This window comes from Glycine max, chromosome 11 (assembly GCF_000004515.6).
Source record: "Glycine max cultivar Williams 82 chromosome 11, Glycine_max_v4.0, whole genome shotgun sequence".
Lineage (NCBI taxonomy): Eukaryota > Viridiplantae > Streptophyta > Magnoliopsida > Fabales > Fabaceae > Glycine > Glycine max.
The window spans coordinates 9,812,516-9,883,706 of record NC_038247.2 but is presented as its reverse complement, the minus strand read 5'-3'; the positions used below and the strand labels follow the sequence as shown (position 1 = coordinate 9,883,706).

Below are 71,191 nucleotides of genomic sequence, written 5' to 3'. Positions count from 1 at the left end.
AGTTTAATTTTTTTTATCTACAATTTTAAGGTCGTATATTCTTTTTAATCTTACGATTTTGAAGTCATAAGTTTTTTTTAACTTACAACTTTGAAGTTGTAATTTTTTTTACCTTTAAAGTTTTTTCTTTTTTAGAATTTTTTTATTTTTATTTTCTTTTGTTTTGCTTTTATTTTTTTTTGAAAATCATAAATAATTTATTTATTTATTAAATAAATATCATATAGTTTCTATTTTTTTATATTTTTCTTTAATTTGTATTTTTTATTTTATATTAATATATTATGTTATTTTTATTTCTAAATTATTAGATGTGTTTAATAGTAAATTCCTTTATAAAAAATAAATAATATTATTTTAAAAAGTATAAATTAATATTAGTAACAAAATATTTTAATATTTTTTTTAAATTTTAGTTTTTTAAAATTTAACTATTTAAAATAAAACAAATATTCAAAAAATATATTAAATAACATTATGTTAGTTTTTTTTATTTCATTTACTAAACAAATAAAATTGAATAACATTATTAAAAAATTATCTAAATTTTAAATATAAAAAAATATATTAAATAAAATAATATTCAAAAATAAAAGAATATTCAAATAAATAAATAAACAAAATTATTTACAATTTTTTAAAAATTGAATTCAAAACAAAAGAAAAAAAATTATAAAAGAATAAACTTTAAAAGTAAGAAAAAAAACTTACAACTTCAAAGTCATAAGTTATAAAAAAATATATGGATTTGAAGTCATAAAGAAAAAAATTAAATTAAAATCGTAAAAATTTTCTTGACTTCAATTAAAAAAATAAAAAAATAAAAAATTCTATACTTGTTACAATTTATTCCATTTTCGATAATAATTTAAAATAGAACCCAAATTAAAAAATAAAAAAATTATACCCTTTTGATCAAAGTCCAAAATAAGATACCTTCAGAACAGAACCGTTGAGCATTCTAACACCTTCCAATAACCCCACAATTCTACTACCAAAAAACTGATAATAGAAAACAGAGAAACTGATTAAGCACAAAACCATAAATACCAGCCAAAAGAAGGGACCAGTCGATAGCATCAAGTCCTACAAATTGTAACAGACCAAAAATGTACACACAGCCCCTACCACTGGTACGTATATCACCGGCATGGAATTTGAACTAATTGGCTCAATTTTTATAACTCTCATCTTCTTAACTTTGACAAATAGAGGGTGAAACTAAACTTTATGTGGTATTAATTAAGATGCATATTCAAATGCAAACACCTTATTGAGCCTAAGTGCTTATGGTATAATCTTTTATGTGATGAGTGTTTAATTAAGTTATTCACTCAAACGCGCTTTTGTACACATACATACTTTGTATGCGTTTTCTTAAATAATTTTGATGAATTATATATACTAATTAATTGGTTAATTGTGGGTTTAGTGACGGGGCTAGAGAAGGAAACACTGAAAGCATATGCACACAAAGCAGGAAATGGCGAGGAGTCGGTTAAGTACGAAGCTAAATTTGAAGTTCCAAATGATTTTGGGGAGATTGGTGCTGTTCTTGTTGAGAATGAGCATCACAAGGAGATGTTCCTTGAAACAATCCACCTCGATGGCTTCCCTGAGGGTCCTATTAATTTTCATTGTGCCTCTTGGGTTCACTCCAAGTTCGATAATCCTACCAAAAGGGTTTTCTTCTCCGACAAGGTACATATTAGTATAGTGTTAGTGTGTTACTCTCTCTCAAACACACTCCTTTAAATATATCTTTTTTCTAATTGGTTAAAATTTATTAAAAATTACAAAATCAAGAAAAAGAATCATTGAATATAGCGTCCGATTCACAAAGTTTTATCACTTCCAATAAATTTCAATCAATCAAAAAATAATGCGTTCAAAAGACTGTGTCAGAGATTGTTAACACATTTCTCATACAAGTGTGATATGATCTTACTGGTGTAGTGTTACTTACCGCGAGAGACACCGAGTGGTTTAAGAAGACTACGTGAAGAAGAATTGAGTCATCTGAGAGGGAATGGAGAAGGAGAACGGAAGAGCTTTGAAAGAATATACGATTATGATATATACAATGACATTGGAGATCCTGATAAAAGCCTTGAACTTCAAAGACCTCCTTTAGGAGGTAAAGAGCGACCTTATCCTAGACGTTGTCGAACTGGTCGTCCACATAGTGAAGCAGGTATGTAATTCATGTTAAATTTCAGCTTAAAATTAATTGACACTAAGTAAAGTTACCCAACATATATATATATATATATATATATATAAGTATTTTTCATCCACAAAATATTCTAAAATGATTTGTCAGACATAATAAAGGATATGAAATTGAGGCTTAACTAAGTGTAAATATTGTGACTTGTGAATTGTGAGGATGCAGATCCATTGTCAGAGAAAAGAAGTAGAAATTTTTACGTTCCAAGGGACGAGTGCTTCTCAGAGGTGAAGCAGCTCACGTTCTCAACCAAGACATTACACTCGGTGTTGCTAATATTGCTCCCAACTTTGGGGAAAATTATCAAAGAAAAGGAGCTTGCATTTTCCTACTTCCACGACATAGATTCACTCTTCAGCCATGGACTTGACTTGCCTCCCGAAGAAACCGAGAAGGGTTTCCTAGGAAAAATCATGCCCAGGCTCGTCAAATCCATCTCTGGCGACAGGACACACGTGCTTCGCTTCGAGACCCCAGAGACTATGAGCAGTCAGATTTCAATTCTCAATTCATTTTATTCATTTATTTATTTACTATATGTATATTTAAATTCGATGAAAGATACTCGTGGTTTAGATAATTTTTTTAATCTGATTATTAAATGGATGATCAAAATTAAACTCTTATATTGCATACATATTTGTGTGTTACTAATGAGATCTAGTTCAGTTGATTGAGTAGAGCTATAAGTCTCTTAGTGTCTTATCCAATTCCTACATATAAAACAAATATTTGTGTGTTGGTTTGCAGGGGACAGGTTTTTCTGGTTTAGGGATGAGGAGTTTGCTAGACAGACTGTTGCTGGTCTCAACCCGTATAGTATACGATTGGTCACAGTATGCATTATTTTACACACACTGATTTTATTTTTTCAATAAAAAATTAACCCATTGAAAAAAATTATGTCACATTAGTTGTTTCAGTAATTAAGGTACTAAATTTACTTTCTTGGGCAGGAATGGCCATTGAGGAGTAAACTTGACCCAGAAATATATGGTCCACCAGAATCAGCAATCACCTCAGAAATTATCAACAAAGAGATTGGAGGCATAATGTCTGTAGAAAAGGTTTATAGTTCTTCTTAATCAAATTTGCCTAAAGTATTAATTCAATGATGTGACATGATTTATTATTTGTGCACAAACTCATTTCTTTATTGGGGATTTAGATTATAAATTACAAATATAATACAATTCTAACATGCAGGCGATTGAAAAAAAGAAGCTGTTCATGTTAGACTACCATGACATACTTTTACCCTACGTCAACAAAGTACGCAAACTCAAGGGGAAAACACTGTATGGTTCACGAACTTTGTTCTTTCTAAACTCAGAGGGGACACTGAGGCCTCTAGCCATTGAGTTGACTCGACCGCCGTCATCTTCAAATAATACGGGCCAATGGAAGCAAGTTTTCACACCTTCTTGGCACTCAACCAGTGTTTGGCTCTGGAGGTTTGCCAAGGCTCATGTTCTTGCACATGACTCTGGCTATCACCAACTTGTTAGTCATTGGTAAGCAATATATAATACCTCACCAACTACCTTTTAACTCAACCAATTCTTATAAGAACCGAATTTTAGTTTTATTTTGATAATCTGCATAATAAAAATATGTATTTAAGTATTACATTGGTTATTAAGGCGAAACTTTAGTTTTCATTGATAAACAACATCAACAGTACTTAAACTGTATCTAAGTTTTGTCCTTAATGTATATAAATGGAAAGTTTGTGAAGGCTAGCTTTGCTTATCTTGTCAAATTCTGGGACCATCATGTCTCTACGTGACACATTATTAATTTTTTCTCGGGTATTGAAAAACTTGAATACCTGTCACGCACGGATGAGTTGAATCAATTGACACGCGGGGTCCCAGACTAACTAACTGATGATTTCTCCTCATTGACTCTTTCCTTCTCAGTTACATTTATTTAGAATTGTATTCAGTCCATATTTTCTTTGATCTTTGTTAAAGAGGTCCAAATTAACACTAAATTTGTTGTCTTGTTTGGTAGGTTAAGAACTCACTGTGTGACAGAGCCGTATGTTATTGCAACCAACAGGCAACTTAGTGAGTTGCACCCCATATACAAATTGCTACACCCTCATTTCCGTTATACAATGGAGATTAACGCTATCGCACGAGAAGCACTTATCAACGCTGATGGCACCATTGAGAGCTCATTTGCACCAGGAAAGTACTCCATAGAGATTAGCTCTGCTGCTTATGCTCTCGAATGGCGGTTTGACAAGCAGGCACTACCAGCAGATCTAGTTAGCAGGTATTCTTGTTATCAAACTTCAAATACACACACAGCATGAATATTTGCATAGAGTAAATCATTTTTGTGACTCGCAAGAAGGTCAGTTAGCGATGCGGTTGAGAGGAAAATTATTATATAATCCAGGGATATCATGACGTGTTTATGGTCTTGTCACAATAAGGCTCACTTAACAATAAAGAATATGTTTGAAAAGAGAAATTCTTACATAGTCCAAGGGCATCATCACGATGGATTCATGATCTTAATTAATCTCTCTGCGACATGTGTGAGTTTTATGAATTTTATTTTAGCAAATTGAAATGAATACACGTAAAAATTGATTGAGACCATGTACATGTAGTAATTTTAGACCATACAATAATCTCTCATTTGAAAGAGTGTGTTAGGAACATTTTTCTTTTTAATTTGACCATACCTGAATAATTGTAACTAGAACATCCCTTGTATATTATTAAGTGGAGCCTGATGAGTGATGAATAATTTTTAGTACAACTTATCTATGCTTGACATATTTTCCATAATTATTAGGGGAATGGCTGTGAAAGATCCATTTTCTCCACATGGCTTAAAGCTCACCATTCAAGACTATCCTTTTGCCAATGATGGACTCCTTCTGTGGGATGCTATAAAGCTATGGGTCACTGACTATGTCAACCACTACTACCCTGAACCAAGTCTTGTGGAGTCAGACGAAGAGTTGCAGGCATGGTGGACAGAGATTAGAACACTTGGTCATGCTGACAAAAAAGACGAGCCATGGTGGCCACGTCTTAAAACCCCAAAAGACCTCATTGGAATCCTCAACACAATCATATGGGTAACTTCTGGTCACCATGCAGCTGTGAACTTTGGGCAATATGTTTATGGGGGATATTTCCCAAATAGGCCTACAATTGTCAGGACCAAAATGCCCTCAGAGGACCCTACAGAGGAAGAGTGGAAAAAGTTCATTGCAAACCCTGAAAGAGCACTCCTCAAGTGCTTTCCTTCACAACTTCAAGCAACTAGAGTCATGGCTGTCTTGGACATACTCTCAACTCATTCACCTGATGAGGAATACATAGGAGAGAAGATGGAACCATCATGGGGTGAAGATCCTGTCATAAAGGATGCCTTTGAAAGATTTAGAGAAAGACTGAAGAAATTAGAAACACTGATTGATGAGAGGAATGAAAACACAAAGTTGAAGAACAGAAATGGAGCTGGCATTGTTCCGTACGAGCTTTTGAAACCTTTCTCAAAGCCTGGTGTGACTGGAATGGGGGTTCCCTGTAGTATATCTATTTAAGTTGACAAAGTCAAACTGATATTATGTGTGAAGTGTGATCCTAAACTCATATGGGTTTTCAATTAAACATATGATAGACACATAGTCACATAAACTGGTGCCTCAACCAGAATTTCCATAAACACATGACTAGTGTTTCTTTAGGATGTTCTTGAACCAATGAGATTATTTCTTTGAGTATCTTTTCTTTTTCCTAATCCACAGAATTAGTACTAAACAGCACTACTGCGTAACCAGAATCTCATTCAAGAACATAACACAATGAGAAGTATAAAACAATTATAACACAGATCCAGATACTTATAATTCGTTTTAAAAAAATTAAAATTAAAGTTGCTCTTGATTAATGACCAAGTTTTCATCTTATTAATTATAGGGTATCAACCTGCAATGAGTCTAGTATTTTTGAAGAAAATTCCTAAACCAATGGGCAGAGAGCTTTTGGTGTCTTTTTAAATTATCCTTGTAATCGACGAAGTTAATTCCAAAACGCAAGGTGTAGCCAGCACTCCATTCGAAGTTGTCCAAAAGTGACCATGCAAAATATCCTTGTACTTTCACCCCATCCCTTCGCACCAAAAGCCAACAAATAAAAATAGAGTTAAAATCATAAAATTAAATTATTGAATAACTGAATAAGTGAAGAGAGTGTCAATTACTTGATTGCAATTAGAATATAATAAAGATGACGATAGAAGTAGTCAATTCTGCAAGTATCCATGAGTGCCTCTTCAAGGGATAGTGTTGGATCATTGGACTCGTCCATACCTATAATTTAAGTAAAATGTGAAAAATTTAGTTTATTATATAGTTAATATATACACATTAACTTACGCTAGATTATTATCTTAAATTTCATATTGAAAATGAAAAATAAAAAAGATCATAATTGAAGTATTACCATTTTCTGTTATGTAAATTACAGGGTTGTTATACTTCATCTTTATGTACAACAATAGTTCTCGAAGTCCCCTTGGATAAACATAAAGCCAAGATGAAGCAGCCTGCATAGGAATGAGTTTTCTTTGTTATTTCATCAAATAAATAAATCATAGAAACGAATCATCTGGTTGTACTTAAGTGTTACACACTCAGATAACTAATATTTGAGATATAACTAACAGTAAATGAAGTAGTCTTACGTACCCTTGGTCCAATGGGTGTCCCATTACGTTCAGCTGTCATAAGTCATAGCATAAAACATAATTCATGAAAGACAGTTGTTATTTTTTGAAATACAAAATACAAGGCAGTATCACTGATTAATTAGTGCACATTGATTTTCATTAACTCTTAATTTCTTGGTCAGAAATTATGTAGCCCCAGTTTTGCTTTCCCCTTAATTTTACCGCAAAAGGAAAAAAAGAAGTCATATAATATATAATTCTTCATTAAGATTTGTAACCAAGGTGTTCTTACTTGTAAAGTTGATGTGAGTATCTTGGAAATAGCTAGTATTGCTTGTGTTATTAATTGTTTGGAATATATGGGCAGCATAATTAGTGGTGTAGTAATTGAGTCCAACAAAATCAAATGAGCCAATAAGTAGCTTGGATTGCTCTTCTGTGAAGTTTGGTAATCGACTTCCCAGCAAAGACTGCATGGTTTCTGGATAATTTCCTGTTGTAAGTGGTTGCATAAACCTGCAATCAAATAAATTTTGAAACATCACACTAACACAGGCACAAAGAGATATTTGAATAGACTTAATTAGCCTTTACCATCCAAACATGAAATCAAGAGCGCGTAGGGCAGCTTGATGATCTAATGTGTCATTTGAGAATGGAATAAACCAGTGACAATTTAAGGTGATGCCTATCAAACCGTTTTGAGATGCCTGCTCACATTAAGGTAATACATTCATAATGAACAACAGAACAAGATGTGTACCACTAACAAATTTGGTCTTGAATAGGAAAGATGTGTTTGGTTATATGTTGAACTGCCCAGGATCATCTTGAAATACTTGCAAAGTGCAAACAAGATTCTAGGTAAATTTTTGTATGTTTAGTTTCACGTTGAGAAATTGATTGAGTTTAGTAAAAAATTTATACTGTGTTGTAATACTAATTTTTAGAATGGAAATATTCAAACATAAATTACATCACTTCAAAATCATTTTTTGTAATTCAATTTCATTTAAAATTAGTTTTAACAATGCTCACCGAAAACACACTTAAATTTTTAAGTTTCTCAACTACTGCACCTGATAATTGGTTTTATAAATTTTGACAGCAGCTGCATGAGCCAGTAGTTGGTAGTGAGAGCTCAGGTAGGGCTCTGAACCCATACTGTAACTCCATGGTTCATTAAAAGTAATCCAATGCTTCACTCTATCTCCAAATTCCTTGAAGCATAGCTTAGCGTAATCTTGGAAATCATTTCTGCACATAGAAATGTGACTATTCTAGCTAACTTGAATTCAATTTATATGCAGGCATTGATTTATAATGAATTGCTACTATTCTAGCTAGCTTGAATGAAAATTTGTGTTGTGTCACTTACATAATATGAGGGCTTAAGAAGCCACCGTAGTCATCTTGTAAGGCTTGGGGAAGATCCCAATGAAAAAGGGTCACAAATGGCAGAAGATCTGGAATAATGTCATTCCCATCAATATATTAAGATTATGAACATCATAAATGTGTGATGATTTATGAATACAGGATGGATTATATATGACCATTTGCCAGTAGCTCGTTGATGAGATTGTTGTAATATTTGATTCCTTCTTGGTTTATACCTGCGCTTATTTTTCCTTCTGCATATTTATCAGAGTGGTTAATGTAAAGGAAAGATTCTAATAACTGAAACTCGTAAGGATGAAACTGAATCCTATTTGATTACTTGGCAATATCCTTGACCAAGAGATGGAGAATCTGTAAGCATCAGTGTTCATATACTTCATGATCCCAACATCTTCCTATGAACATGTAAAATGATTAACACATTTGGTAAATAGATAGTGAACAAAACAATTATATAAAATCAATGTGTACTAATGCAATGTGAGTATGTTCTTACAAGCTTGTGTCTTAAAAATAATTTTAGCAAGGACTTTGTCATCTTTATGGATGCTGTTTTTATGTATGTTAAATTTTTTATTGATTGCGCCTAATAGACACTACTCAATACTCAGATTGCCCTTCTATTTAAATCATGTCTTGAATTTGGATTCAAGAATGATTTTTTGTTATACTTGTTGATCTCGTTCTCCTATTATCAATAACCAACCTTGCTTACTCAGTCAAGTGAAAGTTTATGAATGACAGTACTATATCACTAACACAAGAAAAAAGACATACTTAAATATTACATCTCTAACACACTTCTTAATGCAAGATACAGCTTTTTTGTTTTTTTGGCAATTGTAATGTAGATATTTTACATCCCTATGGTAAGCTTCGATACTATGCCAAGGACTAAAACTCCTGAAAACTTAAGTTGTTAAATAGAAGTTCATGAATGTCATTGTTAGGATAGCACGCTTAAATGTTTAACTTATTGATAATTGGCTAGTCAAAAAGTTATTTTATGAACAGAAATTAAGCCAAAATAACCCATATACAAATACAGGAGTGTTAGTAACACGTTCTGTTTCCAATACATTCTTCTTTTATTGATTGAAATTCACACAAATCTCACTAGTTTAGACTGAGATTCACTAAATATAAAAAATGAAACCCTTATATGTAGTAAATTTTACCTAATAGCATTAATTTGTGGTAAACAAACTAGCATGATATATAATTGGTAAGATAGAGAGTGCAGAACAAGTTTCAATTTCGGTTTGGATGGTACCTTATAGCGATGATATTGATCAACTGCTACATCTCCATTGCTTCTATCCGATATTTTTTCTGTTAGCAAATACACCAATTACCACATGAAGAAAACAGATACAGGACAACAACTGTCATTGCCCAGATGGAGTGGAACAACGGTTATCAAATCAATATAGTGCTGATTTACTTCAGCTTTTGTCTTCTTAAATTCCTAATAATTATCTATGTTTTCTTAAAATCTGTTCTTAATCTTCACTTTTAACAGTGTCTTAAGAACGACTTTTTGCATACCATAATGTGTCAAATTTTACTCATAAAAAGAGAGGAACCCCACCTTGTATGTTCCTTATCTTCAGCTAATACAATATTTTTATACTGAGAGGTTCAAGCAATCCGGTCCAGAGACCACAAGTTTATCTGGTTTTCACACAAGGGATATTTTTAAACTAATTCTTTAGCTTTCACCTACTAAAGAAATTGAAGTATTGAATAGAGATACCTGGATATTTATGAGAATAGGCATCCCATGTACTTGGTCCTCTGCCTCCTTCATTTGCAGCACCTTCGTACTATATCATAGACACAAATTAATTATCAATTATACTGTACAAATCTAACTCCTATAATCTTAATTATGAAAATTTGAAGCACAATCTCTCTCACACACGTGCACACACGTACACATATACATGCTTATAATATCAGTACTGATACATACCTGGTAGGCGGAGGAGGCGGTGCCAAAGATGAAACCTGGCGGAAAACTGGTCCGATTTAGAGAAGGTGCAACTGCTTGTGTGATATTAACGGAGGAACTTATAACGAGAGTGAAGACACCAATGAGAATGTATAGATAGCCCTTGAATGCCATACCCTTGTTGATGTTTAATAAAAAGTCTCCTTATGTGCTTACTTTCATTGGTTAAATATATCCTTAAAAAAAAAATTACTTGTGTATTAGGATAATGGCAATGACATCTCACTTATGTTGTTGTAACTTGCTAGCATTAAATAATTTCAAAAGAGAGAAAAAGAACTGACCGGTAGCTTGTCAGTTTAATTACATTATCAACAGTTGATGCTATGTAAACATATAAGTACATACTACATACATAACTGTCATGTTTGAGCAGAATTGTTTCATATAATTTAGTCTGCACTAAAAACAAAAAAAACAGATAAGTTATTTAACTGAACAAAACTTCAGAAGTGTAACTAAACTCATTGATGTAACACTTTGTTTTTCGTCAAATAAATAAAAAGAATTTTTTTAAAAAATTAATAAAGTTTTTAGAAATTAAATAAATGAGAAAAAATGGTTTTTGTTAATTAAAATAAAGATTTCATAGTATTTGAATACATAGAGTAAGATGATGTTTTAAAAAAATAAAGAGATGTTTTAATTGATTATTTATTCAATGAAAAAGTAAAATATAGTTCATTTTTATAAAATAATAAAATAAAATAAAAAAGAGAATAAATAAAAGGTTGAGAGTATCTTAATTATAGAGACATATTAAGTTACTTTTTATACGTCTCTACACTCTTCCTCTCCTCAAATTCGTTTCCCTTTTTTCTCTTCTAGAATTTTTTTTTCACTCACATACACCCAAATATGTCACAGTAAAACTATGATCCTAAACTCGTTAATCGTTGGATCATCATGAAATTGGAACACCATCTTGGGAGCTCATTTTCACACATTTCTACCGTTGAGATTTGAAAAATATTGCTTGTAGACAGAGAAATGACCCTCGCACGGAGACAATAAAATTGAGGCTCAAATCCCTTCTCCTTCTCTATAACACTTGAAAATCCTAGTAGAGCAACCAAAAAAAAAGGTTGAGGAATCTTAAGGAACCGCTAGAGATTCCTTTATCATTGTTGGACTGCACATGTGGGCCCGCTTAAAGGTAAGAGATGTGTTTATCGCAATTGAGGTTAGAATGAATATGTGTAGAAATCCTTAGAGGATCAAATTAAAATTTATTTTGGGATGTCTACTCTATGTTAATTCTACCTTTATGATTATAATTACGATATTGTTATGTTTGATGGGCCAATTGATATCCTAATGTGAATTGGTTGATAATATTAAGTGTTCTTAGTGTTTTCGTGTTTTTGAATCTATGATTTTGATTCCTTTGATTTTGATATGATTATATCCCTTAAATGTTTAAAGATTGTTATTGTATGATATATATATATATATATATATATATATATATATATATATATATATATATATATATATATATAGTGTAAGAGAAGTGATAATGTGTTAGTGAGAAAGTATGATGAGACATGTGTTGTGAACAAGTATGAGATTAATACGATTCTCAGTATGATTATACATGTTATTGTGAAGTGTAAAGTGATGACATATGAGTTGTGAGTGGGTCCATATACTTAACCAGAAATGCAAATGCAATCAATAAGTATTGAAACACTCTTTTTTATTTTCCTAACAGCACAAATGACACATCACTACATATATAAATTACCTTCAATTTTATACAGGTTTACGAGGTGACATACTTTGTGTAAACACAAATCACCCCACAAATAAAGATCAGGTACCAACACATCAATCTAAGTGCATCGTCAACTAATAGCAATCAATAATGTTGTTGGCTCACATTTTTCTTACTAAATGTAGTATACTATCAGTCACCACATGATTATATTTTCAAAAAAAAAAAAAAATTGTCTGTCAATTTTCCTTCCCTCCAAACTATGAATGTTGAGTATAAACTTGTCATCCAAACATGAAGTCGAGGCTCCGACGTGCAGCATCTCGATCAATTTTCTCTTTAGAAACCAGAACATACCAATCAGAATTCAAGGTAATCCCTATTAAACCCTTTTGAGATGCCTGTATACACATTTTCAAATATTTTGTCAATTTCATTACTAACAGCATTCAATAATTTTACATGAAAATAAAGCATGGTCCTTCACCAAATAGAAATTACATGTGGCTTCTGTACTCTTTGACCCTTTTATTAGAAAACTTGAAGTCTCATTAAATTTCAGGACATAAAGATTCATTGTTGGTTTAAAAAACATTTGGTGATTTTAAATTAAAGCAGCTCAAGAGCACCGAGGACCTGATAGTAATGAAAACAAGTTGGTAATGCGAACTCAAATATGGCTCAGTTCCCAAATCACCAACTTTGCAATTCATTTTTAACCAACCAAGCGCAAACCTGCCATTTGCATAGCCATTCTTGCTCGCACTCCTCGGTTCATTCAAAGTAATCCAATGTTTCACCCTATTGTCAAATTCCTTCAAGCAAAATTCAGCACTGTCCCTAAAATCATCTCTGCATGCTCATATGAATTATATAAGTTTATTAGATCATTAGATTTACTAAAACTTTCTCTCAATATTCATACAATGTTTATCAGTTAATTATACAGCTCTAGGTGGAAAATGTGAGGACTTAAAAAATTGCCATACTCATCCTCTAAGGCTTGGGGGACGTCCCAATGGAAAAATGTCACATATGATTGCACATATGGTTGCAGACCTGCATGATTCATGATGATTATTTATGATTAACAACCATATGGATATGATACTAATGCAATGTAAAGAGTTATATATATATATTAATAAAGTATGACCATTAGCCATGAGCTCATTGATGAGGTTGTTGTAGTAGTTTACTCCTTCATGGTTTACACCTGCACTAAGCTTTCCTTGTGCAAATAATTTATAAGTTAATAATAGTTACTATGGAACACAAACTAAGAAAAAAAATAAAAAAATTATTTGGGTGGAATGTCAGCAAACTTGACTTACTCGGTAGTATCTTAGACCATGAAATGGAAAATCTATAAGCATCCAAATTCATATACTTCATGATTCCAATATCCTCCTAAAACATGTGGACCAGTTTATCATGATTCATGACTCTACATATTAGTTACATTTTTATTCATATGAAAATTACTTAAGTAGTACTATAACTGAAAACATATATACCTTATACCGATGATATGAGTCGTCCGCTACTTCTCCATTACTTCCCTCTTTTATTTTTTTCTGCATGCCATAAGTAGAAATTATACATTTAAGCTGGCAATTTATAGTTAAAGCAAGTATAAGAAAACATACCCAGCTCATACATCTTGCAAATTACTCATTAGTTAGGAGTTAGATGTTAGTCAGATGAACAGTTAGATGTCTCTCTTGTTTCCTTATTAGATACAATCAAAGACATTATTCCATCAACTATAGAATCTCTAAGAATCCTCTCCTTTACTTCCATCTCTATGATCTCTCCCCCCACTCTGTCAACCACCTCTGAGTTCTGATTGCAAGTAATAATTTACTTTGCTTGATAAAAAAATGGTCCTAAATTTCACCTAGAGACCCAAAATTCTGCAAGGCTGGAGCAATTAAAAAACACATACTATTTACTTTTTTTTTTCTTCTTTCCGGTGAGCACTACAATTGAGGTATTTGGCTCTCCGGTGAGATTTTGAAGTATCACCACAAACGTCGGTCTTTTATGCTGGCGATTGAATTAACCTATGGTCCGGGACTATGGCATACTTAAAGCTCCTCTTCTTCTCCCTGAATATGTGTTATGTGGAAATCAAACTCAGGTTCTCCCCTCCCACATGTTCGCTGTTTGTTGCCAACTGAGTTACGATACTATTTACTCTTATTCGAAAACATAAGTAAACAATATTAAAAAAACACTAGGGAAGGAGAGATATACATATACCTGGGTATTTATGAGTGAAAGTATCCCATATACTCGGTCCTTTTCCACCTTCACTTGCAGCACCTTCATACTACACCGCAAAATTATGTATCTTAGCTTCTGAATACATAAACGGTAATTGAGAACAATAATAACCAAATTGGAAGATTGATCAAATTGATTGACAAATTATTATGATATATAATGTACCTGATATGCTGAGGATGCTGTCCCGAAAATAAAGCCTAGCGGGAAACTGCTCCGGTTGAGATAAGAAACCTCATGAATGAGTGCATTGGTGTTGGAACGAGTAATGGTAATGGCTGAGATAACAAAAAGAGACAAAACGCAAAGCAACAGTGATAGGAATACGCAGGAAGCACCAACAGCAAGAGAAGGGTGAGGAAGCCAACATACCTGAAGGACTACGCTTGAGAGAGAAATTAGGAAATCAGCATCAAATCCTGCTTGTCGTATGTGCTCCCTCAGGGACAAACATTCTGTTACTAGAATATTCCTATAACAGATTTTATGTCAAATTCTATCCTAGAAATTTCTATATAAAGCTATGTAAATAATCAAACAGGCAATAATACGAATTTTCCTCTTACCTTATTTGCTTTGCTTCTTTCCTTCTCTGCATATCTGGAGGAGCTGACCCTCGAAGTCAATCATCACAATTCTGCACCTAACAAACAGTAGCATGCTCAAACTCAATGCCATGATCGTAATTCTTGGAGTGAAGTTAAGGCAACTGATTGTTCTCTGTCACTTTATCGTTTCGCATCGTTGCTTTTTTTTTTTTTTTTACTGTTTTATTTCTTTTAGGGTAAATAGTCACATGTACAAATATTGCAATAACCTAGTTTAAACATTAAATATCCATCTTTTCTGTCAAGACTAAGTGCATATGTGACATGTTATTTATTGAACCTAATGTTTTACATCAACACTCAATTTTTGTATTTAAAGTTTTTTACTGAATTTAATTCAAAAAATATAATAATGTGTGTTCATGTGAAACATCTCCGACACACATAGAATTGCCGGTAATATTTCATATATGCACTCAACTTTAATCAAAATAACATATACTTGATGGTCATTAACCAATCCAAAAAATTTCTTTAGTGGAGAAAAAAATAATCCATAATATTTTCAATAACAAAAAGTATTAGTATAATTTTTTTACAAAATATACAATCTCATGATAAAAAAAATTAAAATATCTAAGCTTTTAAAATTTAAAAGGATAAAATCGATAAAATTAGTATTAATTTATTTTTTATTTATTTTTAATATTCTATTTTTAAAAAATATTTTATGGTAATAATATCTATTTTTATAGGGACAATAATAATAATTATTTAAAATATTCAAGTAAAAAAATACTTAATAGAGACAATTACTCCCATAATTCACAACGTGCATCCATCCCTATTTACGGTTGAACTAATTTATCATAATATTTATAGTTTTATGGATTAAATTAATCATTTCCAAAATATAAAAATCAAACTATCATCGAATGCAAACTATATTGTCAAAATGACCATTTATTTTTAATTTTATTGATTATTAATCTTTTACTAAATAAAAGTAGCTCATCACGATTTTTTTTTGTCTAATCTTTGTTAAAATGGGAAAAAAAAGTATAGGAGTGATCGATAAATATTTATACACCCATTTAAAATTCTTCAATAAAAACAAATGAGGTTCATTGTAAGGCAGAAAGGAACAGGGGAGCTCCATTCTGTGCTGTGCCAAAAGACATTCAATCAAAAAAGAAGTGACTCCTACTCACGGTAACTATTGCTAAAAATAAGAACAAACACTAGTAACGAAAGTTAGTACTTAAAAGATTGGCATTTTTTTCTTTTACATATATAAACATGGTGAGAGAAGGTCAATTATACGTTCATCAATTAAAAACATGCAAAGATCACGGTACTTGGCAATACTCTGTTCTCGCATTGACTAATCACGGTTGAACTTGTTTGTTACTTATATTAAGTTAATTTTCATTAATAAACTAGGACGCCAAAAGTTATAGATATATTGTGCTATATTTTCATGGGGGATATATTCATATGTATATATCCAGCACATTTTTCTTTCTTTCTTTCTTAAGAGTGATACATAGATATATGTACTTATGTTGTACTTAAAGTTCGTAGTTTTGTTCAATCGCTTCGTTCAATTTCTAGTTTCCAGCAATATGATGAGAACAGAGTGAGCTTTACTGTTATCAACTTTCACAGATCCCCCGATACAAGATGCAGTAAATTATAAAAAATAATAACTTTATCATAACAAAAAATTTCTTTCATTCTTAATGTAACAAAATAGTAGCAATTATCAATAGATCTACATCTCTATTTCCCCTCTAAGTCCAATAGGACCTCGATAGAATAAAAGAATGACCAAATACAAATCAAATAATTATTTACAAATATATATAACTATTTTGTAAACAAATTTCATAATACTATTTGCTAGAACCATATAGTTTGGTTTCTTTCTTCAGAAAATTCTCAAACCATAATGCAGAGAATTTCTTGTATCTCTTCAAATCATTTTTGTAATCTACATAAATCATTCCAAATCTTGATGTAAAACCGGAAGACCATTCAAAATTGTCGAACAAAGACCATACATAATATCCCTTTACATTTGAGCCATTCCTATATCAAGGATAAGATAAAATAAGTTCAATTAACAACTATTAAATTTCATGACAAAATATCATAAATCTTTTATATAAATAATAAATTACTTACCTAATAGCAGATAGAAGATAAAAAAGATGACGATAATGATAATCAATTCTATAAATATCCATAAGAGATTCCTCAAGTGATTGTGTTGGTTCATCATACTCATTTATACCTATAAATTAAGTGAAGAAAATATAAGTTAGAATCCACATTTCTTTCACTAGGTTAGGAAATTAAAAATCATGTAAAACATATGTTATTTCATTAAAGCAAATTAAATATATATATATATATATATATATATATATATATATATATATATATAGCAAGTGTTATTTACCATTTTCAGTGATGTAAATCAAAGGATTATTGTACTTTTCCTTGGTATATAATAAAAGGTCACGAATTCCTCTAGGATAAACATATATCCATTCAGAAGCAATCTGCATAATTATGAAAACAGGTTAGTTTTATATTTTATCAAAATTAAAGGATTTAACTAGAAGAACATTTGCGTGCTTTGGTAGGCATAGACGTACCTTTATACCGATAGGTTTTCCATCGCGTTCAACTGTAATCAATCACAAATATAAAAGACAAACCATTATCAACCATGATCATTTTTAATAATGTATACGTGCAATTTGGGGAATTGATAGAATGATAGAAGATTGGAGTCCTTACATGCTGGACTGACAAGAGAATCTGTTATGTAATTAGGTCTAGCATTGCTTAGCTGAGGTGCATCAGAGGCATATGTTGTAGAGTAATAATTTAGGCCAATAAAATCAAATGAACCAATAAGTAGTTTGGATTGCTCTGTAGTAAACTTTGGCAATCTTGTTCTCACAAGAGATCGCATGCTTTTTGGATAGTCTCCGGTTGTTAATGGATCCATAAACCTGAAATCAATTACCTATCAATTAAAATTTTTGTTCAACAAGTCATGCATTTTCAATACTAAATAGAAAAAATATCAAGACCCCCGTATCAAATCCTTAATATATACGCTACCATTGAAAGACCACCATTTAAGGTTAGGGAAATGTGTAGAAGCCTTGAAAAACTAATTAAGGATTACGAACCCCCAACACATCAAGATATAGTCTATTAGATAATACTTATTCATTGTATTTCTTTATTGGTTTTTGATGTAATATAAATGCAATGCATTTTGTAGAAACCAAAGTTAGATAAAGGGTGGTAGGAACTCTTACCATCCATACATGAAGTCAATTGCTCTTTCAGCAGCCTTTTGATCAGATTTGGTATCTCTGAGCGGTATAAACCAATTAGCTACCAAAGTTATGCCTATTGAACCCTTTTGAGACACCTGAGTACATAAGAAAGAAAGTGTAAAACAACTTTTATAAATAACTTCCTTTTTCTAATTCCTCGCTCAATGTAAATTAAATGTGGCAAAGTCTACCTATAACATATCTAAAAGGTTTAGAACAAATTAACTAACCTGATACTTGGTCTTGTACACACGAACAACTGCTGCATGAGCAAGAAGTTGGTGATGTGTAACCAAATAAGGCTCTGTTGCAGAATCACCTCCAGTGCAATTTGAATTTAACCAAGCAGAACAACGACCTGGTGCCATTCCTCCATTTGCATAACCATGCTGACTGTAACTCCATGGCTCGTTCAAAGTAACCCAATACTTCACCCTATCACCAAATTCCTTGAAGCAAATTTCCGCATAGTCCCGAAAATCTTTCCTGAAGATTAATATATGTTTTGTTCAACAAATTGCATACATATCTATATGTTAAATGTGCTAAAGACATAAATATGCCGTGTTTTAGAATTGAAACTTACACTATAAGTGGACTTAAGAAGCCGCCGTACTCGTCTTCTAATGCTTGAGGAAGATCCCAATGAAAAAGAGTGACGAGTGGTTGTATACCTGTAATTATTAATATATAATATTAATTATGGTTGTCAATAACAAGGCAATATGATAAAATTAAACTGAAAATACAATAAAAGTTGAATCAACTGAGTTTAATTAAATTCTAACCATTAGCTAGTAGCTCATTGATAAGGTTGTTGTAATAGTTGATTCCTTCTTGATTTATACCTCCACTTAGCTTTCCTTCTGTAGATATATATAGTTTAAATAAAAAATGGTTAATGGGTAACATTCAACTAGGAAAATTTTAGTTTAAATTAGTCATCATAAGCAATTAACTTACTTGGGAGAATCCTTGACCAAGAAATGGAAAATCTATATGAATCCAAATTCATATCCTTCATCATGCCAACATCTTCCTTGTAGTGGTGATATGAGTCAATTGCCACGTCTCCGTTGCTTCTATCCTTGATCTTAGCTGGATAATTATGGGTGAAGGTATCCCATACACTTGGTTCTCTACCACCTTCCATTGCTGCACCTTCGAACTGGTACGAGGAAGATCCTGCCCCAAAGATGAAGCCTTCAGGGAAACTGTTCCGATTGAGTGAAATGTCAATAATAGGTGAAACTGTTTCTGCTTCTAATTCGCATGTAACTTTGGAAGTGACAACAACAATAGCAATGAGGCCGATAAGGAAATAGCCTTTAAATGCCATATCGTGTGATCGATATATTTTGCTTAGTGGTTTAGTGTTATATCTGAGAATGCTTAATTGCCTCTTTATCTATATAGATAGGTGCTGTCGTTTGATGTTATCTCTGGGAATGCTTGCTTCTTTATATATGGGTAGGAATACCTACCCACCAAACTGTAGTGCTGACTAGTAGATTTAATAAACATTAATGCATGCTCATGCCTACCTCGTTTGATATATTCTGCTGACTTTTACCACGTTTTTCTCTGGCCATTTTCCAAGTTGATAATCAAAAAAGACGGCTCACGGTTAATTGTCTTATATATAACATTCTTTTAATTAACAAGAAAATAAGCATATTATCTGAATATGTATGGTCATTGGTCAAAGACAAAAGTTTATTTTAATTTGTAAAAGGGAATGTCCATAATGTTTTTCAAACGAAGTTACATGGAAATTAATTAAAACAAAAATTAGACGAAATTTGAATACACAATTTTTGTTCAACATCTCTTATAAAAGCAACTATTTAAGACCAGCAGGAAAGTATTAATCTAAATAATAAATAATGTTTTAAATTAAAAGTTGGTTTGTAGATAGTGTTTTTTTGTTTGTTTTATACATATATATATATATATATATATATGTTTTATTTTGAATGAATAACATAAATATATTATGAAAATATACATTTAAATATTTATATTGTGAAAATCATAAAAATATTTAATCAATATATTATCATTTCAATAATAATTTATAATTATATTATTATATTTAATACCGACTGAAAAATTTAATGATTGATTAAATTAAAAATGTGTGTTCGCTTGGTTGATAATCCGGAAACTTACTTTGAATGATGAAAGATGATAATATTTTAAAAAATTTAATCAGTCAATATCCCTAAGCTGGCTTTGACCAATTTCGAAAATTGTTGACATGCATAGATAAACATGAATTTGATGAAAGTTGGATTGCGTGAAAAATTTGGACAAATTATACCCAGAGAAGTGTGTCCGTATGGGTGTTAGCCATGTGCACGGGGTATATGACTAAAATTTATAATTAATAAATATTTTGAATATATAATTATAATATAATTCAAATTCATAATAAATAAATATTTTTAAATACATAAATTATATTTTAAGTTTATGATAAATAATTGATACTAAGACATAAGATTATTTTGAACTATTGACAAATTTTATGAAAAATATTAAAATTTAATTTAGAAATAAATATGACAATTATAGAATGAAAAAGATAAGGAGTTAATAGAATATCCAAAAACGTTTTTGTTGAAAAAACTCTTAGAAACGCCCTTCTCAAAGAATAGCCCCAAAAGTCACTCTCACGTGAAGAATATTTCCGACAAGATAGATTATTTATCCTTGTTTGAAAATCAAGATTTTAATAGAATTAATAAATTAAGATTTTGACTGATATACATACAATCAATTGAACATTAAACATTTTTGGCTAGCTAGTGGCAACCTTGTGCCGATGATGGAGATTGCAGATTATGCATGTCTTTTATTAGTTTAAGTTTTGACGATTTCATACTTGTATATATCTCTATTTGAATGTAATTCGTTCTTTCAATTTTTTAATTGCTAGACATTATATTCAAGGCTCAAATCTCTACAAATATGATTCTATTCGTTAGTTTTAGTCTTTATAAAATGTTTTGTTACTTTTAGATTATTTTTTTATTGTGTTACTTTTAGATTTTAGATGTCAAAATTCCTCACTAAACATTTTATATCTATTGTGCCACAAATTTTGGCATATCAAAGTCAAGAGGAATTTGTAATATGGATATGTATTACATTGACGAGGTTAATATATATCTAAGTCATTTTAAAACGTGTTCAAATCAATTCGTCACACGAGTGTCTGACTAGTTTGTCATTTGAATGTATACACCCAATCTATTATGAGATAAAAGTAAACATAATAGTTAAAAGAGAAAGAAGAAAAGGCAATACCCGAATAAAATTAAGAAACATGCAGATGCTTGTAACATCAAGCATTTTGCAGACCGAAACGCTCTCTGCATATATAGTATTTGCGAAGCCTAACTTATAGCAACATCACAAAAGCATAACACCACACTGTATGGTGCTGGAAAAGACTGTTCTGGTATATGATTAACAGTATAGAAAGTTTGTGCACATTTTTTTTATTGATATGAACTATGAAGCTTAGATCGATTTTACAGTGTTGGTTGAGGATTGGGGTAGAGGATCAATGGATGCTTGTTTTGAGTTGTATTGAAAGGTGTTGTGGTGTAAGGCGTTGGGTACGTGTACTGCTTTACCCTAAATCCTCTACTTTAATGAATTTATTTTGCTGATAAAAAAGAAACTCCGTAACAAAAATGGGTCATAATTAAACAAATGATAAATCACAGCAAACATCTAAGAAGCATAAAATCGTGAATGTAGCACTACTACAAAATGGTCATTCTACATCGGTTATATTGGTTATTATAACCGATGTTATAGAAGACATCGTAAAAGGGGTAGGTGTTCTACATCGGTCTCCGCAATCGATGTAGATTGGTGTTAATTCTACTATGATCTCTTGGCTACGACCGTTGTAGAATGGCGTTAATTCTACTACGATCTCTTGGCATGAACTAATGTAGAAAGTAATAATTTAACATCGGTTGTCTAATTGACTGATATAGAATGTCTGTCATTCCACATCAGTTTTGGCCGTTAAATGTCGTTGAATAGACAACCAAGGTCAAACATTCTACATCGTATTTTCCAGCTAACTGATGTAGTATATTCGGGAATCGGTTATCCAAATAACCGATGTTGAATTATTATTTTTTTTTCTTTTTCTTCACGAATGACAATTACAAATGTTTCGGTACAAAATGTTTACATGAACCTTGGTATTATATATCGACAGTTTATAATCATTAACTAGCAAATTGTAATGAACCACGAAGGTTCCTATTCTAACTTTATAGTGTATACAACACATATTGTATGCATATATCACTTACTACTTGCAAACCCACTATATCTCATTAGATATCTAGGTTATATATCTCATTCTCATCGACTTATCAGCATCACCAAATGCATTCAATCAAAATTCTTATTTCATAATCATGGTATTTAAATACCATGATTATTATAAATTAACATGCTTCTCCATTATGCATCAATTTTTCATGTTAAGTTGACATCTAATAGACCAAAACCTCAGAATTATTTTATCACAAATAGCACATAGAGATGTTGTACCCGTGTTAAATAAAAGATAGCATTTGTTTAGAAGCTAACTTGACTGAATGCAGGAGTATAGTCATGCTTAAAGTTCAATTTCTTTAAAAGAGGTATGACATCCGAACTCTGTGGATAAGTGATACGTGGACCCTTTACTCTGTAAAGTGAAATAAATGTAACTCGACCACCTTTCTGTGAATTAAGATGTCTAATTATCTGGGTTGAGTTGTCATCATTTTCAACAACCACATGAAATAAGTTGTTCAAAAAAAAGATGTTAAATAAAAACATTAAAGCCAAATGTGCAAAAATAAAAAACCAGTAAAGAAATCAGGCCAAGAACAAATACTGAAAAGGCTTAAATATATTTTTGAAACAACTGACGTGCCAAATTCTCCTACCCCTCTCCCAAAACAATATAGGAAAATGCTCAATGCAATATGTGATGAATCAAATACATATATCAATGAGAAATGACCTGTGTCCTGCAATAACTTCAACAGTAGTGAAAAACTTTTCATCACAATTCAGCAACTCTATAATTGGACCTTGAACTCCAGAAATGTTACTCCCTGGAGATCTTCGTAACTGAATTCAACCCTCTTCTCACATCCTGAACATCATAATAGTGTCAAACATGGTGATAGACAAAAACAACAACCTGTGACTAGGGACTGACTGGGTTGACCTATGACTCGCAAGTTGTCATTTTTATCATCTAGGTATTCAAACATTGTTAGAAAGAGGGGTTACTCACACCAGGAATTGCATGATCAAGACTCTTTTCAGCCTTCTCAACTTCAGCTCTCAGCTTATCAATTTCAGCAGTAAGTTCATTCTCTTTGCCCCATAGGGACCTATAACGTAACAATTTAAACTCATAAGAAATATTTTCTTGACTATGAAAAGTAGTAAATAATATACTTTTGCAGCTTACTATGTTTCTCCTTTCTACTTTTGCTAAGGAGGGCACAATGCTGTTCATGTTCTCATCACAATGCTGTAGTTCTTCTTTAAGCCGATCGATTTCATCCAAAAGCTTTTGCTCCTGCAGACCAAAACAACAATCAAAAACAAGGAAGAGAGCATAGTACAAAAGACCACTACACTGTTCATAAAACAGGAGAATACAAAAGATAGAGATTAGCATTTCTTTTTTGTTACCATATTAGAAATTAAAAATTTGCAAATATAAAAAGCAATATTGGAACCCATGGCAACGTTAATTGATCACATGAAAATTCTATACACCAAGAATACTCATATATCAATGTTAACAAGTTGAGTACCATATGGCTTAATATCCGTTAAGGTTTACGGACATATGGGATTCAAGTAAAATGTAAATATGTATATATAACCCAGTTCATTTTAAAATAAGTAGCATAAAAAGTTCCATTCAGTTGAGTCTCAATTGTGTAGTAACAGGCTTCTCCTTATTCAAAGAACGAGCAAAAAATTTCAAGTGCTGGGTAAAGTTCTCACAGACTCTTTAAAAATTGGTAGTACTTTTAGAGTAGACTTTTTTTTCATAGGAGTAGACTTCAAAATCAGAGTTAGCTGGCTTCCACTTTTTGCTTTTAAAAATTAAAAACAATAAACACCAAAACATTCTCAGTTTTCTTGAGATACCATTATAGCATTTATTCATTAGAGCATAAACCTTAGCTTCTACAAGCAGCTTCCAAAAATCAACAGCAAGACCAAATTGAGCTGGAGTATTTGGAAGGAAGCCAATTAGTAATGAAGCATAGTTAATGAACAAATGCATAAAAAAGAAGTAACCCAACTTGAATAAAAGTAGAGTATGTGCCAATTCTGTGAGAAAAATTGTCTTCTCATAATGGTGCTCAACACTTCAGACAACAAGAATATTTTGAGTTCCTTAGTAGGATATACAGTGAGAAAGACAAGATTATAGATAATATTGTTTGTAGTGGCAATCACACATTTTGTTTCTTCGATGGGGATACCATATCGTCTGTTATTGTACTTCTTCCATTCTATTTTCTAATAACACTCTGCATGTTTAGGAATGATTATTTTCCCAGAAATAATCACCATCTTCTTCAAAATCTACCTTAGGAAGTTGACAAAGTAAGTGATTATTTCTTCCAGTTAGACATGCACTTGATCTGGTAGGCAGAGAACATGAAAAATGCATATACAACATAGTAGAAAGATGAATTTGATATCACATTTAAAATCAATGGAATACAAGATTAAAGAAAAGCATTTTGAACAGATTTTTTTTCAAAATGATCCAAAACTGATAATAGAAAACATTTTGAGCAGATTTTTTTCAATTAAAAATATTTTTTAATTCAACTAATTAAAACTAATTTATGAGAGAAACAAAGACTCATGTACGTACGAGGCCCCAAAACTTTTAATTAATATGATTTTAAACTGCCTCAACTGCTTCATTGCCTTCGTTGCCTTCGTGTGGTTCCCGCAGTGGAGCGTGGTGAGTGTGCGCTCGCATTTGAGCTTGATTGTGGAGTAATCGGACCCCTCGGATTGGAGCGTGGCCAATTTGATCATCCTAGGGTTGTGATAAAAAACATTGCACGTGGTGTAGGCGTCCGGCGAGGTGGCAACACCGTTGGCGGTGGCAGCCGTGAGGGATTGTTTCGAGCGCGACACAGTGTTTCACTTTTTGTGCCCCATCGACGATTGAGTTCATGCAAATCCAAATCGCGTGCATAAAAACACGTGCGAGAACCTGCAAACGTGCCTGTGTATAGAAGTGATGCAACAAATGAAGAAATAGAGAGTGAGTTGACCTAGATAAGTGTAGAAGCAAGCGAGTAAGTGGTGGGCGAAGACGGTGGAAGAATCTAGAAGGTGGTGAGAAATAAAAGAAGAAGAATCATCATCGTTGGAGCAGCGGTAGCCGAGGATGGCGTGGAGCTAGTTGCAAAAGTGGGTGATGCTGGTGGCCAAGGCAAGAGGAAATGCAAGAGGCTGAAGGGGCTCTAGGGATTTCAAACGCGGAGTGGCAATTATGTAATTAAGCGAAGAAAAACAATGACGTTTTTATGTATAAACCCGTTGTGGTTTACGTTGCTCCTAGTACATTCTAAGGCAGTTCTTGGAACCGCCTTAGAATGTGTGTCATAAAAAAAATTCTTCTTAATTACAAAATTGTCACCGCGTGACATTCTAAGACGGTTACGTATAACCGTCTTAGAGTGTGTGTCGTAAAAAATCAATTTTTTAGTAGTGTAGGAAGAGGTAGAATGGCTTGAAACACACACACACACACATATATATATATATATTAAGGAAAAATGTTATTTAGCATGAATGTTTATTTTTGTTTTCATGCAATTCGTGCCTGATAATTTTTGTACTACGTAGCATTGCTCGTATATTGAGAGGTGAGGGGTCTATTTCCAGAGCTCTAGCCGATTCGTTTCATTCCATTTCTCTTCCATTTTCTTTCATTTCATTCACCTTTTATATTTGTAAGCTTCTCATTACAATGATAGTCTAAAACCCACTGTTGTTGGGATCTCTACAAACCAAACTCTCTTGATGTAATAATTCTAACTATTTATTTAATGCTATGTTGATATTATTGTTCTTTTCCGTGCTTATTATCATGTCTGTGGTCTGATCATCCAGTCTCATGTAATGTTTTAGGGTTTTGACATTGGAAAATGTTCATATTCTAGGAACTTGGAATGAACATTTAGGTAATCCATATCTTGGGATATAATGATATTATTTAGCCTGATTTATGCATCTCTGCTCGTAATACATATTATTTGATATAACTCTTAAGGGATTAAGAGTGATATTAGGTAATTTAAGCTCTCTCACTTGAGGGATAATGGCTAGAGTATATTAGTGGATGTGAGTAATAATCAATTTATTGTTAAATAGAGCAAAATCATTTAGGATTGTATCAAGAGTAGTTCTTGTAGGCTGACCTCCCAACACGTCTCATAACTCATTAGCAACGTCATTTCACAACTCCGAACGTTTGTTTTGTCTTGTAGTTAATTTACATCAATTTATATTTATGCACAATCAATGAAAAAAATTTGATATGACTCATCAATTGCTTAAAATTTATATATATATATAAAGTCTGAATACAAGCAAAGTCTTTATGGACTTGACATTCAGTCTTATCATTTTCTTTATTACTTGAAAAAATTGGTACGATTGTCAAAGAGTTAAAAATAAGATGCACAATAAATTAGTTAGCAAACATAATCAATTTGTAAATGATATCACTTTATCGTAACCAAAAGTTTTTTTCATTCTTATTATAACAATAACAATAACAATATATAGCAGCTATAATCAACTGATACACATCTTTGTTTCACCTCTCAGTCCAATGGGACCTCTTTAGAATAAAAGAATAATCAATACCCTCTAAGTCAAATTAGGACCTCTTTAGAATAAAAGAATATCAAAGAAAAACCAAATAATTATTTACAAATATAACCAATGAATAAACGAATTTCATATTATTTACTAGAGCTATAAAGTCTTCTTTCTTTCTTGAGAAAATTCTTGAACCATTGCGCTGAAAGCTTTTGGTATCTCTTCAAACCATTTTTGTAATCCACGAAGATCATCCCAAAACGTGATGTATAACCTGAAGACCATTCAAAATTGTCGAACAAAGACCATACATAATATCCCTTCACATTTGCGCCATTCCTACATAATGTAAAAATTAAAAAAATGAAGTTGGAATACAAAATAACATAAACCTTTTCTACAAATAAAATATTAATTACTTACCTAATTGCGGATTGAAGATAAAAGAGATGACGGTAATGATAATCAATTCTAAAGGTATCTATAAGAGATTCCTCAAGTGATAATGTTGGTTCATTATACTCATTTATACCTATAAATTGAGAGAAGGTAAAATATAAGTAAGGACACATTATCATTTGGTTAGGAAAATTAAAATTCATGTAGAATAGTATATGTCAGTGCAATAAAGGAAATCAAGTATTTAGAGAAGTGTTATTTACCATTTTCAGTGATGTAAATCAAAGGATTATTGTACTTTTCTTTGGTATATAATAAAAGGTCACGAATTCCTCTTGGATAAACATATAACCAATCAGAAGCAATCTGCATAATTACGAAAAAAAAAGAGTTAGTTTTTATATTTATCAAAAGTAATGATTTAACTAGAAGAACATTTGCATGTTTTGGTGTATACACACACCTTTATTCCAATAGGTTTCCCATCACGTTCATCTGTAATAATCAATCAAAAACATAAAAGACAAACCATTGTCAGCCACAATCATATTTAATAATGAATACATGCAATTTAGGGAATTGATAGAATGATAGACAATTGAAGTCCTTACATGCAGGAGTGACAAGAGAATCTGTTAAGTAGCTAGGACGGGCTTCGCTTAGATCAGGTGCGTCAGAGGCATATGTTGTAGAGTAATAGTTTAGGCCAATAAAATCAAATGAACCAATAAGTAGTTTGGATTGCTCTGCAGTAAACTTTGGTAATCTTGTCCTCACAAGTGATCGCATGCTGTTGGGATAGTCTCCAGATGTTAATGGATCCATAAACCTGAAATAAAATAAATTAGTTGTCAATTCAATTTTTTTGTTCAACAGGGCATGCATTCTCAACATCAAATAAAGTTACATAAAGGGAAAGATCAACTCTTACCATCCATACATGAAGTCAATTGCTCTTTCTGTAGCCTTTTGATCAGATTTGGTATCTCTGAGCGGCAAAAACCAATTAGCTACCAAGGTTATGCCTATCACACCATTTTGAGATGCCTGCATACATTGTATTTAAATATTTAGTTAGAAAACAAAAATGTCAAACAACCTTTATGAGAATTTCCTTTTTCTAATTCCTGGCTCAAGGTAAAGTTTAATAAGGCAAAGTGAACCTTGTAGCATATCTAAAAGATTAAGAACAAATAAACTAACCTGGTACTTGGTCTTGTACACACGAACAGCAGCTGCATGAGCAAGAAGTTGGTGATGTGTAACCAAGTAAGGCTCCGTTGAAGAATCACCACCAGTGCAATTCAGATTCATCCATGCAGAACAACGGCCAGGTGCCATTCGCCCATTTGCATAGCCATTTTGGCTGTAACTCCATGGCTCATTCAATGTAACCCAATACTTCACCCTATCGCCAAATTCCCTGAAGCAAAGTTCTGCATAGTCTCGAAAATCTTTCCTGAAGATCAATATATGTTTGTTAGACAAATTATATTCATATCTAGATGTTAAATATAATGTGCTAAGTACACAAATAAGCTATGTATTAGAATTGAAACTTACACTATGCGCGGACTTAAAAAGCCACCATACTCATCTTCTAAAGCTTGAGGAAGATCCCAATGAAAGAGAGTTACAAGTGGTTGTATACCTGTAAATGTTAATATCTTATTAACTATGATTCTTAACAATAACGAAATATTAAAAAATTAAAGTCGAAGTACGCTGAAGTTGAATCAATTGAGTATAATTAAATTCTAACCATTAGCTAGTAGCTCATTGATAAGGTTGTTGTAATAGTTGATTCCTTCTTGATTGATACCTCCACTTAGCTTTCCTTCTGTAGATATATAGTTTAATTAGAAAATGGTTAATGGGTAACATCCAACTAGGGAAAATTTATTTCAAATTAGTCATTGGGTGTAAGCAAATTAACTTACTTGGGAGAATTCTTGACCAAGATATGGAAAATCTATATGAATCTAAATTCATATCCTTCATCATCCCAACATCTTTCTTGTAGTTGTGATATGAGTCAATTGCCATGTCTCCGTTGCTTCTATCCATGATCTTTCCTGGATAATTATGGGTGAAGGTATCCCATACACTTGGTCCTCTACCACCTTCCTTTGCTGCCCCTTCGAACTGGTACGAGGAAGATCCCGCCCCAAATATGAACCCTTCTGGGAAACTCTTCCGATTGAGTGAAATGTCAATAATGGGTGAAACTGTATTAACTGATTCTTCTTCGCATGTAACTTTGGAAGATTTAACAAGAACAAGAGTAACGAGGCCGAGAAGGAAATAGCCCTTGAATGCCATATTGTGTGATATGTTTTTCTTAGTTGATTGTTTTGGTGTTCTCTATCTCCGAAACCTTTCCTCTTTATATAGGAAGGAGTGGAATACCTACTGCCACTCTATGACTACGACGTTGATTCAATAATAATAATAATAATAATAATATATAGTATGCTGTCTATTGCTGACTTAGAAGACTGAGTAAACACCATGCATCTGCCTACCTTGTTTGATAAAAATCCTGTTGACTTGTTCCACACGTGTTTTTCTTACTTTGCCAATAATGTTGATTATAATAAAAGACGGCTATGTCTTTTATGCGACATTTTTTAACAAGAATATTAGCTCACATGCAAGTGATCTACTGTTGTATGGTCAAAGATAAAATAGTATAGTATAGTATTTTGAAAAAGGGAAAGCACATAATGTTCTTCACACACGAAGTTTCATGGAAGGACACGAAAATAAAGAGTTAAAACTTCCGGGAATGTTGAATCCGCGCGCATTATTTTTGTCTAACATCTCTTATATCATCACAAATAACGCTTTAGGATCAGCTGGAAAATATTAATCTAAATAACTAAAAGTTGTTTTGTTTCCTTCTGCCAGTCACTGACTTCCACAGTACTCTTTCTCAAGAATTCAGCGACCAAATTTTCCCTCTTAAACCGCACGCTCTACAGCGATGATCCCTTGACCTAAATGTCCATCCTAGCTTCATTAATTAGGCAAGCGTTGTTCAATTCTACAAATTTACACATACCCATATGCACCTCTTAGGAATCATCATGGTGTGCCAATTTACTACATTCCAGCCTCATCATTTTGTTGATCACCCCATTTAAAAGAACTTTGAACCTTTTGAATCTCATGCAAGACACTTTTGGTAATTGGCGTGGTCATGATATATAGTGTAAATGAGATATTTCTGGCTATTCCACACTTATGATGAAATTGATCATGTATATCCAGCGGCAGAGGAATCTACTTAATTAACTCCAAAATGAATGGCCAATACGGAAATATCTTATGTGAGAAATGAGATTCTTTAATTTGTTAACCACGGCTTTATTTTGAACTATTGGCAAATTTTTTGAAAAATATTAAAATTTAATTTAGAAATGAATATGGCAATTATAGAATGAAAAAGATAAGGAGTTAATAAAATATCCAAAAACGTTTTTGTTGAAAAAACTCTTAGAAACACCCACTCAAAGAATAACCCCAAAAATCACTCTCACGTGAAGAACATTTCCCACAAGAATATTGATTATTTATCCTTGTTTGAAAATCAAGATTTTAATAGAATTAATAAATTAAGATTTTGACTGATATACACACAATCAATTGAACATTAAACATTTTTGGCTAGCTAGTGGCAACCTTGTGCCGATGAAGGAGATTGCAGATTATGCATGTCGTTTATTAGTTTAAGTTTTGATGATTTCATACTTGTATATATCTCTATCTGGATGTAATTCGTTCTTTCAATTTTTGAATTGCTAGATTTTATATTTAAGGCTCATGATAAGGAATCAGAAGCAGCAAACAGAACAGGAACAATAGTTACAAAGCCAAAAACTAGGGTGCAAGGAGAAGAAAAGCCCAAAAGAAAGATTTCAAAACCATCTTACCTCAACAACTATGACTATGCATGAGGAAATGGACACAGCTAGTACCGTAATCTACTTGGTTGATGCTTGTAATCTTGCTTGGTTGATGCTTGTCTGCCAATAGGGGACAAGCCTAACAAATTAGGTTATTGTAATATTCCTATCACATGGTTCAAAAAACATCAAGAGCATTCAAGTTTGTCAATTAATTCTCATCAGAACATCAAATGGTACATATAAAAAACAATATTGTATTTATAATCGTAAAGGAAAAATTGTAATTCAATAAACATCTCAAAATAAATCTCAATTTAATCCTCTAAGAAATCCTACACATGTTCATTCTAACCCCAATTGCGATAAACGTATCCCTTACCTCTAAGCAGACTCACGTGTACATTGTGATAGTAATAGCGACATCTCTAACAGTTTCCTGAGATTTCTCCAATTTTTCCTCCGACTGTTCTGATAGGGTTCCCAAACGTCAGAGAGAAGGAGAAGAGATTGAAGCCTCCATTTTGTAATGTCTTCGTGCGATTCATTTTTCTCTCTCCACGAAAATTATTTCGCAAATCTCAAAGGTGAAGGTGTGTGGAATTAAATCTTGAACCTCATATCAAAATTTCACAATAATCCAATGGCTACGAGTCCAAGATCATAATTTTACTGAGACAGTTTTGGGTTTCTATGGAAAAAAAAGTTGCGATAAAAAGAATTTTTCTCTCAACTCCAATATCTTTTCATAATTCCCAATAGTGAGAATGTTCGTAAATGAGTTCCAACCACGGTGCTCAAATTTCATGACAATCCAATGGTGAATGGGTCCGAGATCATCATTTTTCTGAGATAGGTTTGGAGGTATGCGAGAAAAAGAGAGGATTTTGGGAGGAGGAGTGGAGAAAACGAAATTGAAAAAAAGATGAGGCATCGTCAGTCTAAAAACTGATCTAACACGTCTCTAGCTAGGGTACTTACAACTTATCATTTACTCTATTTATTTATTTTTATCATTTTATAAAAATAAACTCTATTTTATTCCCTATCAAATGAATAAATAAAATACTATTTTTATTTTCTCTCAAACTATTATTTTAATTAATAAATTTATTTCTCCTTATTTATTTGATTATAAAAAATTTATCATTTTTCTAAAGCTCTATTTATTTACAAATAACAATCCTTTTTAAATTAGTTTAAAAAAAATGAAATATTATTTGATTAGTTTGTCATTTGAATGTATACACCCAATCTATAATGAGATAAAAGTAAACATAATAGTTAAAATAGAAAGAAGAAAAGGCAATACCCGAATAAAATTAAGAAACATGCAGATGCTTGTAACATCAAGCATTTTGCAGACCGAAACGCTCTTTGCATATATAGTATTTGCGAAGCCTAACTTATAGCAACATCACAAAAGCATAACACCACATATGGTGCTGGAAAAGACTGTTCTTGTATATGATTAACAGTATAGAAAGTTTGTGCACATTTTTTTATTGATATGAACTATGAAGCTTAGATCGATTTTATAGCGTTGGTTCAGGATTGGGATAAAGGATCAATGGATGCTTGTTTTGAGTTGTATTAAATGTTGTTGTGGTGTAAGGCGTTGGGTACGTGAACTCCTTTACCCTAAATCCTCTACTTTAATGAATTTATTTTGCTGATAAAAAAGAAACACCGTAACAAAAATGGGTCATAATTAAACAAATGATAAATTACAGCAAACATCTAAGAAACATAAAATTGTGAATGTAGGAAGAGGTAGAATGACTTGAAACAATGGTCCAGTGTTATAGATGCAGCTGCGAAAACACACACGCGCACACACACACATATATATATATATATATATATATATTAAGGAAAAATGTTATTTAGCACGAATTTTTATTTTCGTTTTCATGCAATTCGTGCCTGATAATTTTCTAACAGAGGTAGGAACGAAGACCCACCACCTGTGACTCGAGAGGAACATCCGCGAAGGAATATCACGCGACCTAGGCACTTGGAGAGTTATGTATAATTGTCCAGCACGTGACTGCATGCATGCATGACAATAGATAGTTAAGTCATGACTTGTGAACCATGGGTTAGTTCGTTGAACCATTGGTTAATTAGTTGAGCCATTGGTTAGTTAGTTGCAACGGCGTAAGCTGTTAGTTAGAAACTGTTAGAGTTGTTAGCTATCTGAAAACAGTGTAAACCCATTGTATAAAAACTTGGTGCATATTCGAATAAAGCAGAGAAACATTTCGAGAAAGCTAGCTTTAGCGAGGAGGGACCTTGACCTCGAACCAAGTAAATCCATCGTTCTCGCTTACCCACCTTCACCAACGCACAACAGAGAGTTCCCCCCAAGAATTCGTGAGAGATTCAAAAGTGTGTGATCAAAGAGGTGCTTAATTAATCTTTTCATCTTTTATATAATTTCTTGCTTCCTTAATTTTCACATTCAGAATTCAAGCTATATCCTCATGTACCTTTAGTTTGCCTCATCACTTAATTAAGTTTATTTCTGTTTGGATGTGTTTGACCATGATTTCATATGGATGTGTTTAAATCCAGCACATCTTTTCTCTGTTAGTTTCTTTAATTGCTACATTGTGTAGTGCTAATAGTTTGCAGGTTCGTATTATTTCTATTTTCTAGCCACACGATGAGAACAAACTAAGGGTGAGCTTTATTATCATTAACTTAAACAAAACCCCCCAATATAAATGATAAATGTTATGCCTACGTTATTTGTATATTTAAATCACATAATAATTATCTAATTTGTTTCTCTTTTATTGCTTCTTTTGAGTCAAAACAATAGGAATTTAGCCTCTTCTGAGTTTTTATCCAGAAGATGCTAAAGTTGATCAAATTATAAGTAATTTTGGTTGTATTTTTTTGTAGAGATACAGCAGAGGTTTGGAAGAATATTGAAGTATTGGAGTGTCGCGCTCAACGCAATAGTCTCGCTTAGCACATCAGGATAGCTCAGTCCAAAAAGCCTACTTAGTGCAAGAAGTCATCTTGAAAGTCAGTTGCCATGTGCAAGCGCATTAAGCACGCATCCTATAGCTTAGCGCGTGATCACTTAATCTAGTTGAACATGTGTGCTTAGCGCGAGCATCACACTAAGCGCATAAAGGAGGTTCTAATTGGTCATCAAATGGAAAGATATTTTGAAGACAAAGGCATTCATTCACAACATCCTTCAAGTTGAAGAAAGGAGGAAGCAAAGGAAAACAAAGGAGCCATAGCCAGTGGAAGAAAAATCTATTTCCAGAGCTCTGACCGATCCATTTCATTCTATTTCTCTTCCATTTTCTTTCCAGAGCTCTACAAACCAAACTCTCTTGATATAATGATTCTAACTATCTATTTAATGTTATGATGATATTATTGTTCTTTTCTATACTTATTATCATGCTGATCATCCAATCTCATGTAATGTTTTAGGATTTTGACATTGGAAAATATTCATATTCTAAAAACTTGGAAATAACATTTAGGTGATCTATATCTAGGGATATAATGATATTATTTAGCCTGATTTATGCATCTCTACTCGTAATACAAATTATTTGATATAACTCTTAAGGGATTAGGAACGATATTAGGTGATTTAAGCTCTTTTACTTGAGGGGTCATGGTTAGAATATATTAGTGGATGTGGGTAATAATCAATTTAATGTTAAATAGAGAAAAATTATTTAGGATTACATCAAGAGTAGTTTAGATAGACTGAGCTCCCAACACGTCCCATAACTCATTAGCAACGTCATTTCACAACTCCGAGCATTTGTTTTGTTTTTAGTTAATTTACATCAATTTATACTTATGCATAATCAGTGAAAAAGATTTGATTTGATATATATACACTCTAAGTACAAGAGTCATATATATACACTCTAAGTACAAGAGTCTCTATGAATTCGACATTCAGTCTTACCGTTTTATTTATTACTTGAACAAATTGATACATTTGTCAAAGAATTAACAATAAGATGCACAGTAAATTAGTTAGCAAACATAATCAATTTGTAAATGATATCACTTTATCATAACCAAAAGTTTCTTTCATTCTTATCATAACAATAACAATATATAGAAGCTATAATCAACCGATACACATCTTTGTTTCACCTCTCAGTCCAATGGGACCTCTTTAGAATAAAAGAATAATCAATACCCTCTAAGTCAAATTAGGACCTCTTTAGAATAAAAGAATATCAAAGAAAAACCAAATAATTATTTACAAAACCAATGAATAAACGAATTTCATATTATTTACTAGAGCTATAAAGTCTTCTTTCTTTCTTGAGAAAATTCTTGAACCATTGCGCTGAAAGCTTTTGGTATCTCTTCAAACCATTTTTGTAATCCACGAAGATCATCCCAAAACGTGATGTATAACCTGAAGACCATTCAAAATTGTCGAACAAAGACCATACATAATATCCCTTCACATTTGCGCCATTCCTACATAATGTAAAAATTAAAAAAATGAAGTTGGAATACAAAATAACATAAACCTTTTATACAAATAAAATATTAATTACTTACCTAATTGCGGATTGAAGATAAAAGAGATGACGGTAATGATAATCAATTCTGAAGGTATCTATAAGAGATTCCTCAAGTGATAATGTTGGTTCATTATACTCATTTATACCTATAAATTAAGAGAAGGTAAAATATAAGTAAGGACACATTATCATTTGGTTAGGAAAATTAAAAATCATGTAGAATAGTATATGTCAGTGCAATAAAGGAAATCAAGTATTTAGAGAAGTGTTATTTACCATTTTCAGTGATGTAAATCAAAGGATTATTGTACTTTTCTTTGGTATATAATAAAAGGTCACGAATTCCTCTTGGATAAACATATAACCAATCAGAAGCAATCTGCATAATTACGAAAAAAAAAGAGTTAGTTTTTATATTTATCAAAAGTAATGATTTAACTAGAAGAACATTTGCATGTTTTGGTGTATACACACACCTTTATTCCAATAGGTTTCCCATCACGTTCATCTGTAATAATCAATCAAAAGCATAAAAGGCAAACCATTGTCAGCCACAATCATATTTAATAATGAATACATGCAATTTAGGGAATTGATAGAATGATAGACAATTGAAGTCCTTACATGCAGGAGTGACAAGAGAATCTGTTAAGTAGCTAGGACGGGCTTCGCTTAGATCAGGTGCGTCAGAGGCATATGTTGTAGAGTAATAGTTTAGGCCAATAAAATCAAATGAACCAATAAGTAGTTTGGATTGCTCTGCAGTAAACTTTGGTAATCTTGTCCTCACAAGTGATCGCATGCTGTTGGGATAGTCTCCAGATGTTAATGGATCCATAAACCTGAAATAAAATAAATTAGTTGTCAATTCAATTTTTTTGTTCAACAGGGCATGCATTCTCAACATCAAATAAAGTTACATAAAGGGAAAGATCAACTCTTACCATCCATACATGAAGTCAATTGCTCTTTCTGTAGCCTTTTGATCAGATTTGGTATCTCTGAGCGGCAAAAACCAATTAGCTACCAAGGTTATGCCTATCACACCATTTTGAGATGCCTGCATACATTGTATTTAAATATTTAGTTAGAAAACAAAAATGTCAAACAACCTTTATGAGAATTTCCTTTTTCTAATTCCTGGCTCAAGGTAAAGTTTAATAAGGCAAAGTGAACCTTGTAGCATATCTAAAAGATTAAGAACAAATAAACTAACCTGGTACTTGGTCTTGTACACACGAACAGCAGCTGCATGAGCAAGAAGTTGGTGATGTGTAACCAAGTAAGGCTCCGTTGAAGAATCACCACCAGTGCAATTCAGATTCATCCATGCAGAACAACGGCCAGGTGCCATTCGCCCATTTGCATAGCCATTTTGGCTGTAACTCCATGGCTCATTCAATGTAACCCAATACTTCACCCTATCGCCAAATTCCCTGAAGCAAAGTTCTGCATAGTCTCGAAAATCTTTCCTGAAGATCAATATATGTTTGTTAGACAAATTATATTCATATCTAGATGTTAAATATAATGTGCTAAGTACACAAATAAGCTATGTATTAGAATTGAAACTTACACTATGCGCGGACTTAAAAAGCCACCATACTCATCTTCTAAAGCTTGAGGAAGATCCCAATGAAAGAGAGTTACAAGTGGTTGTATACCTGTAAATGTTAATATCTTATTAACTATGATTCTTAACAATAACGAAATATTAAAAAATTAAAGTCGAAGTACGCTGAAGTTGAATCAATTGAGTATAATTAAATTCTAACCATTAGCTAGTAGCTCATTGATAAGGTTGTTGTAATAGTTGATTCCTTCTTGATTGATACCTCCACTTAGCTTTCCTTCTGTAGATATATAGTTTAATTAGAAAATGGTTAATGGGTAACATCCAACTAGGGAAAATTTATTTCAAATTAGTCATTGGGTGTAAGCAAATTAACTTACTTGGGAGAATTCTTGACCAAGATATGGAAAATCTATATGAATCTAAATTCATATCCTTCATCATCCCAACATCTTTCTTGTAGTTGTGATATGAGTCAATTGCCATGTCTCCGTTGCTTCTATCCATGATCTTTCCTGGATAATTATGGGTGAAGGTATCCCATACACTTGGTCCTCTACCACCTTCCTTTGCTGCCCCTTCGAACTGGTACGAGGAAGATCCCGCCCCAAATATGAACCCTTCTGGGAAACTCTTCCGATTGAGTGAAATGTCAATAATGGGTGAAACTGTATTAACTGATTCTTCTTCGCATGTAACTTTGGAAGATTTAACAAGAACAAGAGTAACGAGGCCGAGAAGGAAATAGCCCTTGAATGCCATATTGTGTGATATGTTTTTCTTAGTTGATTGTTTTGGTGTTCTCTATCTCCGAAACCTTTCCTCTTTATATAGGAAGGAGTGGAATACCTACTGCCACTCTATGACTACGACGTTGATTCAATAATAATAATAATAATAATAATATATAGTATGCTGTCTATTGCTGACTTAGAAGACTGAGTAAACACCATGCATCTGCCTACCTTGTTTGATAAAAATCCTGTTGACTTGTTCCACACGTGTTTTTCTTACTTTGCCAATAATGTTGATTATAATAAAAGACGGCTATGTCTTTTATGCGACATTTTTTAACAAGAATATTAGCTCACATGCAAGTGATCTACTGTTGTATGGTCAAAGATAAAATAGTATAGTATAGTATTTTGAAAAAGGGAAAGCACATAATGTTCTTCACACACGAAGTTTCATGGAAGGACACGAAAATAAAGAGTTAAAACTTCCGGGAATGTTGAATCCGCGCGCATTATTTTTGTCTAACATCTCTTATATCATCACAAATAACGCTTTAGGATCAGCTGGAAAATATTAATCTAAATAACTAAAAGTTGTTTTGTTTCCTTCTGCCAGTCACTGACTTCCACAGTACTCTTTCTCAAGAATTCAGCGACCAAATTTTCCCTCTTAAACCGCACGCTCTACAGCGATGATCCCTTGACCTAAATGTCCATCCTAGCTTCATTAATTAGGCAAGCGTTGTTCAATTCTACAAATTTACACATACCCATATGCACCTCTTAGGAATCATCATGGTGTGCCAATTTACTACATTCCAGCCTCATCATTTTGTTGATCACCCCATTTAAAAGAACTTTGAACCTTTTGAATCTCATGCAAGACACTTTTGGTAATTGGCGTGGTCATGATATATAGTGTAAATGAGATATTTCTGGCTATTCCACACATATGATGAAATTGATCATGTATATCCAGTGGCAGAGGAACCTACTTAATTACCTCCAAAATGAATGGCCAATACGGAAGTATCTTATGTGAGAAATGAGCTTCTTTAATTTGTTAACCACGGCTTTAGTCATAGCCTGTTAGATATTAATTAGAAAAATAATAATAACAAGTTTTATGAGCGTGGAATATGCAAGTTGTAAGGTTGTGAGTTACAAAGTCTTGAATAAGCAATTATGTGAACATTTAATATTCTTGAATAAGCAAATTTTGTGAGTGGTCACTCTATTTTAATATAAATAGGGGATCATACTCTTGTATTTGGTGTGACAAATGAAATAAAATCTTCTTCTTCTTCCAACAAAGTGGTATCAGAGCATGTGTATTATAGCACCATTGCACGAACATGTGTATTGAGTGAAACTGGTTCACTTGCGGCCATTTCTATTGCTGGTAAAAGAAATATTAATTGCCATTAGGAATCATTTTGCTGTAGTGTGTTCGGGCAGAAAAAAATCATTAACAATTAATTTAAGGACCCTTTGGGATGGATGGAGAAATGAACAAGTGATCCAGTATGATCACGTCATCTGTGATGTGTTCCCAAAATCACCTTGCATGGATGATCTCAAAAGCTGCCAAATGGTTATGGTCGTCCCAGATCGAGGAATAGCAGCTATTTCTAACAGTGATTGTATACCTATAATTGTTAATATTTAATAAATTATGATAATTAAAACCAAGGCAATATAATAAAATAAAATTAGAAGTACACATAAAGTTGAACCAATTGAGTTTAAATTCTAACCATTAGCCACTAGCTCATGGATAAGTTGTTGTAATAGTTAATTCCTTCTTGATTTATACCTCCACTTAGCTTTCCTTCGGTAAATATATAGTTTATTAAAAAAAATAGTTAATGGGAAATTAACATCCAACTAGGCAAAATTTAGTTCAAATTAGACATTGCTTTGTTTGCAATTAACTTACTTGGGAGAATCCTTGACCAATAAATGGAAAATCTATATGAATCCAAATTCATATCCTTCATCATCCCAACATCTTCCTCTTGTAGTGGTGATAGAGTCAATTGCCACGTCTCCCTTGCTTCTATCCATGATCTTATCAGGATAATTACGAGTGAAGATATCTGTTACTACACAATTCTTACTCAAATTCATCTATGCTGATTCATTTATTTACTCATGTTTGTACAGGTAATAACAAGCTTATGTGATCCTAACAGAATTGATTCTCCACTAATAGCAGACTTTATACCTCCACTAATATCCTGAAATAGCACTACTGCTATTCGATCCTACAGAGGCTACACAAAATCATCAAGATATGAAGGTCTGTTAGTGCTCCTCTTGGGCCTGCTGTCATGAGCTTCTGCTGCAGCTTCTTCCTATCAGAATTCCTACTACCACGCCATGACAATGACGATTTGATTTGAAAATAATAATATATGCTACCGTTGACTAGTGGACTGACTAAACACTATGCACGTGCCTACCTTGTTTGATACATATATTCTTGCTGACTTTTCCCGAGCGAGTTTTTCTTACTTTGGCCATTTTCCTAATGATGTTGATTAAGTATAATAAAAGAAAGGCTTTCCTTTAGACGACATTGTTTAACAAGAAAATTAATAAGCGCACATGTGATCTTAATTTGTGTGTGTGTGTATATATATATATATATATGTGTGTGTGTGTGTGGGGTCAAAGAGACAAAACAGTATTTTGAAAAAGGGAAAGCGCATATGGTTCTTCACACGAAGTTACGTGGAAGCTAGTAACACGAAAATTATTAAAAAAAAAAAAAAAAAGGCTGCAACCAACAACTGCACTTCCTTCCGCCTCCCCAATGAGATGCACTACGACATTAGTTTGTTCTTAGCAACGAATATTGTAGTCAAATCAATGCTTGACTAATTACATAACCTATGGTGCAGCAATATTATTTCTTAAGGACTATTAGGGCTTTCATCATATGTGTGTGTGTGTGTTCATTCGTGTTATTTGTTTCACCATTTCCACAACAATTAAATAGCAGGACAGTCACATTCGTAAGGCTTCCTGTGGCCCCGCCCCATCTATAACTGACTTTCTGTGATTTGTAATCAGTACTCTCTCATGGTTAACCTAGCTACCATATGAAAACTCGAGCATCTCTTTACTTTTTTATCAATTTAATTTTCTATTTCAATTTACCATACCAACCTTTAATTTAATTTCCATATTACTTTTTTCTTCTTACTCTTTCTTCTCTTCAAATATTTTTTAATTTCAAGTACTTTATTTATTGTTTTTATGGTAAATTTACGATTTTCATGTAATTATTCTCAACTTAATCATTTTCTTTGATTCTTCAAACCTAATTATTATTATATTTCTTTTGATTTCCTTTATCAATTTCTTCAAACTTGGTTTTAAATTTTTTTTCTCACTATATATAAGAATTGTCCGTTGATGTAGTGACTAAAGTTCACATGTCCGTTTTTATTCTAGCCACACTGAGTTTTACTATTATTAACTTTCACAAAAATCCTCCAATATAAGTTGCAGTAAATTAATAAATACTGTATAATCAATTGCAAGTGAAATCAATTGAAAATATAGAAACTAATTTTGATAGGTTTTTAAAGGAGGATAGGAAAATTGATTTGGAAAAAACTTTGAAATGTTCAATTCATCCCCTTTTGAGCACATATATATTACCCATATTGTCATCTATAACAGAAAGAATTTGATTCTAAGTCCTCACATTCCATTGAGAATTCAAACTAAGTTACTCAATAACATTAATATCAACCCTGATCATATTAAATTTCATTCTCAATACTAGGATGCCAAAACTTATACAGATATGTTATGATAGTGTTCATAAGAATATATTTATATATGTTTAAATCCATACATCTTTTCTTATATATCATTGATTTTTTACTATAAGATCGGTTCAATGATTTAGTGCTAATAGTTCGTAGGTTCGTTTTAATTCTATTTTCTAGCCACTCGATGGGATTAGAGTGAAAGTAAGCTTTACTATCATTAACTTTCACAAAATCCCCGAACATAAGATTCAATAAATTATCAAATACAATCAATTGTAAATTAGTGACATCTTTATCATAACGTTTTTTTCCTTCTTATTGTAACATTAGTAGCAATTATCACCAAATTAATCAGCATCTCTATTTCCCTTATAAGTCCAATAGGACCTCTTTAGAATAAAAGAATGGTCAAATAAATCTCTATAGCCCCTCTAATCCAATAGGACCTCTTTAAAAGCTTGTAAAAAAAAAAGAACAATCTAATAAATCTCTAGCTATTTCCCCTGTAAGTCCAATGGGACCTTTTTAGAATAAAAGAATAACAAATATATATCAAATAATTATTTACAAAATATAATTATTTGATAAACAAAGTTCACAACACTATTTATTGGAGCCATAAAGTTTGGTTTCTTTTTTGAGAAAATCCTTGAACCATAGTGCAGACAATTTTTGGTATCTCTTCAAATCATTTTTGTAATCCACGAAGATCATTCCAAATCGCGATGTATAGCCCGAAGACCACTCAAAATTATCAATCAAAGACCATACATAATATCCTTTAACATTTGCGCCATTCCTGTATATATATCAAGTTTGTAAGTTAAAAGAAAATGAATTAAAAACTATTAACTTGTATAACAAATTAACATAAACTTATTATATATAATAAAATATTTACCTAATTGCTGATTGAAGATAAAAGAGATGACGATAATGATAATCAATTCTGAAGGTATCTATAAGAGATTCTTCAAGTGATAGCGTTGGTTCATCATATTCATTTATACCTATAAATTTGTAAGATATAAGTTAGGAAAAAATTTTAATAAGTTACGAAAATTGAAAAATCATGAATAATAGTATACAACATTGCATTGAAGAAAATTAACTACATATAGACGAGTATTGCTTACCATTTTCAGTGATGTAAATCAAAGGATTATTGTACTTTTCCTTGGTATACAATAAAAGATCACTAATTCCTCTTGGATAAACGTATAACCAGTCTGAAGCAATCTGCTTAATTTAAAAATAAAAAAAAAAGTTAGTTGTATATTTTATCAGAATTAGAAGTTAGAACCAATAGAGTATTTGCATGTTTGGGTGCGTATACACGTACCTTTATTCCTATAGGTTTTCCATCACGTTCATCTGCAATAAGTCAATAACATAAAATACAAACCATTATCATCCATGATCATATTCAATTGTCTATAGATGTAATTTTGGGAATTGATAGAATGACAGAGGATTGAAGTCCTTACATGCAGGAGTGACAAGAGAATCTGTTAAGTAGCTAGGCCTAGCATTGCTTAGCTGAGGTGCATCAGAGGCATATGTTGTAGAGTAATAGTTTAGGCCAATAAAATCAAATGAACCAATAAGTAGTTTGGATTGTTCTACAGTAAATTTTGGCAATCGTGTCCTCACAAGTGATCTCATGCTTTTTGGATAGTCTCCAGATGTTAATGGATCCATAAACCTGAAATAAATAAAAAATAATTGTGAATTCAACTTTTTTGTTTAACAAGTCATGCATTGTAAACATCATATATATATATATATATATATATATATATATATATAACTTTTTTATAATTACTATAAAAGTAACTATTTAATTTTTTAAAATCTAATCAATCACTAGATTTTAAGAAAATGAATGATAAAAATAAGAAATAATTTTAAAAGAATTATTCTTAAAATAAATTATTTGTTCATATATATATCCCTAAAGGCCTTCCATTTATTGTTTGAGAAATGCGTAGAAGCCTTCAAAAGCTAAGGATTGTGAATCCTTATTATATCAAGGTATAGTATGATAAATTAATACTACTTGTCAATTGTATTTATAATTTGACTATTTTAGTGCAATAAATGCCTATGTATTTTGAAGAAACCAAAGTTACATAAAAGGAAAGAGGAATTCTTACCATCCATACATGAAATCAATTGCTCTTTCTGTAGCCTTTTGATCAGATTTGGTATCTCTGAGCGGCAAAAACCAATTAGCTACCAAGGTTATGCCTATCACACCATTTTGAGATGCCTGCATACATTGTATTTAAATATTTAGTCTATAAAACAGAAATATTAAACAATCTCTGAGTAATTTCTTTTTTCCTAATTCATTGATCAATGTGAAATTTAATATGGAAATGTACACCCATAACATATCTAAAAGGTTAAGAACAAATTAACTAACCTGATACTTGGTCTTGTACACACGAGCAGTTGCTGCATGAGCAAGAAGTTGGTGATGTGTAACCAAATAAGGCTCCGTTGAAGAGTCACCACCAGTGCAATTCAGATTCATCCATGCAGAACAACGACCTGGTGCCATTCGTCCATTTGCGTAGCCATTTTGGCTGTAACTCCATGGCTCATTCAATGTAACCCAATACTTCACCCTATCACCAAATTCCCTGAAGCAAAGTTCCGCATAGTCTCGAAAATCATTCCTGGAGATCAGCATATGTTTGTCCGAAAAATTATATTCATACCCAGATGTTAAATAAGCTTAGCACACAAATAAGCTATGTATTAGAATTGAAACTTACACTATGCGCGGACTTAAAAAGCCACCATACTCGTCTTCTAATGCTTGGGGAAGATCCCAATGAAAGAGAGTCACAAGTGGTTGTATACCTATAAATATTAATATTTTATTAATTATGATTCTCAACAATAAGGAAATATTAAAAGATTAAAGTCGAAGTACGTTGAAGTTGAATCAATTGAGTTTAATTAAATTCTAACCATTAGCCACTAGTTCGTTGATAAGGTTGTTGTAATAGTTGATTCCTTCTTGATTTATGCCTCCACTTCGCTTTCCTTCTGCGGGTACATAGTTTAATTAAAAAATGGTTAATGGGTAACATCCAACTAGACAAAATTTAGTTCAAATTAGTGATTTATTGTAAGCAAATTAACTTACTTGGGAGAATTCTTGACCAAGAAATGGAAAATCTATATGAATCCAAATTCATATCCTTCATCATCCCAACATCTTTCTTGTAGTTGTGATATGAGTCAATTGCCACGTCTCCATTGCTTCTATCCATGATCTTTCCTGGATAATTATGGGTGAAGGTATCCCATACGCTTGGTCCTCTACCACCTTCCTTTGCTGCCCCTTCGAACTGGTAAGAGGAAGATCCCGCCCCAAATATGAACCCTTCTGGGAAGCTCTTCCGACTGAGTGAAATGTCAATAATAGGTGAAACTGTATTAGCTGCTTCTTCGCATATAACTTTGGAAGACCTAACAATAACAAGAGCTATGAGGCCGAGAAGGAAATAACCTTTGAATGCCATATTGTGTGATATGTTTTTCTTAGTTGATTGTTTTGATGTTCTCTCTGCGAAACCTTTCATCTTTATATAGGAAGGAATGGAATACCCGCTACCACACTATGATCGACTACGACGTTTATTTAATAATAATATAATATATACTACTGTCTACTGTTGACCAAACACTATGCATATATATGTGCCTACCTTGTTTAATATATTCTTGCTGACTTTTCCCATGCGAGTTTTTCTTATTTTGTCCATTTTCCCAACAATGTTGATTAGTATAATAAAAGAAAGGCTACGAATTAGACGACATTTTTTAACAAGAAAATAAGCGCACATGTGATCTTAATAATTTGTATGGTCAAAGAGACAAAACAGTATTTTGAAAAGGGGAAAGCCCATAATGTTGTTCACACGAAGTTGCGTGGAAGCAACTAGTGACACGTATGAAAATAAAATAGGCTCCAATCACATCTGGCTGGACCACCTGGCCCTCTAACCACAGACCCATCAGCTAGCCAACCAGAACCTCGATTATGTTCTTAGCAATGATAGTGATCAAATTAATGCTCCTAGACTTATATAACCCCTAGTGCAGAAATATTAGTTCTTAAGGCTTATTAGGACGCAAGAAGCTTTCGTGATCATGCTCGTGTCGGTTTCCACATTTCCACAAAAGATCGCAGGCAGTGGCATAGACATTTGTAAGGCTCCCCATGGCCCCCCATCTAGGCTTTCTGTGATTTTTAATCATTCTCTCATGAATCACAATTAACCACCTACCAATACCATATAAAAACTCGAACATCTCTAGTTAAGAGTATCTTGCTTCCAATTATGTTACGCTACTAACAATTGTTCTCCTCCATTATATGAAGATTATTCAAAATATGTTAGGTACTTAAAATGAAGAAACATCCCAGCCTGTCACCTGGGCATATCCTTATGTTGTCATTCTCCTCATTTACCTAAAAGGGGTAAAAGAAATTATATGGTAGAGTAATAATTTTATCTATATTATTTTATGTTATTTTTATAATTAAATTAAAATTATTGATTTATTTCAAGTCTTTTTTTAGTTTAAATTAAGATGTATCATGATTAAAAAATATTATCAAATTGTTTGTTAGTTTTTTATGTATTATCTTTATAAGTTCATATTAGATGAATGTTTAATTGGCTGTGACATATCAATATGGAACGAATCTGAGTCAAAGACTTTAAATGTTTTTTTTAACAGAATAAGAAACACAAATAAAAATTCAAATTATAAATAAAATGAAATTAAATGTTAGAATATAATAAAGAAGGTAAGAAAATGTATGTAAATTTTAATATTGAATAATATTTTATTGATGATAGACGATAATGATAAAACTAAATCACTTTTTCAAGACACAAAATATAAAATTAAATTATAAATTTAAAATCAATATTTTATAAATATATAACTAAATTAAAAATTTAAAATAAATGTGATAGATTTCTCATAGTTGCTCAAATTTGATAAATTCCAATCGGGATGTAATATAAATTCGTTTCTTTTCAACCTAAAATTATCTCACCTTATAAATAGATATTTATATTTTATATTTTATTAAATTGAATTAAAAATAATAACATTAAAGTAAATTAAATAAAAAAATGTGATATATCTTTCTAGATTTATTAAAGTTATATGTTAATCATTTAATGTAACAAAATATATTATTTTTTATAAAACTGTGAATTTTTATATAACATATATTTTTAATTTCGAATACTTAAATATAAAAAAAGATCATATTTATTGTTTTGCCCTAGACTTATACATCTCAGGATGGAGCCAAGATTCCAGGAACGACTTCAATGGCATTGGCGACAAAATGGTTAAGGCCGTCCCAGAACAATTATAGCAGTCATTTTAAATTAAGATAGATGGGGGGAAAATAACGATTTATGATACGGGTGTATGCACAGGACCACCGTGATTCATTAGAAGCTGTTGAAGCACTTACACAAAAACTTTCCAAGACCTAATGTGTCAATCGCATTCATCAATGACTACTAATTCCGGGAGTTGGGTGTATGTTTCCAATTACCCGTTTAAATAATTTTCCTTTTACAATCTACAATTCTTTTTTCATTACTTTTTGATCAATTTTTTTTATTTCAATTTATAATAACAACCTTTAATTTAATTTGCATATTACATTTTCCTCTTCCTCATTATTCTCTTCAAATATCTGTTAATTTGCATATTATTAAATTTACGGTTTTCATGTAATTATTATTCTCAACTTAATCATTTTCTTTAATTCTTTAAACTGAATTCTTATTATATTTCTTTTAATTTCCTTTATCAATTTCTGAAAACTTGTTTTTTTTTCTCTGTAAGACTCCACTGCTTCTGCTTCCAGATGTACATCTGGAAGCAAGAGCTAGCATGCTAGCCAGTGTTCGTAGGGATATACTTATATGTTTAAATCCGATAAATGTAGTGCTGATAGCTGTCAATATCTTTGGTTTTTTTACTATAATATCGGTTAATTGATGTAGTGCTAATATATAGTTCGTGGGTTCGTTTTATTTCTATTTTCTAGCTACTCGAGGAAGATCATAGAGTGAAAGTGAGGTTTAGTACTGTAGTTAAATTTCACAAAATCCCCGAACATAAGATGCACTGATGCAGCAAATAAACAAATATAATCAATTGTAAATGACATATTTATCATAACATTCATAACGTTTCTTTCCTTCTTATTACTGTAACATTAGCAGCAACTATCAACAAATCTACATCTCTATTTCCCTTCTAAGTCTAATAGGACCTCTTTAGAATGAAAGAATGATCAAATATATCTCTATTTCCTTCTAAGTCCGATAGGACCTCTTTAGAGAAAAAAAAAATCTAACAAATCTCTATTTCCCCAATAAGTCCAATAGGACCTCTTTTGAATAAAAGAATAATAAATAAAAATCAATAATCAATTTACCAATATAATCATTTGATAAACTAACTTCACAATACTATTTACTAGAGGCATAAAGTCTGGTTTTTCTCTTCAGAAAATTCTTAAACCATAATGCAGAGAGTTTTTGGTATCTCTTTAATTCATTTTTGTAGTCCACAAAAATCATTCCAAATCGCGATGTATAGCCTGAAGACCACTCAAAGTTGTCGAACAAAGACCATACATAATATCCTTTAACATTTGCGCCATTCCTATATATGTAAAGTTTATGTTAAAAGAAAATAAATTAAAAAAACTATTAAGTTGTATGACAAAATAAAATAAACCTTTTATATAACAAATATTACTTACCTAATTGCAGATTGAAGATAAAAGAGATGACGATAATGATAATCAATTCTGAAGGTATCCATAAGAGATTCTTCAAGTGATAATATTGGTTCATCATACTCATTTATACCTATAAATTTGTAAGATATAAGTCAGGAAAAAAATTCAATAAGTTACGAAAATTGAAAATCATGTACAACGGCATTGCATTGGATCGGAGAAAATTAAATACATATAGACAAGTGTTACTTACCATTTTCAGTGATGTAAATCAAAGGATTGTTGTATTTTTCTTTGGTATACAATAAAAGGTCACGAATTCCTCTTGGATAAACATATAGCCAATCAGAAGCAATCTGCATTACGAAAGACAAAAGGTAAGTTTTATAATTTATAAGAATTAAAATATCGAACTAGATATAGTGGAGCAGTTGCATGTATTGGTGGGTATACACGTACCTTTATTCCTATAGGTTTCCCATCACGTTCATCTGACAATCAATAAAAAAACATAGAGACAAAAAAAAATCATTATCATCCATGATCACATTCAATAATGTATATATGTAATTTAGGGAATTGATAGAATGATAGAAGATTTAAGTTCTTACATGCAGGAGTGACAAGAGAATCTGTTAAGTAGCTAGGCCTGGCATTGCTTAGTTGAGGTGAATCAGAAGCATATGTTGTAGAGTAATAGTTTAGACCAATAAAATCAAATGAACTGATAAGTAGTTTCGATTGCTCTGTAGTAAACTTTGGCAATCTTGTTCTGACTAAAGATCGCATGCTTTTTGGATAGTCTCCAGATATTAACGGATCCATAAACCTGAAATTAATTAGTAGTCAATTCAACATTTTGTTCAAGAAATCATGCATTCTCAACAAAAGAAAAGTTAGAGAAAATAATAAGTTTCCCTTATAAATTCCTTTCAAAAGATAATTAGGATTATGAATCCCAATGTATCAAGGTATAGTCCAATAGACAGTACTTATGCATTGTATTCATTTATTGGTCTTTGGTGCAATAAATGTATATGCATTTATATGAATCAAAGGTAGATAAAGGGTGGGAGGAGGAACTCTTACCATCCATACATGAAGTCAATTGCTCTTTCGGTAGCCTTTTGATCAGATTTGGTATCTCTCAACGGCAAAAACCAATTAGCTACTAAGGTTATACCAATCAAACCTTTTTGAGATGCCTGCATACATAGTTTACAATTATTTAGTTAGTTTTTAAGAGTAAAATTAAATGTAAAATAACCTTCATAATTTATATTTTGCATTTTTTATAATTTCTAGCAATGTAAATTTAACAAGGTAAAGTTTATCTATAACATATCTAAAAGGTTAGGAAAAATTAACCAACCTGATACTTGGTCTTATACACACGAACAGCGGTTGCATGAGCAAGAAGTTGATGGTGTGTAACCAAATAAGGCTCCGTTGAAGAATCGCCACCAGTACAATTCAAATTCATCCATGCAGAACAACGACCCGGTGCCATTCGTCCATTTGCATAGCCATTTTGGCTGTAACTCCATGGCTCGTTCAAAGTAACCCAATGCTTCACCCTATCACCAAATTCCTTGAAACAAAGATCCGCATAGTCTCGAAAATCTTTCCTGAAGATCATTGGTATAGGTTTGTTCAATAAATTACATTCATATATATCTAGATATTAAATATACTAGACACATAAATAAGCTATGTTTTACAATTGAAACTCACACTATGCGTGGACTTAAGAAGCCACCGTACTCATCCTCTAATGCTTGGGGAAGATCCCAGTGAAAAAGAGTAACAAGTGGTTGTATACCTGTAATTGTTAATATTTAATTTGATTATGATTATTAACAACAAGAGAATATGATCAAACTAAACTGGAAGTACAGAAATTTTGAACAAATTGAATTTAAATTCTAACCATTAGCCATTAGCTCATTAATAAGGTTGTTGTAATAGTTGATTCCTTCTTGATTTATACCTCCACTTAGCTTTCCTTCTGTGGATATATATTCATAGTTGAATAATATAAAAAAATTGTTAGTATGAGTAACATACAACTAGGCAAAATTTAGTTCAAATTAGTCATTAATTGTAAAGCAATTAACTTACTTGGGAGAATTCTTGACCAAGAAATGGAAAATCTATATGAATCCAAATTCATATCCTTCATCATCCCAACATCTTCCTTGTAGTGGTGATATGAGTCAATTGCCACGTCTCCGTTGCTTCTATCAATGATCTTACCAGGATAATTATGGGTGAAGGTATCCCATACGCTTGGTCCTCTACCACCATCATTTGCTGCACCTTCGAACTGGTACGAGGAAGATCCCGCCCCAAAGATGAACCCTTCTGGGAAACTGTTCCGGTTGAGTGAAATGTCAATAACAGGTGAAACTGTATCTGCTTCTAATTCGCATGTAACTTTGGAAGTGCTAACAAGAACAAGAGCTATGAGGCCCAAAAGGAAATAAGCGTCGAATGCCATATCTTATGATGTATTTTGCTTAGTCGTTTGATGTTGTCTCTGCAGATGCTTTCCGGTTTCTTTATATAGGAATGAATACCCACTTGCTAGCACACTATGACAGTCCATATGATAATAATATAATATACTACACTATTGTTGACTTAGTAGAGTGACCAAACTTTGAACTTACCTTTTCTGATAAATTATTGTTAACTCTTCCCACGTTTTAATTTTTTTGGCCATTTTCCCAGTAAAGTTGAATATCAACAAAGGCGGCTGTCTTTTATTCATTGTTTAATTTAACAATAAAATAAAACTCTTACTATGGTCTTCATCATATCATCTTATTCTCTATGGTCAAAGTCAAAACAGGATTTTGAAAAAGGGTATGCCCATATTGCATTTCGCATGAAGTTACCTGGAAAAGGAAAAAAAGGACAAAAACTGAGTTCTTTACGGAATCTTGAACTTGCAGTTATGTCCAAGAAACCTCTTGTACCATCACAAGCAACAATTTACGACCAGATTGAAAATATTTATCAGAACAATGGTATTTTAAATTAAAAATATTCGAAAATCCGTAGAGAACTTCTTCCTTCTTTGATTCTTCTCGTGATTTCTTTTTACCATCATTTAACATAACTATTTTCTTCTTATATTTTTGTTCTAGCAAGAGTATATTTTTCCTTAATTTTTTCTCTTTTTTTTTTACTATGCCTCTTTGCTTTATTCTTTACCTTGCATCTTTCTCAACAAAGACATTGTTGGAGATCTCGTATTAACTAATATAAGAATATAAAATTTCGTACCCTATTGCCCAGAGGCTTTTCGCTATGCGAAGGTATGTTATATGCAGCCTTACCCTTGCATATGCAAAGAGGCTGTTTTCGGATTCGAACCCATGACCAACAAGTCATCAAGGCACAACTTTACCGCTGCATCAAGGCTCGCCCTCATTAACTAATATAAGAATATGATCAAATTAAAATATATAAGTGAAATAAATTCAAGTTCAATATATTTTAAGATGATATCAAAACTTATTCTAATAATATATCAGTTAAAGATACATTCTCCTTGAAATAAAATATGTGTTAGATATCTCATATTGATTATGGTCAAGAATATATAAATGTTGACAATTCTCATCGACCAACACTACAAACAAACAAAAAACTTGATTTAGCCATTGGAATTCGGGGACTGAAAACTATCTGTGGCAAATAGAAACTGATTCAGCGACCCCTTCTTTCTGTCTAGTAAGCAATTTTGAGATTCTGCGATGGCATTAGAGACTGACTCGTCAGTCGCAAACAAAACTAACTCACGTCAGTGGCTAATCTGATTGCGAAAATATTTCTTATTAAATGGGATTTATATATAATACTTTGCTACGGGGTTATTCATCTGGAGAGTCAATTAAGATTTAGCAACCTAGTTTTTCAGTGACTAACATTCTAAAATTATAAAAAATAAGCTAAAATAAAACATTATCGTCTGTCCTACTTTGCAAATGACACTGAGTCATTATTATAAAGTAATTTTCGACCAAAACCTTCAGTCAGTGATATATTTATAAAAATCTATGCAATAATTATAACATTTCAAATTCACAAAAATCTAAAATTTAATATTTTAAATATGATTAAAATAGAAATAATAATAACATAATAATTATATGATTTTTTTGCTGGGTTGAGCTAGCTCAAACATAAGTTCTGAGATACATAAAAGCCCAACCTGTTTTATTCACTGTCCAATTTCAGTTTCTCGCATATTGGGGAAAAGGAAAAGCCCGTGAACAACTTTAAGCAATTCGGAAAACCCTTCCACCAAAGGTTCGCATTTTCAATGCAGGTTGAAGAAGTTTAATTGTCATTTATTCTAGTGACGAATTCGTTGAGCGATTTTTTATTTGGCATGTTGGAATTGTAATGCAAGTCGCCAAATACATCAAAATTTGGGCCACCAATGACTTCATGCTATGTACTAAATCCAAGTTGTGGTACTACCTATTTCATTTCATTATATTTTAATTTTTGTTTACTTGTATCGGTAATAAATTGTCACTCTCTTCGTAATGTATTAAAGGGCAGAGTTGCTAAAAATGTTGAATGAATAAAATGGTTCTTTATGAGACATTTATTAATAACCATAATTGATGATCAACTTTGATTTGAAATATTGAATATTGTTATGACCTGTGAAAGCCTAAATACGAGATACAATACACGGATATGATACAACACAAATACCACGATATGATAAATTTTTTAAAAATTAAGGATATGTCTTCAATATTTAAATAAAAAATTATATATGTATGCAAATATGCAGATTTATGAGGGAAGTAAAGTTTTTTCCTAATCCTTATCCTTTTAGCATTTTTTTATTTTAAAATTTCAATTTAAAAATATTAAAGTTAAGAAAAAAAACTTTAAAAAAATTCAAAAAATGGCTCAAGCCGTATTGGAGCTGTATCCCAATATGCCTTGAGTCATGTCCCCCAAACCTAAATCGTTTCCTAATTGTATCTGTTATTTTAAAAAAATAATAATAATAAATAAAAATTGATACTTCCTAAATACCTGTATGTTGGTCATTTTGAAATATCGGGGCTTCACAGGTTGTGACATGATAGTTTGCAAATTATATTCTCCTGCTTCTCACTAATTAGTCCGTCTTGGCTTGCTACGTCTTTCAATCATATTGAATTTATATTCTTTTGTTTTTTTCGTACTCCCTTCAGTTATTTTGGTATATCCATAACCCAAAATTTGAACCATAATTTCAGAACAATTTTTCTTTGAGATAACTTAACGGCCTAAAAGTGTATGTAAATGATTTTGTTTATTTCTTAGGTGGAGCAAGAGTTGTGAGCTTTTCTTACATGTGTTTTACGTTTTATTTGGAGATTCCCATATCACATTTCTTGACAGCATCCATCTTCTCGGCACAGGGTGCAGACTTTATTACTATTTTTCCTTTCCTCCCTCATCATCTGTTTTACTTTTAACATTTCAATAAATTTATCAATACACTACACACTTGTTTCTGTATTTTCTAAAAGCTATATTTGAAGACCTTGCATGTGCTATCCAATTGTGTAGCCTAGCTACATAAGCTAAATACTTGATGCTCTATCCAATTGCTTACCATGTTAACCATGTAAGAACGTGTGTTCATCCAAATTTTCTATTCAAAATTTAGTGCTTCATTTTCTCTCCTCCCCTCGAACAAAGTTGGGTCATCAGATCAGTTTGTATCTCAAAGTCTCAAGTCTCAACCACGAATGAAATTAATTAATTACTAGCAAACAAAAGAAGATTATAGTTATATATTTTCGTTAGTTTAACTATTGTTCTGTGAATACGATGGTAATGTTTCATGTGCCCATCTATTCTAATGTTAATTGCACTAACCAAGAACATGTAGTCATGTACCATTGTCTGCAGGCATAATTCTGTCAAGGATCTGATGCTCAAGAAATAGCTGCTCCTAACAATATTTGATTCATGACAACATCTTTTAGTTAAGAAAATAAAAGCAGCACGATAGAGTGCCTAGCTAATGTTCCTTACAATTTGAGACTGCCACTTGGAACCCAAGCCAAGAGTAGTAAAGCCAAAAATATGATCATATCTATAGCTTGCATTTTTATTGTAACAACAATTAATAATAATTAAATGTAAAAAAAAAAATTCATATCTTCATTTCTCATTAATTTTCTTTCAGGTCCAATAAGACCTTATTGGAACAAATAAAAAATATGCACCTAAATCATTATTTACAAATATAATATAACTATCTAATGAATGAATATCAAAATTGCCAATAGTATTATCAACTAGAATCATAAAGTCTAATTTTCTTGAGAAAATTCTTGAATCATATTGCCGAGAATTTTTTATATCTTTTCAAATTATTTTGGTAATCCAAAAAATCATTCCAAATCTCACAGTATAACTTGAAGACCATTCAAAATTATCAAATAAAGATCATATGTAGTATTCCTTCACACACTACTAGAAAATAAGGTTTTAACATCGGTTATTTAAGACTTTCAACATCGGTTATTAATTGATGTTGAAAGTACCGATGTGGAAAGTAGTATCATTAACATCGGTTTTTCAAAACCGATGTTAACTAATAAATACAACATCGGTTATTTAAATAAGCGATGTTATATGATACGAATTATGAAAAAAAAAATTATAAATCTATAAATTAACATCGGTTTTTTAAAAAACTGATGTTGTAAGTGACATTTAACATCGGTTTTTTAAATAGGCGATGTTATATGATACGAATTATGGAAAAAAAATTACAAATCTATAAATCAACATCGGTTTTTTAAAAATAAGCATAATTTAATCACAGTAAACATTTTAATTGGAAAAATAAGCATTTAATGACACTAAAATACTTGTTCTGATAAACGCTTGACTAGATGTGTCGGCCAAGCAAGGAATGTGTTAAGAGCCTGTCCCACGACCTTAACCTCTTTAGTGGGTACAGGAATGGGAGCATCTACATCTCTAATCTCCTCAACACCAACCTTAACTTGATCATGCAGCAAAGGAATGTTGTGAATTGTTGTAGATCCCTCATAAACTCTTCCCAGGGCAACCAGGCGAGAAGGATATTCTTCAATATACAACCCACATTTGTATGAGTCACCGGTGTCTAGATCGTTCCCTGAGGGATCAACACAACTCTCTTTTGTGCTGACACGAGCAGCTGAAGGACCAACATCAGGTTCAGGAGGCAGTGCGAGTCCCTGTGATTGCATTTGGCTGAGGGATAACATTAGCCGTCGAGTGACTTTTTCTGTGATTGAATCCTCTAGTTGGTCCTTGATTTGTTGCGTCAACTGTTGCAGGTATTCGGGAGCAATGGAGGAGGTCCTTGAAGCTGATCCAAAGTATTGTTTGATGGTTATACCGGCTCCTACAGCACGCACACGACCAGGGTGTTCTGGTCGCCCAATGGCAGCAGTCAGTATATCATGACGTCCATGGGTAACAAAGGAACCCTGTGAGGCCTGCTCCTCAAGCGCATCCTGTGAAGAACACATTTATTCTATACTTAATCACACAATAAAAAAAATAATTACAATTATGAATTGAAAGTGACTTACAATCTTGTCAGCAATTTCCTTTGCTGCTTCAGATGTCATGTCACCAGTTTTCTTGGTGCGGGCTAGCTTCCACTTCACGTGTAGTTTGATGGGAGATGGAGGATCAATGACGGTGTCAGTGCTTCCGGATTGAGTTGCTTCCTCTAGTTTTTTCTTTCTCTTCTCATCCATCAACTTTTTTTCTAAATATTCATAACCCCCACGAGACATCACGTGAGGGGCAGTGTTTTGTTTTTGGACAGCTTGTGCTTTTTTTCGAACATTCTGTAAAAATGAAACATTAATGAAACTCATGATTACAATGTATTATAATAAGTTCATTTAAAGTTAAAAAAATGAAAATCCCAAATTAGTTACCTCCCATGAAGGGTCTCTACGGCTCTGGCAAAATTGGGTCCATTTCTCCTTGCTAATGCCGTACATTTTGCATACAGTGTCATCAACACTATCCTTGTCAGCTGCAAGTGCCCATTTCGACGTCAAATCAGACTTAAACTGTCTCCACCGCTCCCCCACAGTCTGAAGTATTTTCTTTTTTGTCCTTAAATCAGATGCTTCAGGGATATCAAATTCAGTCTAACAAAGAGTAAATAAGGTTTTATTAATACTAAATTCAAATATTTGGCTAACAAACAATATGGAACATGAAATAATACATGATACCTGAATATCCTCCCATATCAAATCCTTCTGAGTAATAGGGACATGCTTCCAATTTTCGTATGTGACATCCACCTTATCACGAGCAACGATCCCTAAATATGTTCTAAATTTCTTGCTGTGGGGACCGTCTGCTTTGCCAGTAACAGGATCCACATGGACAAGGGGTCTCTCTGCCCCAACTGGTCTAGTCGCCAATAATCTTAGGCGTGAGGCCTTTCTAGTCCGCTTCAATGGTGGTGACGACGAATGCGATGTTACACCAGTAGAAGGAGGAGGAGGCGGAGGAGAGTTTGACTGTGTAGCCATTTGGCTGTGGAAAAAAAAACATTAATTCAATATGTTATAAAAAATAAATGCGTATGAATGTAATTAAATGAATTGAAATTAAGTACAAAATAAAAAAAAAATTACATTAGACGATGTTAATTAATTCTCCTTCATCGTGATCATTACGATTAGCATGAACATCGTCAGTTTCTTCTCCGATGACATTAGGTGACAATTGTGTGGACAAAGGACTAACATAAGTATCAATGTATGAATAATCATCTTCAACATTGACACCTATTGTTTTTCCATGTAAAACCACTGACCACCTTTGATCACAAGGGTCTTCGACATAAAATACTTGTTTCGCTTGTTCTGCTATAATGAAAGGATCATTCTGGTATGCGAGTTTGTTAAGATCCACCAACGTAAATCCCACATCATCGGTCCGCACACCGGTATTACTGTCAACCCACTTACATTTGAAAACACAGACAGTGAATTTGACATAGTTAAGCTCCCAAATTTCTTCAATGAAACCAAAGTAAGGGATGAAAGCTACACAAGGATTGTCATCATGTACACTAGCGAAGTGTTGAGATTCAGCCCTTAGGGTAACCCCACTGTTTTGCATTGTACTTTTTTGGTCTTGTGCTTTTGTATATAAGGAATACTTGTTTATATCATATCCTTGCCAAGTTATAACATTTCTTTTAGGTCCATCTGCTAGCTTTCTCAACATTTCAGAAGCATTATCATCAGCCAAGATTGTGTGTTTAAACCAATCTAGGAAAGTCTTGTTATGTTTTTTCAACACTGAGTTCTTCGACATTTTTGGATTACTTTGTTTGACTAAATTTTCATGACGAACTATGTATGGCAAAACTTCATTACTATTATTCAACACATACAAGTGAGCTTGTTGCAAATCTTCTACACTTGGAGTGATGACATGCAGTCCTCTTGAACCCTTACCTCTTACTCTTTCGTCATGCCGAGACTCGGGAAGCCCAACAGGTTTAGCTTTTTCAATGTACTCTGAACAAAATTAAATGGCTTCTTCTGCAATGTACCTTTCAACAATAGATGCTTCAGGACGGTGTAGATTTTTGATATACCCTTTTAAGATCTTCATGTATCGCTCAACCGGATACATCTACCGCAAATAAACAGGACCACAACATTTGATTTCTCTAACTAGATGAATAATTAAGTGAACCATGATGTCAAAGAATGCAGGCGGAAAATACATCTCCAACTCACACAATATAATAGCAGCCTCATTTTCCAGTTCGTCTAACTTCACAGGATCAAGAACTTTGCTACATATAGAATTGAAGAAAAAGCACAGCCGAGTTATGGCAAGCCTGACTTTGTTAGGCAAAATGTCTCGTATGGCCACCGATAACAATTGTTGCATCAAGACGTGACAATCATGAGACTTTAAGCCTACCAACTTAAGATCCTTCAAATGCACAAGGCTCTTAATATTTGAAGAGTATCCTTGTGGAACTTTGACCCGTCGTAGGCATTGACAAAAACTGAACTTTTCCTTTCTGGACAAAGTATGACAAGCTGGAGGCAAGTATATTTTTCTACCATCAGACCTTGGATGTAACGACGCTCGAATACCCATCTCAGCTAGATCTTGACGAGTATTCAAACCATCTTTTGTCTTGCCGTGAATGTTAAGGAGCGTCCCAATGAGACTGTCACATACATTTTTCTCCACATGCATAACATCAATACAATGTCTAACATCTAGATCAACCCAGTACGGAAGATCAAACAAAATCGACCTTTTCTTCCATATGCAAGTCTTATTTTTGTCTTTCTTTTGGACCTTTCCAAATATTGTATTTAGGTGTTGAACCCGCTGGAAAATCTGGTCACCAGTCAACGGTACCGGTGCATTTTCATGCTCTTGACTTCCATTAAATGCTTTTTTCAATCGTCGGTAAGGATGATGAGGTTTAAGAAAACGTCGATGCCTAGTGTAAACTGTTTTTCTTCCATGTTTCAGTTGTATGTAGCTTGTGTCTTCTTCACAGATGGGGCATGCACGATGGCCTTTAACACTGTAACCGCTCAAATTCCCATATGCTGGAAAATCATTAATGGTACAAAAAAGCATTGCACGTAAATTAAATGTCTCATTTCGAAACCCATCAAACACTAAAACTCCTTCGTCCCACAACTTTGTAAGGTCTTCAATCAAGGGATTGAGATAAACATCGATGTCATTTCCTGGCTGTCTTGGGCCCGTTATCATCATAGACAACATCATGTATTTTCGTTTCATACACAACCAAGGAGGCAAATTGTAAATCACTAGCAAAACTGGCCACGAACTGTGTTGCGTGCTTAAACTGCCATATGGATTCATTCCATCAGTGGCTAGTCCAAGCCTAAGATTTCTTGCCTCTTTGCCAAAATCCGGATACAAACGGTCTATCTTATTCCATTGCAAGGAATCAGCCGGATGACGAAGCATTCCATCACAGTTTCTCTCATTTGCATGCCATGTAAGGTCTTTTGCGTCGTCTCCATTAGCAAACATACGCTTAAACCTTGGAATGATCGGAAGATACCACAACACCTTCGCTGGGGGGCCCTTGTTTGAGTTTTCATCACTACTACACTCCTCATCATCCTTGAGTTTGTACCGTGATACCCCACACCTAGGGCATTTCGACATTTCTTGAAATTGATGTCTGTATAATATGCAATCATTCGGGCAAGCATGAATCTTCTGATACTCCATACCCATGGGACACAATATTTTCTTTGCTTGATAGTAACTTTTAGGCAATGTGTTTTCCTCTGGAAGCATGTCGTGCACTACTTGAAGCAGTGAACTAAAGCTTTTGTCACTCCACCCATATCTGGCTTTGATATTAACCAGACTTAAAACTGCCGACAACAGCGTCAACGAATTCTTGCACCCCGGATACAAAGGTTTCTTTGAATCAGTTTGTAATGTATCATACATAGGGGCATGTGCTTGCTGAAAAGACTCTTGTCCAAGGTCACGAATCATATCCTCCAAGCGATCTCCCATTTCTACATCAAACGGTTCGGATTGCTGCCCACTCTGCATGTCTGTCATTTCACCATGCCATATCCACGTCGTATAATTCCTCTTAATTCCATCACACAACAGATGCTCTCGTATGTCATCCAGTATTTGTCGTCTTCCATTCAAACAATTGATGCAAGGACAATAATATTTTCCATCTTCATCCGGTTGACCTCTTTCTGAAGCAAATTGTAAGAATTGCTCGACGCCTTCCTCATATTCTGGGCTGATGCGACTTTCATTCATCCAACTTCGATCCATCTAAGTAATAACTCGGTCATACTCTCAAAGTTATTCGATGCATGAAAATCTCACTTTTTTATTATAGGTGTGGCCCTATCCCATTTGGGAAGACCGTCTTTTATGGTAGCTTCATACATCAGGGTTAATTCTATTTTGTTAAATTTGACAAAATTTTGGCAGCATTTCGCATTGGTCTCCAAGTACACAACATGAAATCGGTGAAATTAATTTTCCGATAATCAAGTATGCACCCAGAGAACAACTAGAAATGCATTACCGAAATTTCATCAAATTAAACAAAATAATTTTAACCTTAACACATGAATCTACCATAAAAATATCAGTCTCCCCAAACTGTCCAAACGGACAATTCAAGATTAAATACAATGATTAATGCAAACTATCCGCAAGAATCATTGCATCCAATCTCAAACGGGAATCTAAGGTTCACTCATCATGAACACAATTTATATAGCATATATCAATTGTCATTAATGGCAGTGAACACGTAATAAAAATATTCATTGGTAACAAACATTTGTACCTGTGATGATGAGCAGCACGATCCAAAATGAAAGCAAGAATCAAATAAATAACTGAATGAACACCTACATCAATCATCATTCCGAAAAACAGATATCAATATGAATGCTACACTCAAACTTTGAAGAAGAATAAAGGATAATATGGCGGAAATGATACAGTGTTGTTTGCACCCAAACTCTTACTTACGTGGCTAACATAATTTATGGAAAAATCCACAAATAGAGCAACATATTTGTGGAAAAATCCACAAATAATGTCATTTGTAGATAGCAAGTTTCTTGTTCTTTGTAGAAATCGTGTTGCATAAAATGAATCGGGTAAAAACCGTGGGGCAAGTGTAACCAGAAACGCGATAATTTAGAGTACTTTTTTTTTTTATGCATATTAAAGTCCTTGTTATGCGATTGAGGTTTTTTCTTTTCTTTTTCTAGGTGTATGATTAAAAATAAATTCTCATATGCGTTAGATCAGTTTTAGGTAATATAATTTTTATTTCATAAAAAATAAACTATTTTTTTTGACAAATAAAATATAGTATATATAGCATAGCATATATATTAATAAAACTTTCTGTTAGCAAAAACTTCATGTATATCAATATTACAAGTATTTTAAATAATAAATATTACTAATATAGTATGTTAGATTGTTAGCCTAGTTCATAATATTAATATTAATATTTTATTTTCTATCAGATAAAGATTATATCAATAAAAATGATTTTAATATTTAATTATATCATTAAGGATAAATTTATCTAAACTAAGTAACTTTATATGATAGAATAACAAATATTAATTATTGATGAAAAAAAATCAACATCATATATATCAGCACCAAAAAAAAATATTATGTATATTTTTTTACTGCACCATATCACGTATATGTCAAATTATAATTATAATAGGATATTGACCTTTTTTTTTCTATCTACAAATGACATTATTTACTCTACTTTCACTAATTTAAGAAAGACACTCACCATGAGCCTGCCCCACTCATTCTCTCAAGCAAAATGTTAGGTGCTAAGAGAAATCTAATTAATAGCAACTATGAAATCCAATTAATAGCAACTAGATCACAATTCTGCACCATCGAAGACCATCCAATTAATAGCAACCTTCCTACCCACATGCAAACTTTAATAAACAAGTGACTAGCCCATTCGAAGATAGCAAGAAAATCCTATCCACCATAGTCTGCGCACAAGGTTTCAGCTATTATCTATAAAAAAATTCATCTTTCATTCTATTAAGTTTCAATTATTTTTATTGCTGAAAATGATCTTTAATTTTTGTTTTAGCTTCAGAAACTAGAAGAGTTAAGATAAAACAAATTAATGGATCAATCAAGTAAAATGTATTTGAACAGAAATCATACTACCATTCTTCGAATTGCTAAGGAACGAAAGTTTGCGGTGAGAAGAACTTTTTTTGTGAAAGAGAGATGGAGGAATTGGGAAGGGAACTTTTTGTTGAAGAAAGAATTTTTCAATTCAAACTTCTTCTATACGCAACGAAAGTCTATCAGGATCAATTCAGCAAAATCATCCTTTTTCCAATAATTTATCATTTTTTATCTAAAGTTAAGTAGCTTGGGCTTAACGTGCCTGAAAAAAAAAGTAGACTTTCCTTTACAACTTATCAACTTAACGTAATTTAACTATAAATATTATTAACGTAATTTAACTATAAATATTATTAAGCTTGGGCTTAACGTAGATTTTCCAATTATATTTTATAAAAATAATTGCAACTCCAATAAAAACAATTTAACTATATATTATTATTAACGTAATTTCTATTTCTACTACTCTTAAAAACAATTTAACTATATATTATTATTAACGTAATTTCTATTTCTACTACTCTTAAAAACAATTTAACTATATATTGTTATAAATCATGTGGATACATTTTTCCTTTTCCCATATAACCCCAGAATTTCAACAGTTGGCATCAATTTAACTATATATTGTTACAATCTAAACACGGCAGTGGCATCAATTTTTCCTTTTCCCATATAACTCCAGAATTTCAACAGTTGGTCAACTTGAATCTCTTATTATAGAGGCATTTTCATTCACACACCCCAAATTGTTGGAAAAATAAAATAAACAATAAGCAAGAAAAACACACACGTGCTTTTCTCCTAATAATCATCTCAAGCGCAACCAGGGAGGGATATCCCCAAAATGCTCCACAATTAAGAAAACATGTGACATTTTCATGAATTACGGAGAACACCAAACAAAAATTAAATTAATGCAAATGGCAGAGTAATATATAAAAATGAATTCTAAAAACTGTAAAAGACAACAGAAGAGGGGGGAAAGAGAAGCGCACCTGGAAGCGCACCTGAGTTCTTCGAGGAGAGGTATTAAATTTGAATTTGTGAATACTACTCTTGCAGTAATTGTGGGACCAATTTGAGGGTTTAGGGTTTTACAGGAGAAATGACGTATAGGCCCAATTTAAGAATTTGGTTTGACAAAAATTGGACACCATGATTTTTATAATTGGTTTCGGGTCTTATTTAACGTAGACCCAACTGAACCTAATATAGGATAACCTTTTTTAAATTTTAAAAACTTTTTAAAAATTAGTAAAATGTTTACAAGAATTTTTAATGTAATATATATTTCTTCAAAATCAATTCTTGATAATCTGAAACAAACATAAGTAAGAATTAGAAAGAACGTGAAAAAATTATTTTATTATTTGATAAATCATGATATTAAATTATAACTTTGAATTTAAAGACTTTCAGCTAGATAATTAAAATTAATATTTTTTTATTAATTGATAAAATCGTGATATTAAATTATAATTTTGATTTTTAAAGACTTTCAAGTTTCAACTATATAAATTTAAATTAATAAATCTAATTTCAATTTTATGATTAATTTCAAATATCAAACAAGCATTTTTAACATTTCAAATCCCAATAGTATATTCCCCAAGTTTAATAAAATTCATATCAACCCGTTAGTTAGGTGCACTTCACGCAGCTAGCAATAAATCAATAAATTAAATAATAAAAAAACAAAAATCATGAACTCGGAGTTTATATAGATGCGTGGATGTACCTTGGAGTGTTGGTACTATCTAATACACTTTTTCTAAAACTATTATGATTTAGAAAATTTACTATGCATTAGCTGTGTACATAATTTTATATGGTATATGAATTTTAAATTATTTTAGAAATCATATCAATATTAATTTATGGTTAAATAATAAAATTAAATTATTTTACATTATTAAAATATCATCATTAAATTTTATTATTTGCATTCTTAATACAATACGAGATTTTTTTTATGTCATTCAAATTTTTTAAGAAATGTGATTAAATAATTTGTTTTATTCTTTAAAAATTACTCTGAAAATTATTAAGATTCATTATCCTGTGTTTTTACTTTATTATTTTTCAACTCATTAATTGATTGACGTGTGTATATATATATATATATATATGATAGTCACTTTCTTCCATCCTCACACGAGAGAGAAAATGAATTTATCTTATGATTCATTTTGTCCTAAAATTGTTAATGTTTATTAGGATATACCTTTACTAAACTATAGTTTTTAAAAACTAGAAGAACGAAAAATACGTTTTAATCAAATAAATAATGTATGCATACATTTTATGACTTTTTTGACAGTAAGTTATAGTATCGTAAATTTCTGTAATAATTATATTAAAAATTATATCAAAATATTTTTCAATTAATTGATATTATAAAAAAATTGTAACAATTTTTGTTTGCTACTAAGTATATAAATCAATTAATAAGATTGTTTTAATTTAACTAGTGATTTTAAATTTAAGTTTTAATACAATATTAAATATTAATAAGGATGACTTTTTTATAATAAGAACTCGGTGATAATCATTTCATAAATGATAATCATACTAAATTTGAGTGTGTCGTGGTTACCAGACCAAATATGTTATTCATGTTTTCAAACTTAGTTCGTGAATTAAAATTTAAAGTTTTATTAAGTAAATCTAAAAAAAAATATTTAATTGAGTATTAAAATAACTTTTGACAAAAAATATTCATCACTATTTAAATATAATTTTTTTTCTTTGTTTCTTCTTTCCTAAATAATTTTTTTATAAAATTTATTAACAAAAAATTCACATAATTAACAAATGAAGTTAAAAATAATAAAAAAATGACAAATATAATAAAAATAAATTACATGTGGATTATAATTAACTCTATATTTAAAGACTTAAAACATAATTTCCATGTCTCATGAAAATAATTTTATTTTTGTTCTGAAAAATTTGTTTAAAAATAATAAAAATATCATTTTTTTTCAAATATAATAATTAAATAATAATATATTAATAATAAATTTTAATTTTTTTACTATATAATTATTTTTACTAACATTCTATAAAAATTCTATAAAAGTTAAACTCTATTATTAAAAACAATTTTTTTTTCAAATTAACTAATATCAAATAATTTATATAAATATGTGTTATATTTAAATGATAATCATGAAATAATAAAATTAAAATTACGAAATTCATTTTAAAAATTTAGTTTAATTTTTAAATGTTTACCTTTTGAATTTATTATTGTTTATTAATTATTATATTTTTTTAATTAAAATATAATTAATAACGCAATATATGATTTTTTTTTAAAATATATAAATAATTTAAAAAATTATATTAACATCAGTTATTTGAAAACCGATGTTGTAAAGCCCTAACGACATCAGTTTTCAAATAACCGATGTTAATAGGACGATGTTAAAACTCATTTTTTTAATAGTGACATTCACACCATATCTGTCATATGATTTGAAGGAAACAAATAAAAATAAAGATAACTTTTTGGAATAACTTACAAAATGAAAAAACAAATTATTTTTGGGATGTAAATATTACTTACCTAATTGCATATCGAAGATAAAAGATACGACGATAATGATAATTAATTTTAAAAGAGATTCCTCTAACGATAATGTTTGGTCATTAAATTCATTTATACCTGTAAAAAAAAATTATGTGTGATGTAATTTGTCAAACATCTTTCATACAAGAGACTAAAAGGAAAAAAGAAAAAATCACATAATGTATATATGATATTGCTTTCAAGGAAACTAAATATCATATACAAATAAGTTTTACCTACCATTTTCAGTGATGTAAATCAAAGGATTATTATACTTTTCCTTCGTATATAATAGAAGATCAAGAATTCCTCTTGGGCAACCATCAACAAGTTATGGCAACCTTTAACACCCAAAAGCAATAATAAGTTGTCCTCATTAAAACCTTGTTATATAAACCCTTGAAGGCACCTATCTCTTTTCGGACACAGTCTTATGCATAGTATACATGCATTTTTGGGATTTTGGAAGAATACATGAATATGTATATTTGTTGATAAATTAAAATGAAGAGAGAAGAGGGAGTAGACAAAAAGGATTTCTAACCATCCAAACATGAAGTCAATTGCTCTTTCAGTCTCCTTTCGATCAGCTTTGGTATTTGAGAATGGTAGGTACCAATTAGCTACTAAGGTAATGCCTATCAAACCCTTTTGTGATACCTGCACATGCATCTATAAACATTTTAGCTCATTAATTACTACTCTCCAATTTCTTTTATATATATATATATATATATATATATATATATATATATATTCAAAATTATTATGGTAAAGTCTAACAAATTTTGAATATATACAAGGTTGTTAACAAATTAATGAACCTGATACTTGGTCTTGTATACACAAACGGCTGATGCATGAGCAAGTAGTTGGTTGTGCGTAAATATATAAGGCTCTGTGCCAGAATCACCTCCAGTGCAATTTGGATTTACCCAAGCAGAACAACGACCTGGTGCCATTCCCCCATTTGCCTAACCATACTGACTATAACTCCATGGCTCGTTCAAAGTAACCCAATACTTAACTCTATCTCCAAATTCCTTGAAGCAAAGTTCCGCGTAATCTTGAAAATCTTTACTGAAGATTGATATAGGTATTTAACAAAATTATATTTATATCGAGCTATTGAATTTTCTAAGTGTGCAATAACACTTAATTTGGAATTAAAACTCACACTATGCGAGGACTTAAGAAGCCACCATATTCATTTTCTAAAGATTGAGGAAGATCCCAATGGAAGAGTGTTACCAATGGTTGTATACCTACAAATTGTTGATATATTTAAATATTTAATTAGTATATATAACTATCAATAACAAAAGAACATGGTAAAATGAAGGAAAAGCAACTAAAGTTTAGTCAACTGAGTTTGGATCTTACCATTAGCCACAAGTTCATTGATGAGGTTGTTGTAATAGTCGATTCCTTCTTGATTTATACCTCCACTTAGCTTTCCTTCTATGGTGGATGTACGTTTGTAAAAAAATCAATTTTACATGGTTAAATTAATCCAAGTAGGTCAAATTTAATCTAAAATAATCATCAATCAACATTGGACTTACTTGGTAGTATTCTGGACCAAGAAATCGAGAATCTATATGAATCCAAGTTCATATCCTTCACAGTCTTAACATCTTCCTATAATATACATGGATAACATATATGTTATTATATTGCACCAAACAATTAAAAAAAATACACTACTCGAAGTAAAGCCTATTTTATTTTATTTTATTTTTTACCTAATCTAAATTCACAACTATAGATTATGATCTTATTTAATTTAATCTTTAAGTTATTAGTTTGTTTTATGAGATTAATTTTTATATATTATCAAAGTAAAATATTTTACATAAATATTTAATAAAATATTATTTTATATAATATTATATATTTGATAAATAGAATAGCATAATAAAGTAGTCAAATTTTATTACATATCTGGATAAAATATTTTATATCGACAGTGTATATAGAGTAAACTGTAACGCAAGAGTTTATCTTTAATTTCATAATTTTACAGTTCATAAAAGAGAATACAAGTGCTAGTTATTAAAATAAGTGTAATTAAGTAGTAATATCGTTAATTTAAAAAATAGAGAAAAAAATACTCATTTTTTATTATTCAATTACTTATTATATCTTAACAATTAAGAAATTACATATATTTGTTAAATGGGCATGGTTATTCACATCTCCATTGCTTTTGTCTTTTGTCTTATCTGCATATAAATTCAAGATGGTACATATTAACCAAACAATATATAAAAGATAACAAGTCAAACATTTCCTTTTGACCCTTTTCCAATCTCTTTCACTGCTCGTATATATATATATATATATATATATATCTTGGGAAGGTCCCCTACCACCTTCCGTTGCTGCACCTTCAAACTATATACATATATACATTAATTTCACAATAAGCACAACACATAATCAAAATCATGCATGTCTAATAAGTAAAATAGATCGATACATTATTAATTAATTAACTCTATATATATCTCATTAATGTTAGAATTGAAGAGTCTATAAATAGTAGTACCTGGTATGATGAGGATCCAGCCCCAAAGATGAAGTCTGGTGGGAAACTATTCCGATTCAGCGAAGCAATATCAATAATGGGTTCAACTGCATCAGTCTCTATGCAATTAACACTTGATTTGCTAATCACAAGAACTAAAGCAATAAGGCTGAGAATGCAAAGTCCGTTGCATGCCATTTCTGATGATGATTATGCTTAATCTTTCTTTCTTTCATTGGTTTCGCTGTCAATGATTCTGCTTAATTAATTATTTCACGTTTGAAACAAATGTAGGTTTTTTTTTGTAAATACACATTTTTTCTTTACGTTTTCTCAATCTATATTATTTTGTAATTTAATTCTCAATATATAATATTTAGGACTTTTTATTTATTTTTTTTGTTATTTTTAATTTAAAATATAATAAAATATAAATATTATATTATATAAATATTATAATATTTATATTTTATAATATTTTAAATTAAAAAAAAATAAAAAAGAGAAAAATTCTCAAATAATATATATTAAAAATTAAATTATAAAATAATATAGATTAAATAAAAATAGGAAAGAGAATGTGTATTTAAAAAAAAAAAACCCACAAATGTATCATTATATACGGAAACTAGCCCGCGAACAAGATTATAATAATAATATTGCTTGTGTTCATTGAGAGACAAAGAATCTCATATGTTCAGATCCGAAAAACATTATATTAAGTATTCGTCTCCTTTGACAAATTCAAGGTTGACAAACAAATATGGCCAGACATTTTTTAATGCCAATTATGTTTACGGAATGATTTATCATTTTTATTTTTAATTTCTGAACTACTAATTAATAAGAATAGTTTAGTATTTATAAGTGAAAGGAGAAAACATCCAAAGCTCGTTAATCAGTTTTTAAACATGTGTTATTAATATGATTGCGACTGATAATTAAACACAGCAGGAAGCGATATATCGAATCCTACTAGTTACAATTAGTAGGTAGCAACTAGCAATCTTTTCTTCATTTGGTGGTGTTAAGCGGTTGGTGTGGGTTAGTAACGTTTAATTTCTAATTTGACTAATGTGTCTTATTGGTTTGGTCATTGGTTTTTTAGGCACATTGATTTTTAATATAAAAAATTATTGATGCATGAAACCATACTTAACAAATTTGTCCCATGTGATTTTTTTAAATTTTCAAATGGATAACTTAATAATTTCTTAATATATTAATAAAAGCTACACCAATTTAAGTAATTCAAGTAATTATTAACAAAACATACTTGATTCTAACAGAGAAAACAAACTCTAACATAGCTTTGAACTTTATATTTGAATTGATCTACTAAATTAACTGGATTCAAGTAATTATTAAATATTGAAAATTTCAAACTAAATTTAATAGTTTTATTAACAATAGTTTGTATTTTTGACATAATAAATATAGATTTAAAAAAATACTTTATTCCCTTAGCATATGCATCATGCTATGATAAATTTGAAATAAACGGCATAATTACTCAATTTCTTTGTAATGAGGACCACTGTAACTTGTTGACCGGGCTAGTTTTGTGGATGTTAAAGAAAATCTTATCCAAAACCAAATGCCAAAAGTGCAGAAATTTCGACAATGTGATGTTAATCTAAAATCAAAATTATTCATCTGAGAAAATTATTTACCATGCTATCCACGTAATCAGACTCTAATATTCTATGTTATCTCTTTCGGTAATATTTTCGAGAAATTCGCCAGTCAAGCAAACAATTTATATTTTATTCTATGCTCGATACATTTTTAAAATATAAGATAACGGAACATAAGAATAAAAAAAATAGTGCATTTTTTTCGCTAAAATAATGGACCAATAAGAATATAATTAGGATTCATTCAGTGTTCTGCCCTCACGTATGTTAAGAAAGGAACCTGTATGTGTGCATCATATTTATTTATTTATTTTGATAAGAAAAAAATACTAAATAAATTAACTAAAAGGGGCATTTCAATCCATATACAATCAATATACTATTATGCATGCATGTGTATGCTTTTGGATACAATCAATATACATACGTGTATATTCTTTTCTTTTTTTTTCTTTGCTTTTTAGTCAACACTGCATATACGCTTTTCTAAAGACATTGTCTAGTTCAAGCCATATGATTAATACACCAAGCATAGATTATCAAGGTAGGCAGAAAGCCACGACCTAACCTTATGTAAGCTTGTTGCCTACTGACCCTGAAACGTGCGTTATAATTAGCAATTTTATGAAACATTACGAAGAATTTGAAAAATTATTGGTGTTCTATAGCAATTAAATAAAGTTAAGATAATTGTAAACGTGTAGAAATTGAATGGTAGGTAACTAACAAGAATAAAAACGGGCATTCGAAGAAACAAACTATTTAT

The 71,191-nt window shown here is 31.6% G+C and overlaps 8 protein-coding genes and 1 pseudogene across 11 annotated transcripts in view; 1 reads left to right on the top strand and 8 right to left on the bottom strand.

The window, feature by feature from the left end:
• LOC100786646 (linoleate 13S-lipoxygenase 2-1, chloroplastic) overlaps positions 1-5,984 on the top strand; it is a 9,137-nt gene extending 3,153 nt beyond the window's left edge. The window contains exons 2-9 of the mRNA XM_003537900.5: positions 1,433-1,701; positions 1,957-2,194; positions 2,396-2,719; positions 2,981-3,066; positions 3,187-3,297; positions 3,437-3,744; positions 4,247-4,513; positions 5,045-5,984. Of these exons, the coding sequence (XP_003537948.1) occupies positions 1,433-1,701; positions 1,957-2,194; positions 2,396-2,719; positions 2,981-3,066; positions 3,187-3,297; positions 3,437-3,744; positions 4,247-4,513; positions 5,045-5,804 (2,363 nt within the window). The 3' untranslated portion in view covers positions 5,805-5,984. The remainder of the gene's footprint in view (positions 1-1,432; positions 1,702-1,956; positions 2,195-2,395; positions 2,720-2,980; positions 3,067-3,186; positions 3,298-3,436; positions 3,745-4,246; positions 4,514-5,044) is intronic.
• Positions 5,985-6,147: 163 nt separating this feature from the next.
• Positions 6,148-10,489, bottom strand: LOC100785608 (beta-glucosidase 12). Its single transcript, XM_003537898.5, has 13 exons — positions 10,308-10,489; positions 10,089-10,158; positions 9,606-9,664; positions 8,652-8,727; positions 8,488-8,565; positions 8,310-8,397; positions 8,011-8,188; positions 7,526-7,641; positions 7,224-7,447; positions 6,951-6,982; positions 6,706-6,808; positions 6,464-6,572; positions 6,148-6,372 (listed from the first exon to the last, which is right to left on the bottom strand). Exons 1-13 carry the CDS (start codon positions 10,458-10,460, stop codon positions 6,201-6,203), a joined length of 1,458 nt encoding a protein of 485 aa, XP_003537946.1. The 5' UTR covers positions 10,461-10,489; the 3' UTR covers positions 6,148-6,200.
• A 1,584-nt stretch (positions 10,490-12,073) lies between these two features.
• Positions 12,074-15,412, bottom strand: LOC100778308 (non-cyanogenic beta-glucosidase). Of its 4 annotated transcripts, XR_005887136.1 has the most exons (7): positions 14,518-14,563; positions 14,329-14,398; positions 13,581-13,640; positions 13,220-13,473; positions 13,053-13,122; positions 12,799-12,915; positions 12,074-12,464 (listed from the first exon to the last, which is right to left on the bottom strand). XR_005887136.1 is itself a non-coding variant. In XM_026124399.2 (5 exons), exons 1-4 carry the CDS (start codon positions 14,948-14,950, stop codon positions 13,618-13,620), a joined length of 432 nt encoding a protein of 143 aa, XP_025980184.1. In that variant the 5' UTR covers positions 14,951-15,412; the 3' UTR covers positions 12,481-13,473; positions 13,581-13,617. The 4 variants fall into 4 exon arrangements, 2 of the variants coding, with proteins under 2 accessions (XP_025980184.1, XP_040862647.1); XR_005887135.1 differs by lacking the exon at positions 12,074-12,464 and having other exon boundaries at positions 12,481-12,915; XM_026124399.2 differs by lacking the exon at positions 12,074-12,464 and adding an exon at positions 14,919-15,412 and having other exon boundaries at positions 12,481-13,473; positions 14,518-14,824.
• A 1,205-nt stretch (positions 15,413-16,617) lies between these two features.
• LOC100777773 (cyanogenic beta-glucosidase) lies at positions 16,618-19,709 on the bottom strand. Its single transcript, XM_003539005.5, has 10 exons — positions 19,226-19,709; positions 19,051-19,128; positions 18,849-18,936; positions 18,493-18,748; positions 18,242-18,357; positions 17,709-17,926; positions 17,564-17,595; positions 17,365-17,467; positions 17,088-17,196; positions 16,618-16,991 (listed from the first exon to the last, which is right to left on the bottom strand). Exons 1-10 carry the CDS (start codon positions 19,599-19,601, stop codon positions 16,796-16,798), a joined length of 1,572 nt encoding a protein of 523 aa, XP_003539053.1. The 5' UTR covers positions 19,602-19,709; the 3' UTR covers positions 16,618-16,795.
• A 7,377-nt stretch (positions 19,710-27,086) lies between these two features.
• Positions 27,087-29,948, bottom strand: LOC100777247 (cyanogenic beta-glucosidase). The gene is made up of 10 exons (XM_006590889.4): positions 29,515-29,948; positions 29,337-29,414; positions 29,138-29,225; positions 28,778-29,033; positions 28,506-28,621; positions 28,186-28,403; positions 28,038-28,069; positions 27,838-27,940; positions 27,599-27,707; positions 27,087-27,514 (listed from the first exon to the last, which is right to left on the bottom strand). The coding sequence occupies exons 1-10, from the start codon at positions 29,894-29,896 to the stop codon at positions 27,319-27,321; spliced, it is 1,578 nt and encodes a 525-aa protein (XP_006590952.1). The 5' UTR covers positions 29,897-29,948; the 3' UTR covers positions 27,087-27,318.
• Positions 29,949-35,539: 5,591 nt separating this feature from the next.
• Positions 35,540-38,398, bottom strand: LOC100776708 (cyanogenic beta-glucosidase). The gene is made up of 10 exons (XM_003539003.5): positions 37,965-38,398; positions 37,787-37,864; positions 37,588-37,675; positions 37,228-37,483; positions 36,956-37,071; positions 36,636-36,853; positions 36,488-36,519; positions 36,288-36,390; positions 36,049-36,157; positions 35,540-35,964 (listed from the first exon to the last, which is right to left on the bottom strand). The coding sequence occupies exons 1-10, from the start codon at positions 38,344-38,346 to the stop codon at positions 35,769-35,771; spliced, it is 1,578 nt and encodes a 525-aa protein (XP_003539051.1). The 5' UTR covers positions 38,347-38,398; the 3' UTR covers positions 35,540-35,768.
• A 3,999-nt stretch (positions 38,399-42,397) lies between these two features.
• LOC100776174 (cyanogenic beta-glucosidase) lies at positions 42,398-45,699 on the bottom strand. Its single transcript, XM_003539002.5, has 10 exons — positions 45,267-45,699; positions 45,089-45,166; positions 44,890-44,977; positions 44,535-44,790; positions 44,263-44,378; positions 43,594-43,811; positions 43,449-43,480; positions 43,243-43,345; positions 43,008-43,116; positions 42,398-42,905 (listed from the first exon to the last, which is right to left on the bottom strand). Exons 1-10 carry the CDS (start codon positions 45,643-45,645, stop codon positions 42,710-42,712), a joined length of 1,575 nt encoding a protein of 524 aa, XP_003539050.1. The 5' UTR covers positions 45,646-45,699; the 3' UTR covers positions 42,398-42,709.
• A 2,644-nt stretch (positions 45,700-48,343) lies between these two features.
• On the bottom strand, positions 48,344-51,505 carry LOC100784723 (cyanogenic beta-glucosidase). The gene is made up of 10 exons (XM_003537896.5): positions 51,036-51,505; positions 50,845-50,922; positions 50,649-50,736; positions 50,287-50,542; positions 50,004-50,119; positions 49,526-49,743; positions 49,374-49,405; positions 49,168-49,270; positions 48,936-49,044; positions 48,344-48,835 (listed from the first exon to the last, which is right to left on the bottom strand). The coding sequence occupies exons 1-10, from the start codon at positions 51,412-51,414 to the stop codon at positions 48,640-48,642; spliced, it is 1,575 nt and encodes a 524-aa protein (XP_003537944.1). The 5' UTR covers positions 51,415-51,505; the 3' UTR covers positions 48,344-48,639.
• A 15,011-nt stretch (positions 51,506-66,516) lies between these two features.
• On the bottom strand, positions 66,517-69,163 carry LOC106795023 (cyanogenic beta-glucosidase-like; annotated as a pseudogene).
• Positions 69,164-71,191: the final 2,028 nt, after the last annotated feature.

Bases quoted from the DNA above. Each gene is read 5' to 3' on its own strand.
- LOC100777247 (XM_006590889.4), bottom strand. From the start codon at position 29,896: ATGGCATTCAAGGGCTATTTCCTTCTCGGCCTCGTTACTCTTGTTCTT. The intron at 28,622-28,777 runs GTTAGTTTATTT...CAATGTATGCAG, and splicing joins TGTACAAGACCAAGTACCAG to GCATCTCAAAATGGTGTGAT. The intron at 27,708-27,837 runs GTAAATAACACT...CTCAATTTATAG, and splicing joins GATTTACATCACTGAAAATG to GTATAAATGAGTATAATGAA.
- LOC100784723 (XM_003537896.5), bottom strand. From the start codon at position 51,414: ATGGCATTCGACGCTTATTTCCTTTTGGGCCTCATAGCTCTTGTTCTT. The intron at 50,923-51,035 runs GTAAGTTAATTG...ATATATCCACAG, and splicing joins TTGGTCAAGAATTCTCCCAA to AAGGAAAGCTAAGTGGAGGT. The intron at 49,045-49,167 runs GTAAGTAACACT...ACAAATTTATAG, and splicing joins GATTTACATCACTGAAAATG to GTATAAATGAGTATGATGAA.
- LOC100777773 (XM_003539005.5), bottom strand. From the start codon at position 19,601: ATGGCATTTAAAGGCTATTTCCTTATCGGCCTCATTGCTATTGTTGTT. The intron at 19,129-19,225 runs GTAAGTTAATTG...ATATATCTACAG, and splicing joins TTGGTCAAGGATTCTCCCAA to AAGGAAAGCTAAGTGGAGGT. The intron at 16,992-17,087 runs GTAAGTAATTTA...TCCTTGATATAG, and splicing joins TATCTTCTATCTGCTATTAG to GAATGGCTCAAATGTAAAGG.
- LOC100785608 (XM_003537898.5), bottom strand. From the start codon at position 10,460: ATGGCATTCAAGGGCTATCTATACATTCTCATTGGTGTCTTCACTCTC. The intron at 8,189-8,309 runs GTAAGTGACACA...TTCTATGTGCAG, and splicing joins TTCTTAAGCCCTCATATTAT to AAATGATTTCCAAGATTACG. The intron at 7,448-7,525 runs GTAAAGGCTAAT...ATTTGATTGCAG, and splicing joins CTTGATTTCATGTTTGGATG to GTTTATGCAACCACTTACAA.
- LOC100778308 (XM_041006713.1), bottom strand. From the start codon at position 14,950: ATGCAGAGAAGGAAAGAAGCAAAGCAAATAAG. The intron at 14,825-14,918 runs GTAAGAGGAAAA...AATCTGTTATAG, and splicing joins AAAGAAGCAAAGCAAATAAG to GAATATTCTAGTAACAGAAT. The intron at 14,399-14,517 runs GTACATTATATA...TTTGCGGTGTAG, and splicing joins CAGCATCCTCAGCATATCAG to TATGAAGGTGCTGCAAGTGA.
- LOC100776708 (XM_003539003.5), bottom strand. From the start codon at position 38,346: ATGGCATTCAAGGGCTATTTCCTTCTCGGCCTCGTTACTCTTGTTCTT. The intron at 37,484-37,587 runs GTAAGTTTCAAT...ATTGATCTTCAG, and splicing joins TTTTTAAGTCCGCGCATAGT to GAAAGATTTTCGAGACTATG. The intron at 36,854-36,955 runs GTAAGAGTTGAT...ATTTTATTTCAG, and splicing joins ATTGACTTCATGTATGGATG to GTTTATGGATCCATTAACAT.
- LOC100776174 (XM_003539002.5), bottom strand. From the start codon at position 45,645: ATGGCATTCAAAGGTTATTTCCTTCTCGGCCTCATAGCTCTTGTTATT. The intron at 44,379-44,534 runs GTTAGTTAATTT...CAATGTATGCAG, and splicing joins TGTACAAGACCAAGTATCAG to GCATCTCAAAATGGTGTGAT. The intron at 43,481-43,593 runs GTAAGGACTTCA...GACTTATTGCAG, and splicing joins TTCTCTTGTCACTCCTGCAT to ATGAACGTGATGGAAAACCT.